Source organism: Canis lupus, chromosome 4 (genome assembly GCF_048164855.1).
Source record: "Canis lupus baileyi chromosome 4, mCanLup2.hap1, whole genome shotgun sequence".
Lineage (NCBI taxonomy): Eukaryota > Metazoa > Chordata > Mammalia > Carnivora > Canidae > Canis > Canis lupus.
The window spans coordinates 10,328,243-10,393,650 of NC_132841.1; the positions used below are offsets into that span (position 1 = coordinate 10,328,243).

General features: G+C 41.0%; 1 protein-coding gene and 1 long non-coding RNA gene across 2 annotated transcripts; one reads left to right on the forward strand and one right to left on the reverse strand.

Annotated features, from left to right (window-relative positions):
* Positions 1-36,095: 36,095 nt before the first annotated feature.
* LOC140631475 (small ribosomal subunit protein uS8-like) lies at positions 36,096-46,028 on the forward strand. The gene is made up of 2 exons (XM_072822846.1): positions 36,096-36,228; positions 45,369-46,028. Exon 2 carries the CDS (start codon positions 45,430-45,432, stop codon positions 45,772-45,774), a length of 345 nt encoding a protein of 114 aa, XP_072678947.1. The 5' UTR covers positions 36,096-36,228; positions 45,369-45,429; the 3' UTR covers positions 45,775-46,028.
* A 7,621-nt stretch (positions 46,029-53,649) lies between these two features.
* Positions 53,650-55,157, reverse strand: LOC140631476 (uncharacterized). Its single transcript, XR_012029025.1, has 3 exons — positions 55,110-55,157; positions 54,733-54,830; positions 53,650-53,743 (listed from the first exon to the last, which is right to left on the reverse strand). It is a non-coding gene; the product is annotated as an uncharacterized lncRNA (long non-coding RNA).
* Positions 55,158-65,408: the final 10,251 nt, after the last annotated feature.

A 65,408-nucleotide genomic window follows, 5' to 3' on the forward strand; every position in this document is an offset into this window, starting at 1 on the left:
ATCAAAAACTCCAAATATTCTACAGCTCAAATATGTGATTTCAAAACTAAATCTTGTACACTGTTTGAGCTCTTATCTTTTAATTTATTTAGAGCCTCTTTTGCTTCTGGAGAGATAAATTTGTCTTCCTATTTGCAAGTCTTGTTTTGAATAAATTGCATTTATTCTGAAAGTATCAAAAGCTTTAAAAGAAAGCTTTTGGTGCTCTATGCATTGATTTCTGGAAATAAAGATTTCTAAAAGATTTTGAAAAAACAAATTTAGAAGACTCACAAAAGACTTTAATATCATTGCTGAACACTTAGATTAGTTTACAAATGAATTCTTTGCAAAGGTGCAAATATTTCTAATATCTGATTAGTTATGGCCAGTAAAGAAGTTCATACTGCACCACAGAGGAATTTTTTTTATCCAAGTCAGCTTTGTACAGTTAAGTTTTGTGTTTTAGTTACTCTATGTAATATTTGAACATTTTGTTGATTATCACTTCTATTTGGTAGAATATCATGGCTTTTGCAAATATAATTATGAAATATGTGTGAACCACAATTAGGGCCAAATATGGTTTCTTTATGTTTCCTATCTAGTAAAAGGATGGTTTCTAAGCAAATCCTTTATCAAAATTTGTATCTGTGTATCACTTCACAAATTATTTTCATTTTAATGTTGAACTTTTAAACTGAATTTACAGTGACATTTATGATAATGTCAACTATTCCATCACTGGCAGAGTGAACTTCTAAAAGTTTAACTTTGATATTCTGAAGTATATGAAAAAATCACAACATTGTTGAGATTTGCTTAAATTTTTTTGTATGAAGGATCTGATGACACTGTTATAATACTGGTATCGTTTATCTGTTTTTAATATTTCTTTTCTGCTAAAGCAACAGAAACCATATCATTTTATTTTTCAAACAAGAGTGAAAGACTTAGAATTGTAAATAAGTAAAATTAATTTAGAAGACCGGTTATTTGGGGATCCCTGGGTGGCGCAGCGGTTTGGCGCCTGCCTTTGGCCCAGGGCGCAATCCTGGAAACCCGGGATCGAATCCCACATCGGGCTCCCGGTGCATGGAGCCTGCTTCTCCCTCTGCCTATGTCTCTGCCTCTCTCTCTCTCTGTGTGACTATCATAAATAAATAAAAATTAAAAAAAAAAAAGACCGGTTATTTGAATATAATGAAAGTCTTGCTTCCTAGAGTGATATGTAAAAATCTGCTCCTGTACATATTAGATTGTCATGTTGGAACACAATCTTCTTAAAGTTATGATTAACATTCAAAGTAGATGCTATTGCCTTATCAGCTGGTTTAGTTTCCTGAATTCCACGTGATTAGTAATACAGCTGCTATAGTGGACTTTAAATACTGAAAAACATTTTGTGTAAGTTACATGTTTATCATCAACTGTCTTAAGAAGTGGAAATTTGCTACTTAATTTTTTATTAAATATATACTTTGTATTGCTTTAGTTCATTCCTGACAAAAAGGTTTATTGTAAAATTAAAAGAGCACTGCCAAACAATAAAATAAGCAGTTCTAAACTTAGACCATGCAATAAGACAAAATCACAGTAGCAAGAGCATTTAGATTATACTCTTTTGCTTGAAGGCAGGGCTGCTTAGTATGTTTTCCACACATCTGTCACATATGTCTAATGTATACTTTCTCCATTCCCACCAAGTCCACTGGCAGGGGCCTGAAGTTTTATACCCTGACAGGCTGCAGCATGGGAAATGGCCCAAATGGTTGATACACCAACTAACCAACTAGAACAGAGACATTAACTACTTTTGCCATCACCTCTAGAGATGGAAGAGTTACCCATCCTTAGCTCCTTGGTACTGAGCACACACATTTTTTTCCACCAAAAGCCCCCTGCAATTGTACTTAAAGGAAGGAGTTTATTGAGTCCCACTTGGAAAAGGACCAAGAAAATAGATAGGTTGTTGTTATTCTTGTTTCAGATTTAATCACCTAATAAAGTGAGAATTCTCTTAATTTCACATGAACCTCTCACATTATTAAAGTCTGTGGCAGAGGCTGAAGTATAAGGACTTGTCAAATATATCTTGCCTCATTTTAATATAATTAATAAGAATGCTTTATTAAATATGGGAGAAGTTTAAATAGGATGATACATAATGGCAATAGACATAAACTGGGAAACCAGGACATAAGGGTCACACAGAGAAAAGAGAAAATCCTACTAGATTTCCAAAACTGGAACAGAACATGGTACAAAAGCAATGTTCAAAGAGTTAATGGCTAAAAATATTTCCAAACTGGTTGAAGACCTGAAGCCACTGGATTAATTGGGATGGGATCAAAATAGCAAAATAGTTTTTTATTGTCTTCCCCTGAAAGAATGCTGATTTTAACAGTCATCCACAGACAAGAGTATGTTTGTGAAAGTCTGAGAGTCCAGCTGAGACGTTCCAGCACACTGTTAGAGAAAACAAACAAACAAAACCAGGGGATGCATTGAAGAGGCCAGTCAGTAAAGACTGGAGGAGATGACTGCTTCTCTAAATGTATGAACAAGGGGCACCTGAGTGGTTCAGTTGGTTTAGTGTCTGCTTCCAGCTCAGGTCATGGTCTCTGGGTCCTGGTATCAAGCCCTGAGGCCGGCTTATTGCTCAACTGCTCTCTCTCCCTCTGCCCCTCCCCACTACTTGTTCTCTCTCAAAAAAAAAAAAAAAAAAAAAAGACATAAAATCTTTAAAAAAATAAATGTGTAAACAAAATGAGAAGTTTAACAGAGAGATAGAAATCATAGAAAAAACCAAACAGGAATCCTGGAGTTAAAGCTATAAGGAATGAAATGAACAACTTAATAGAGCATATCAACAGCAGACTGGATCAAGCAGAAGAAAGAATATGTGAAGACAGATCATTTGAAATTAACCATGTATCCCTTACATGAACAATGGGATATGATTAAAAGAAATAATCTACATATCATTGGAGTTACAGAGAAGAGAGAAGGGGGCAGCAAACTTAACTGAAGAAATAATGGCTGAGCACTTCCCAAATCTGGTGAGAGATTTGGACATCCAAGTTTATGAAACTATAGGTGTCCCCAAATTTTCAGCTCAAAATTATCTTCTCCAGGACACCCTATATAATATAACGTTATATTATATAATAACAAAACTATCTAAAATCAAAAACAAGGACAGAATTTTAAGGCAGAAAAAAAATCCTCACCTGCAAGGGAACTTACATAAGGCTATCAGTGGATTTCTCAGCAGAACCTTTATAGGCCAGGTGTGACTGGGATAATATATTCAATTGCCAACCAGGAATATTTTACCCAACAGTTTTCTTTCAGAAATAAAAGAAGTAAAGATGTTTCCAGATAAACAAAAGCTGAGGGAACTCATCACCACTAAATGTGCCTTACAAGAAATGCTGAAAAAGTTCCTCAGGCTGAAATGAAAGGATGATAATTCTTAACATAAAAATACATGAAAATATAAAACACACTGGTACAGCTAAGTATATAGTCAAATTCAGAAAACTCTAATAGTATAATGTGGTGGTGTGTTAGACACTTAACTTTAATATAAAGTTAACTTAATATAAAGTTAACTTAACTTAACTTTAATATAAAGGTTAAAGGACAAAAGTATTAAAATAGCTATGATATTTGTTTTTTTTTAGCTATGATAATTGTTAATGGACACTTAACATAAAAACATGAGAACTATATATAACACTGAAAATATAAAACATAAAATGTTGATAGAGTAAAAGAGTAGAGTTTTTGCATGTGATGAAAGTTAAAATGTCATCAGATTAAAATGGACTGTTAGAAGATATTTATGTAAGCCTCATGGTAACCATAAAGCATAATCTACTGTAGATACACAAAAGATAAAGAGAAAAAATAAAAGCGTCCATTCCAGAAAACCATGAATTCACGAAGGAAGACAGCAAAAGAAGAAGAAAGGAGCAAAGGAACTACAAAACAGAAAACAATAGGATAGCATTAGTAAGTTCTTATCTATCAATAATTACTGTAAATGTAAATAGATTAAATTCTTCAGTCAAAAGGAGTAGAGTAGCTGGCTGAATGAATGAAAAAGAAACTCAGATCCAACTATACAAGAGATTTATTTCAGCTTTAAAGAAACAAATAGACTTAAAATGAATGGATGGAAAAAGATATTCCATGCAAATAGAACCAAAAGAGAGCAGGGGTAGCTATACTTATATCATACAAAATAGACCTTAAGTCAAAAACTATAACAAGAAACAGGAAAAGTCATCACATAATGATAAAGTGATTAATTCATGGAGAGGACATAACACTTGTAAATACACATGCACTAATTATTGGAGCACCTAAATGTATTAAGCAAATCTAACATGTCTGAAGGGAGAAATAGACAACCCTACAATAACAGTAAGAAATTTCAATACTGCACTGTCAACAATGCATAGATCATCCCGACAGAAAATCAATGAGGAACATTGGATTTGAACTATACTTTAGACCAAATGGACCTAACAGACATATAAATAACATTCTATCCAACAGTAGCAGAATACACATTCTTCTCAGGCACATACAAAATATTCTCCAGGATGGATCCTATGTTAGGTCACAAAATAAGTCTGGCAATTTTAAGTTTGAAATAATACCATGTATCTTTTTTCTTTCCTTTCTTTTCTTTTTTCCTTTCTTTTCTTTTTTCTTTTTTTTTTCTTTCCTTTTCTTTAAAAAGATTTAATTTATTTATTCAGGAGAGACACAGAGAGAGGCAGAGACACAGGCAGAGGGAGAAGCAGGCTCCCTGCAGGGAGCCCAATGAGGGACTCAATCCCAGAAAACTGGGATCACGACCTGAGCGAAAGGCAGATGGTCAACTACTGAGCCACCAGGCAACCCCATACCATGTATCTTTTCTGATCACAATGGCATGAAACTAGAAATCAATAATAGGAGGAAAACTAGAAAATTTACTAATATGTGGAAACTAACACACTCCTGAAAAACCAGTAGGTCAAAGAAGAAAGTGGACAGGAAATAAAAAATATCTTGAAACATGTGAAAATGCAAGCATAATACGCCAAAATTCATGGGATGCAGCAAAAGCAGTTCAGACAGGAAAGTTTATTACAGTAAATATCTGCATTTTTTAAAAAAACCTTCCAAATTTCAAATAAACAACCTAACTCTATACCTCAAGGAACAGAAAAACAAAACAAACTAAGCCCAAAGTCAGCAAAATGAGGGAAATAATAAAGATTAAAACAGTAATCAATAAAACAGAGACAAAAAAAAAATAGAAAACATGAAACAAATTTAGAGCCGAGTTTTTAAAGAAACAAACAAAATTGACAAGACTTTTGCTAGACGGGGGGTGGGGGGGACTCAAAATCAGAAGTGAAAGAGACATCTTGATATCACAGAAATACAAAGGATCATAAGAGACTCCTATGAACAATCACACGTCAAAACACTGGAAAACCTAGAAGAAAGGGATAAGTTCCTAGAAACATATAACCTACTAAGACTGAATCAGGAAGAAATAGAAAATCTGAACAGACCAAAAATGAATAAGGAGATTGAATCAATAACCAATAACTTCCCAAAAAAGAAAAGCCCAGGACCAGATGGTTTCCTTGCTCAATTCCACCTAACATTAAAGAAGAATTAAAACCAGTAGTTTTTCAAACTCTTCGGAGAAAAATTGAAGAGAAGGGGATATTTATAGTAACACTATAAACTGGACAGTCTCAAACTGGAAATTACTCAAATGTACACCAAAGGTAGAATGAAGAGGCAAATCATGATATATTCATCCAATGGAATCCTAAACAACAATGACAATATGCAAACTACAACTAAACATATGATGCATATGAATGAGTCTCACAAACAAAACATTGAGCAAAAGTACCTAGACACAAGGACACCTGGGTGGCTCAGTGGTGAGTGTCTGCCTTTAGTTCAGGGCATTATCTCAGAGTCCTGGGATCAAGTCCTGCATCCGGCTTCCCGAGAGGAGCCTGCCTTCTTCCTCTGCCTATGTCTCATCTCTCTCTCTCTGTGTCTCTCATGAATAAATAAAATCTTAAAAAAAAAAAAAAAGTACCTGGACACAAAAGACTGTATGATTCCAATTATGTAAAGATTAAAAAAGCCACAATTCACGGATGGTGCTAGGATCTGGAGTCAACAGGTGCATATGGGGGCACCTCAAAGAAAATTTTAAACTCAGATGGCTAAGTTAGTGAGTTCTACTCAACTCTTGAGAAAGAGGTCATTTCAATCTTAGACAAATTCTCTCAGTTAATACAAAATAAGGGATTACTTCCCAACACATTTTAAGAGTCCTGCATTGTCTTGATGTAAGAACCTTAAGAAGAATAATAGCAAACTAAATCCATATATGGGAAAAGGATAACACAGTTGGGTTTGTTGCAAGAATGCATGATCAGGGGCACCTGGTGGCTCAGTGGGTTAAGTGACTACCTTCAGCTCAGGTCATGATCTCAGGGTCCTGGGATCAGCCCCACTGTGGGCTCCCTGCTCAGCAGGGATTCTGCTTCTCTTTCTCCCTCTGCCCCTTCCCCTTGTATTCTCTCTCTCTTTCTCAAATAAATAAATAAAATCTAAAAAATATATAATAAGTGTAGAAAAGTATAAAATATATCACATGATGTGATTATATATACATAAAAATGTTAAATTATAGGTAAATAATTTGAGTGAGCTTAATAAGTGAATTTTTCTGAATACAAGGTCAATAAACAAAATCTATTACATTCACATATATCAAGAACAAAAAGAAAGTGAAATTTATGAAAAGAAACCACTCACAATAATGCCATACAAAAATAGATCTAAGAAAATTGTGTAACTTTTCCATGAAGAAAAATATAAAACATTATTAAGAGAAATTAAAGACAGCCTAAATAAACACAATACAAAGTTCATGGATTGGAAAATTTAATATTATAAAGATGTAAATTCTCCACAGATAGATTAGTGGAGTCAATGCAATTCCAATCAAAATCTCAACAGTTCTCTACCCCCACCCTAGAACTTGTTATGATTAATCTAAAATGTATATAAATATCCAAAGAGCCAAGAACAAGGTAGATGGGCTTGTTCCTATCAAAGTTAAGACTCATTATAAAGCTATGGTATTTAAGAAAGGGTCAATGAAAGAAGAACCCAGAAATCTACCAACTTATATATGGATGCTTGATTTATGACAATTTTTGCACCTCAGAAGAATGGAAAAGAACAATGTCTTTAATAAATAGGACTGATGAGTGGATAAAGATGTGGTATATATATATATATAAAATATTCCATATATATATGAGTATTACTCAGATACTCAATATATATAGAATATTACTCAATATACTATGGAATATTACTCAGCCATCAGAAAGAATGAAATCTTTCCATTTGCAACAATGTGGATGCACCTAGAGTATATTGTACGAAGTGAAATAAGTCCATCAGAGAAAGACAAATACCATATGATTTCACTCATATGTGTAATTTAAGAAACAAAACAGGTGAACATAAGGGGATGAAAAGAGAGGGGGACCAAAAAATAGACTCAACTCCAGAGAACAAACTGATGGTCACCAGTGGGCAGGGCATAGGAATGGGTGAAATAGGTGATGGGGATTAAAAAGTACACTTGTGACAGGCACCAGGTGTTGTATGTCAATGACAAATCACTAAATTGTACACCTGAAACTAATATTACACTGTATGTTAACTAGAATATAAAGACAACTAAAAAAAACCCCTAAAAACTAAACTAAAATAATGAGGCCAGAATAATTCAATATCTGTTTGAGAAAATGATGCTTCCATAAAACATAAATAAAAATTAATTCCATTCTGATGGTAGCTCTAAATGTGAAAGACAAAAATAAAAGCCTTTAGAAAATCTATGAAGACAGTGTGCCTGGATGGCTCAGTCAGTGTAGCCTCTTCCTTCGGCTCAGGTCATGATCCTACAATCTGCTTCTCCTTCTCTCTCTGTACCCCTCTACCTGCCCCTTCCCCCATCTGTGCTCACTATTTCTCTTCTCTCAAATAAATAAAATCTTTTAAAAAAATCTATGAAGATATTTTCATGAGTTCGGTAGGAAAAGCTTACTTAAAGTAGATACTAAAAGCACTGGTTATAAAGGAGGAGATTGATAAATTGTATTCTATTACATTTAAGAACTTTTGTTCTTTAGAAGACATCATAAAAAGACAAAAAAAATGCAAGCTACAGAAAGTGAAAGATATTTCAACACTTACTATAAACAATAAGGGGCTCTTATCTAAAGACACAAAAGATTGCTGTATTTAATAAGAAAAGGATATATATAACCCAACACAAAAAATGGGTAAGTGACTTGAATGGGCAAATCACAAGAGAGGATATCCAAATGGCTGATAAATATATCTTCAACCTCACTGGTAATCAAGGAAACACAATTGAAATGTACAATAATATACTTCTAATCACCCTCCAGAATTGCTAAAATTAAAAAGAGATAACACTAAATGTTGATGAGGATATGGACCATCAGGCATCCCTATCTACTGCTAGTGAGAGTGTAAGTTAGTATAATTTTGGAAAACAAATCATCATTATCTATAAAAGTTGAATGTATACATTGCCTTTAACCTGGCATTTCCACTCCTGATTATAGACCAATAGAAATGCATGCATAGGTATAGCAAGAGATTGCACAAAAATGATCACAGCAGCATTATATTTCTGAAAGCCAAAACCTGGAAATAGCCAAAGGGACATCAGTAGAGTAGATGTATAGACAACAAGATGGATAAATATTGCTACCACAGGGATCCCTGGCTGGCGCAGCGGTTTGGCGCCTGCCTTTGGCCCAGGGCGCGATCCTGGAGACCCGGGATCGAATCCCACATCGGGCTCCCGGTGCATGGAACCTGCTTCTCCCTCTGCCTATGTCTCTGCCTCTCTCTCTCTCTGTGTGACTATCATAAATAAATTAAAAAAAATTAAAAAAAATATTGCTACCACAAAATGTATTCATTGTATAGCAGTAAAACTGAACAAAGCAGAGCCTCATGCAATATGGAGAGATCTCACAAGCACAGCGCTGAGCAAAAGAACTCATATGAAGAGAGTAAAAACATATGTTTCTATTTTATACAGTTTCATAAATAAGAAGTACAAAAACAGTGTTGCAAGTCAGGATACAAAAAATAATTAGGTAAGAAAAAGGAAGTTGGTTAGATTTGGAAGGAGAATACAATGATCAGGAAAGGGCCGGGGTGATTCTAGAGAGCTGCAATATTCTTTTTCTTGACCTGGAGTAGGTTACATTGCTGTTTGCTTTGTGATGATTTATTGAGATGTACAATTTTTGTTGTGTGCACCTTCCAAATGTTTTTTAAGGCATTGTAGATAAGGGACTAAATAGAAAATTGCTATTTCCCCATCACTGGGAAGGTTCCAATCCTAAGGACTCAGCTCCTGCATGCCTACTGAAGCCAAAGAGGAGCTCTCTTTTAAGAACAATCTGACCATGAATCCTTACCCCATTTTATTTTTATTCTTGTCAGATTACAAAAGAACCCAAGCTCATTGTAGTAAATTAGAATGTATGGTAAAATTCTAAAAAGCAAATAAATTTTAGTGTCTCATCAATAAGAGACCATCACTGCTCACATTTTGGCTATTTCCTTTTTTTTTTTTTTTTTGGCTATTTCCTTTTAGATTTTTTTCTTTGCATTTTTCTATACTTGTCATCCTTTAATCATTTTAAAAATCATCCTTCTTTAATCAAACTATCTCATTAAAATTTCACATATTTAAAGTTCTTTATAAGTATCCTTTTTGGGGATCCACAGTGTTTCATACAGTGGTTGTACTCTATTCTTATTGGAAATCTAGGTTGCTCATAGTTTTTCTATTTAATAAATGATTTTCTGATCAAAATCTCATATAGAAAGATTGGCTTATGTTTTGGATTGTTTTTCTAGGTTAGATTACCTAGGAGGTAAATGACTAGAATAAATATAAAAATTTTTAAGGCTCTGGACAAATATTTTCATATTGCTCTTCTGAAAACTAACCACAATTTAGAATCCCACTGACACCCTCTAGTCAAGTCAGAAATGGCTCTTGTCAGGAAAGGACAGTGAGAGCCTTGCATGGGTATTGTGTCTCCACATGCAACCAGACTTGGGTGGCTGTGGTGTAGTCTGTGTCAGGTGCAGGGGATCCTTCCCTGTGGCACTGTGGTACTCTTCCCTCCCCCGCTGCCCCCCCCCCCCCACCAGCCGCCACTGACACCGCCCAGTTCCTCAATTATCACGTTTGGAGGATTTGAAAATCTGAGCACTCACAAGACTACCCACCCTGGTCTCTCCCATCATACACACATCCACACTCATGTATGTTCAGGCATGTACATACATACACACTACTCATAACAGAGAACGCACACTCACACAGGCAAAAAATCTATCTGCTACAACCATTTTTACCCATATTTGTAAATGATCCTGTCCATTCCTGCAGCACTCCATCTGTCTTTGGAGTTTTATTAGGGTGGCCTTATTAAATTGCTTTTTGGTATTTGTAGTGTGTATTTTTAGAGATGTACTATAGCATCCATAACACCTGGGCAAGGGGAGGGGCATGGCCCTATAAACAAAATATTCATTTACCACTGCTGTTCATAAAGTTCTTGTTCTCTTACTTCTCTATTTTTCTTTTTATCAGAGCCAAATCATGCTGCAAATGAAGTCTAACCTCTATGAGATTTCCCGTACACATAATTTAGAGTATGAGCTGTAAAATTCCACTAAAGCAAAATAAAGCATGAGATAAAAAAGTGCTTAAAATCCTCAGGATACACCATGCGAGCCAATTGAAATATTTACCACTGACTGGAGTCTGGGGGGTATTCCCTTTCGTCTCCTTTCCATTTGCCGGTATTTTGCCCTTATGTTCCCCCCTTTACTCTTTCACCTTGAAAGGGCTCCAGAAAATCTCTTCTGTCTGGGCAGCTTTCACATTTGCTTTATTTCAATTCAGCAGTCCTTGTATGGAACCTCGCAATGTGCTGAGGCAGGTGGTGAGTACATAAAGATAAATAAAGCGTGACCTCTTCCTTTAAGGGTCTCAGAGTCTAGGGGGGAGGGATGCAGGGGCAGAATGACCCGCCACCACCAGGCAGGCCATACTGCTGGTGAAGTATTAGTTCAACCAAGGCAGAATGGAATGGATGGAGACATGGCACAAATCGGGCAAGAATTTACCTGCCCTGTGTTCACGTTTTTCCTAGTTGATTATTCTAGTATGTGCTAATAACCCTGAAAAGGAAACCTGCAGAAATTCAGGTAGATATATGTATCACTCTAAAGTTGAGTTAAAAAGAACAGTCTTCTCTCTGTCACTACTTAAATGATCTCATAATATATTTTAAAATATTTCTTGCATCCTATGGTCAACCACCTATATTTTTCTTAAAATAAGGAGAAATTCCCAGTTATATCACCTCAATACATTTAAAAATATGATTTATTATATCCTCGTGGACAGTACCCTATATTTTCCTTCAAAGAGGATTGCATTCCTAATGAATGTTCACCAGTCCTCAGAGACAACTAAGGTGGCCTGTAGATTCTCCCATGGGGAGAATGATGTGAAACTGACTTGCATGGTCATACGCTGGACTCCCGTGGATCATTCTTAGAAGAAGACAAATTAGAACAATAAGTTCAGAGCTTATTGAAACTAGTGTCTGGAGGGAAGATGTGTTTTGCAGAGGTGATAGCTCTTGTATTCAGGGACATTCCGTAAAATACAGGGTGACAGGCATTTCACTTCTAGAACCAGAAAGTGACTTACTAATGGAAGCCAGATCCTCAAAACCTTCTCTGAGAGGTCCTATGATACATTTACTTCTCTGAACACTTTGGTGAGTTTTTTAAATTGTTTTTTTTAAAGATTTAATTTATTTATTTGACAGAGAGAGAGAGAGGTAGCACAAGGAAGAGGAGTAGCAGAGGGAGAGGGAGAAGCAGACTCTCCACTCAGCAGGGAGCCCAACACGGGGATCCGATCCCAGGACCCTGGGGTCATGACCTGGGCTGAAGAAAGGCACTTCACCAACTGAGCCACCCAGGTGGCCCTCTCTGAATACTTTGAAGATATTAATTCATTAGTTAATTAACTAGTTAGTCTATTCATTTGGTAAATGCCTTCATTGGGCCATTAGAGGAGCTCTGGAAATACCAACAAGGTTCTCCTTCATGGAGCCTGTGTGCTGTCAAGGAAAGCAGTTCATCAACAAGATGACCTGCCAGTGAATAAGTGAGGGCAGGGGAGCTGCTCTGGACATGGTGTGAGACAAGGCCACTATGGATGCATCTGCTACAAAGTAAAAACTGATATTGAGGAAAGTGGAGAAAGATATTGAGGAAACTGGATGGCTGCTCAAGTTCTGTTTTGCTAGATGTCTTAGTCTGCTCAGGCCAACAAAGTATCATAGATGGGAAGGGGACTTCAGTGCAGACATTTATTTCTCACACTTCTGGAGACTGAAATGAAAGTCCAAGATTAGGGTGTTGGCAGGTGTAGGTCCCTCTTAGGCCTCCGCATGGCATGTAGACAGCTGTCTTCTCCCTATGTCTTTACATGGTCTTCCATGTGTATCTGTGTCCTAGTCTCTTCTTATAAGAACATTGGTCAGATTGGGTAAGGATCCATCTTAATCTTAGGGGCCTCATTTTAACCTGATTGCTGCTTTAAAGACCCTATCACCAAATACAATCACACTCTGAAGTATTGGGTGTTAGGATTACAAAATAAGAATTTTGGGGGGCACAATCCACCCCATACCACTAGTTGTAATAATAAAATGAGCCCTTGATTATCTTCAAGCTAGACAGTTTGCCTAGCACACTTCTTAATTCTTACCACAGTTTGCAAGTGACCCTAGAGGAAACTGAAGTTTGGGGGAATGGAGTGTCAAAGCCAGAGAGACAGAAACTTCTAGAAGCAGAATTTAAACTTAGCTTTACCTATATCGAAATTCCTCACTGTGTTTAGCTTCTGGGAAGCTGACGATAGAAGGCTGTTTTTTTTTTTGTTTTGTTTTGTTTTTTTAATTTTTATTTATTTATGATAGTCACAGAGAGAGAGAGGCGCAGAGACACAGGCAGAGGGAGAAGCAGGCTCCATGCACCGGGAGCCCGATGTGGGACTCGATCCCCGGTCTACCAGGATCGCGCCCTGGGCCAAAGGCAGGCGCCAAACCGCTGCGCCACCCAGGGATCCCAGAAGACTGGTTTTGAGCAATAATTTTGTAGCTATAACTCACTTGTAGACTGTGAGGTAGGTACGGTTTTCACTCCACTTGCTTCTACTCTGCATTTCCAGGAATGCAAGGAAGGCTGTGTGGTGGTGGTGGTGAGCAGATGTGTTCAGTCAGGCTCTGTCACTGTCCAGCTCTGTGACCCTAGGCAAGTTCTTCAACAACTTCCAAGTTATATTTGCAAAACCCTTGAAGGTCAGCATAGGGGAGAGTTGGGGGTGTGATTGAAAGAGATAAGACATGGGAAGTACCTGGCATGCAACACCTGCTCCTAACTACTGGGAACATAAGTTTCCTCTTCTGTAGAATGGGAATATTAGTTACTCTCTGGGACTCCTGAGACCTGTGATTAGAGAACATCTGGAAAATGCCAGGTGTGCAGTGCTCATAAAAATGGCAGCCATCATTGTTATATTTTCCTTCTTCCCTTCCTTATCCTGCCTCTTCTCTATCCCACCATTTCTGCTCTGTGGACCCTGCTTATCTACTCTAAGCCTTATCCTACCCTAGTGATTCCTTGCTATTCTCATGGATTACTCTGCCCTAACACGGATGCATTCCATGCCCATTTTTAGGAGCACCTTATTCTAATGGGCAAGTGGCTTTCTGAGCAAGGTGGTGTATACTATCTAACTCTCAGAGCAAGCTGTCAGCGATTTCACAAGACAGCAGCAATCATCCAAGTCAGGGCTGGCAGCTAAAACAGTTAACTCCTGATTAATTAATTTAATCAAGACGGCCAACGCATAAATCGTTCAGGCATGCCATTAACTCAAAAGTTCTCTTGTTGGCTAATTGCTTAAGTGATTTTAAAAAATGTTTTAATGAACCACACTGCAACTGGATTCTGTGCTATTTATTTTTCTACCAACAAGAAAAAGGTGCATGAATGTGTGAAAAAAAAAAAATAAAGCAAAACAACTTAGGTTAGGATCTGGAACTTGTAGGGTGGGAAACTAGATCCACACAATTGCAAGCTTGCCCTGGCCAGGATTCTAAAGCCACATCAAAAGCTTTAATTCTTTCCCTCTTGCCTCATCTCACACATTCTGCTTGGAGCATGTGTCATAAGGATATAGTGGTTCAAAAGTCAGTAAACCTATGTGAGTTCATCACTCTTACACACAAAATTTACCAGCCATGAAATACCAGAGTTGTGGTTTACAGGCTGACAATAAAATCTCCCTTGTTTGCTGGGTGATACCAGTACCCCTGGACATTGATGTCACCCTGCCCACCCATCTCCATACCCTCCTTACCTTACCTTATGCCTATTGCCATGTGTCTTTCAGAAACAATCCAGAGGAAATTGTGGGAGGTGTTACAGGCTCATGTGTCTGCGGAGGTGAGCAGAGTGACAGCAAAGTAGATGGCTGTTCTGATGTGACCTCCCTATTACCATGGTCTGATGAAACAGGAAGTGTGAGAGAGAAAAGCAGAAAGCCACAAAGAAAGTGCTAGGGAGAGAGAAGAAATGAATGACAGATAAAGGGAGAAGGTTATGTAGGCAAAGTGAAAGAGAAAGAATTAAAAAAAAAGATAGAAAATGATTACCAAAGACAAGAACTAGAAATATACAACTAGGAATCAAGAGATATCAAAAAAGATAGGGAGAAAATGAGAGATATAATGTAAAAGAGGGAGAAGAGGAAGATAGAGATTGTGAGAAAAGAGGAAAAATAAAAATTGTGTGTGTTAGTGAGGGGGTTAAAATCATCTGGTAATTTTATTTGTCAAGGAGCATCAATATTCCTTTTATGTTTTCTGAAGTTACTGCTTAGAGAAAGTTCTAGGTCTTCATTGTTGACGTCTCAACATCCTCTCTTACATTCAAAGTGTTGCTTACATAATGACTTCATTGATTTAACTCCTGGCTCAGCTCAACATGTCACTTGTACTACACCTTCAGTGACTTGGCACTTGAGCTCCACCCGTGGAGTGTGATAGAAGTGTGGCACCAAGGGCTTGCCCTGGTGTCTTTACTTGTTACCAGTGACTTTCACCTCCTGTGTATCAAACTTTTTTAGGCTGCTGGACCAAACGTTTGCCATCTCGGAAGACCCATGGCTTACTACCATGGGGCAGAGAACATGGGCAAATTTGGTTAGGAGCAGTCTATGGAAAAGCAAGCAATTCACTTTGGTCCCAGAAGGCCATGGAAAATAGAATTATCCACAAGACACACACCTCCTAAAATCCTGACCTCCTGTCATTCCCTTGTTCATCTTTTTTCTTTAAAAAGAAATTTTTTTCTTACTTAACTTTGAGTTTCCTTGTGGGCTTCAAAATACAGGCACTGTACAGTAAACAAACAAACAAACAAATAAATAAATCAAAAGCAATAATCTTCACCTTTATACTGCCTACTTAAGGGTGGCATGGCTATTTTAACAATTCCTTAGACTTAAGTTGATGACCACTCCTACTTAATTTTAGTGTAGTGTCATTTATCAATCTTTCCTTATGATTAATGACTTCTGCGTCTTGTTTTTTTTTTTTTGTTTGTTTGTTTTGTTTTGTTTTGTTTTTCTGCGTCTTGTTTTAAAAAAAATTCTTACCCCTTTCAGGGTCATAAAGAAATTCTCCTGTGTATGTTCATGAAGTTTTATTGTTTTACCTTTCACACTTTAATCTATAGGCCTCTGGAAATTTATTTCTGTTCCAGGTATGAGGTAGTAGGAAAGGTCAAGTTTTGTTTTCTCCCCATCCAAATATCTAAAACTGATGCTGCACCATTTATTAATATTCTGTTACCTCCTACTGTTCTGTAGTGCTACTTCTAAATACATATAATCATGGATCTGTTTCTGGACTCTATTCTGCTCCATTGGTTTCTTTGTCTATTCTTGCACTAGTACCACTCATTCTAGCTTTCCCAAAAGTCTTGCTATCTTGCAGAGTACGTCTTACATATTGTGCTTTTTAAGAATGCCTTGGCAATTGCATTTCCTATGAATTTTTGAATGCACAGTCATACAAATCTTTGGGGATTTTTATTTTTACTGTTATTGGGATTTTTTTTAATGTTTTATTTATTTATGATAGTCACACAGAGAGAGAGAGAGAGAGAGAGAGAGGCAGAGACACAGGCAAAGGGAGAAGCAGGCTCCATGCACCGGGAGCCCGATGTGGGATTCGATCCCAGGTCTCCAGGATTGCGCCCCGGGCCAAAGGCAGGCGCCAAACCGCTGCGCCACCCAGGGATCCCTGTTATTGGGATTTTACTGAATCTATCAAACCATTTGGGGATAATTTTTTTTACCAGATTTTTTCCATTCCCTTTGTCTCTTTCTCTGGATATATTTCAATCCAGAGTTGCTACACATACCCCCATTTATTTAGGTCTTTGTTAATTTCTCCCAATACTATTATTTTTTAAAGATTTATTTATTCATGAGAGACAGAGAGAGAGACAGAGAGAGAGAGGCAGAGATATAGGCAGAGGGAAAAGCAGGCTCCCTGCAGGGAGCTCAATGTGGGACTCCATCCTGGATCCTGGGCTCATGCCCTGAGCCAAAGGCAGATGCTCAACTGCTGAGCCACCCAGGCATCCCTATTATTATTATTATTTTTTTTTTTGAGAGAGAGAGAGAAAGAGTGCACAAGCAGGGAGGGGCAGAGAGAAAGGGAGAGAGAGAATATTAAGCAGGCTCTATACCCAGTGTGGAGTCCAACATAGGGCTCAATCTCATGACCCTGAGATCATGACATGAGCTGAAATCAAGAGTCGGGTGCTTAGCCAACTGAGCCATCCAGGTACCACTCTCCTAATATCATTTGATTGCTTTGAATTATCTTTTATTAAATTTGGTTCTGCTTAATTTAATATGCTATTGTATATAGTATCTATTTTAAACTTTATTATGTTATCACAGCTCTATAGGAATGCAATTATTTTTGTATTTTTTGTATCAACCTTGTATTTAGCAATTTATTGCAATAATCTGTAAGTTTATATTTTTTCCTTTTTTTAAAAGATTTTATTTATTTTTTCATGAGACACACACACACACACACACACACACACACACACAGAGGCAGAGACACAGGCAGAGGGAGAAGCAGGCTCCATTCAGGGAGCCTGACATCGGACTCGATCCCGGGACTCCAGGATTATGCCCTGGGCTTGAAGGCGGTGCTAAACCACTGAGCCAGCAGGGCTGCCCTATAATTTTTCTGTATACACAATTATGTTATTTGAAAAACAGACACTTGTAATTTCTGCTTTCCAATCCTTAATACCTTATATTTATTTTCATTGCTTTATTGGATTGGTTTGAACCACAAATCAAATGTTAAATGGTGGTGATACCAGACATCCTTATCTTGACCTCAGAAGGAAAGCTTTTAATATTTCACCATTAAGTATACTATTTGCTGTAGGTTTAAAAAAATAACAGGTTATGAAATTTGCCTTCTTTTGGTGGTTTTGCTAAGAATTTTTAAAAATTATAAATGGATATAGAATGTTATCAAGTGTGTTTTGTACCTATATTGAGATAATTGTGTGGTTTTTCTTTTTTATTCTATATGAATTTCCCTGATTGATTTCAAATGTAAAGGTTGTCTTGTATTCTTGGAAAAACCCACTGGTAATGTCATGCTATCTTTTTAAATATATTGTTGGATTTGGTTTGCTAATATTTTATTTAGGATTGTGGCACAAATTGTGAGTGAGATTGGTCTATAAGTTTCCTTTTTTATATTGTTTCTGTGGGCTTCAGAATCAAGGTTGAACCAGCCTTATAAAACAAGAGAAGTTCCCTCCTTTTATATTTTTTTGCAAGAATTTTTATTCCTTTGAGATGGGCATTATTTTTACTTAAATATTTGGTATGACTTGGCAGTAAAGCCTTCTGGGACTACAATTTTCTTTGTAAAAAAGATATCTTAAAGTTTTTTTTTAAAAATAACGTTCTTTTGAGGTATAATATACAAAGTGTAAAATTCATTCTTTTGAGTATACAGTTCAGGGAGTTTTCACAAATGTAGATGGTTGTGAAACCACCACCAGAATCAGTATGTGGAACATTCCTGCCACACCAGAAGCTTCTCTAACCTCCAACCTCTGTCCCAGGCAACCAGGGCTCTTTTGTCCCCATCATTTTGCCTTTCCTGGAATGTCAAAGCATTGAGATCATATGCATGTAGTCTTCTGAGTCTGGCCTCTTCCACTGAGCATAATGCCAGGGAGAGTCATCTGGTTACTACATGTGTCAGGGCTCTGTTCCTCTTTATTGCTAAGTGTTTGCTAGTCAAGTAAATGAAATATCACAATTTGTTTCCATTTAGCAATATATGGACCCTTGGGTTGTTTCCAGTTTGGGCTACTGAACTAAAAATATCCACCTGCGGGTCTTTATGTAAATAGCAAGGAGGTGTGACTACTTGAGAGTAGGATTGCTGGGTCATATGACAAGTGTAGGTTTAACTCGACAAGAAATGACCAAACATTTCCAAAGTGGCTATTTTGCATTAGATTATCACTAGCATCTTCACCAATTGATATTTTAAGTTTTTTTTAAAAACAGTCATTTTAATTTGAGGGGTTTCATATGCACTTTCCTAATGAAAAGTAACACTGAGCATCTTTTCATGTGCTTATTTGCCACACACATAATTTCTCTAGTGAAGTACTATTAAAAGTTTTTGCTCTGGGGGTACTTGGGTGGCTCAATGGGTTAAGTGTCCAACTTTTGATTTTGGTTCACGTTCAGGGTCTTGGGATTGAGGACTGCGTGGGGCTCCACATTCTGCGTGGGCTCTGCTTGTCTCTCCTGCCTCTCCCCCAGATGGTGCTCTATCTAATTAATTAATTAATTAATTAAGTCATTAATTAATTAATTAAATCATTAATTAATTAATTGAATCTTAAAAACTTTTGCTCAGCTTTTATAGGGTTGCCTTCTTAGAATTTAATTGTAAGAGTCATTTATGTATTATGCATTTTGGATACAAATCTTTTTTTAATCTTTTTTTTTAAGATTTATTTATTTATTCATGATAGATGTAGAGAGAGAAAGAGAGAGGCACGGCACAGGAGGAGAGAGAAGCAGGCTCCATGCCGGGAGCCCGACGTGGGACTTGATCCCAGGACTCCAGGATCACGCCCTGGGCCAAAGGCAGGCGCCAAACTGCTGAGCCACCCAGGGATCCCCTGGGTACAAATCTTTACCATGTCATATACGTTATACAAATATTTTCTTCCAGTCAGTGGCTTATTTTTTATTTTTTATTATTTTTATTATTATTTTTAAAGATTTTATTTGTTTATTCATAGAGACACACAGAGAGAGAGGCAGAGACACAGGCAGAGGCAGAAGCAAGCTCCGTGCAGGGAGCCCAACGTGGGACTCCATTCCGGGTCTTCGGGATCACGCCCTGGACTGAAGGCGGCGCTAAACTGCTGAGCCACCCGGGCTGCCCCTTATTTTTTAAAGAGCAGAAATTTTTAATTCTGATGAAGTCAATTGACTTTTGTTCTTTTATTGCTCATGCTCTTAGTGTTTTATCTAAAAATACTTTGTCTAACCCAAGTGACAAAGGTTTTCCTATGTTTTCTTGTAGAAACTTTATAGTTTTAGCTTTTCCATTTAGTATGATTTTGAGTTAATCTTTATATATATTGTAAATGTTCAGTTGCTTCTTAAAATATATTTAAAAAGACTATCATTTCTCCATTGAATTACTTTGTCATCTCTGTCAAAATTCAATGGGATATATATTTGTGGGTCTATTTTTCACACACACTATTTCTGTATATCTATCCTTATGCTAAAACCACATTCTTGATTACTGTAGCTTCATAGTAAAACTTGAAATCAGACATTGGGGATCCTCTAACTTTGTTGTTTTTTTCAAGACCTCTGTATTCCAAATTTTTTTTTTTTACAGACACCTTATCATTTTCTACAGGAGAAAAATAAAAAAGGCCAGCTGGGATTTTGATTGGCTTTGCACTGAACCTGTAGATCAATTTGGAGAGAACTGACATCCTAATAATATTGTTTTCCTATTCATAAACATAATGAATATTTATTTAGATCTTCTTTAATTTCTATCAGCAATGTTTTATAACTTTCAGCATCCAAGTTTAACATGTCTCGTTGGATTTATCTGTAAATATTATATATTTTAATGTTATTATAAATGGTGTTCTAATATTTCAATTTCCAATGGCCCATTGCTAGCTACACAACAAAACTGATTTTTGTATTGGATGTTTTACTCTTATAATATTGCTAAATCCACTTATTAATTTTAGCTTTTTTGAAGATTCTTTTAGATGCTTCTACATAGAGGAGAGTGTCATCTGTGATGAAAGATAGGTTTATTTCTTCCTTTCTAATGCCTTTCATTTCACATCCTTGGCTTATTGCACTGGAAAAGGCCTCTAGCACAATGTTGTAGATAAGCATTGACAGCAGACATTCTTTTCTTGTTCGTTCTGAGGACTGAAGTGTTCAGTCTTTCACGATTAAGTATACGGTTAGCTGTATGTTTCTCATAGATGCCCTTTATCAGGTTGAAGAAGTTCTGTTCTACTTCTAGTTTTCTGTGAATTTTTATCATGAATGTAAGTTAAATTTTGTAAAATGCTTTTCCTGTATCTATTGAACCGATCATGTGGGTTTCTTTCTTTGCAAAATTTGAAAAAAAGTTTGTAGATTGGGTGAATTACAATGATTGATTTTTCAATGTTGAACCAACCAAGCATTCCTAGAACAAAACTAACTTTGTCTTTTCAAATATATTGTAGAATTTAATTTGGTGATATTTTATTAGATATTTTTACATTAATTTTCATCATGAGTATTACTCTATAGTTTTCTCATAATATCTTTGTCTGGTTTTGGGATAAGGGTAATGCTGGCCTCATAAAATGAGTTAGGAAGTATTCTCTGTTCTTTATTTTTTTTCTAGAAGGTTTTATGTGGAACTGGTAATATTTCTGTCTTAACTGGTAAAATTTACCAGTGTAGAAATTTAGATGTGGAGTTTTCCTAATGAAAAGGTTTTAAATATGAATGCATTTTCTTTGCTAGATATAGGGCTATTCAGACTACCTTTTCTTCACTGAATTCTGGTCATCTGGTGTTTACAAAGGAATTTGTTAATTTCATCTAAGTTGTTGAATTTATGTTTATATGGTTTTACATAATATTTCCTTATATTTTATTGTAATAAGAATGCTTAACATGAGATTTACCCTCTTGACAAATTTGTGTATAATACAGTATTGTTAACTATAAGCACAATCTAGTACAGCACATCTCTAGAACTTACTCCTCTTGCATAACTGAAACTACAGACCCACTGACCAGCAACTTCCCACTTCCCCCTTATTTAACCATGTGTTGTCTGTTGGATCTGTAGTTATGTCCTCTTTCATTCTTGATATTGGTAATTTGTGTCCTTCCTACATATATCTTTTTATCCTCTGATCAGTCTGCCTAGAGATTTAGCAATATTATTTTTTCAAAGAATCAAGTTTTAGTTTTATTGATTTTCACTATTGTTTTTCTGTTTTCAAATTCACTTATTTCTGTTATTATCCTTATTATTTCCTTCTTTCTGAATAGTTTGGTAATTTCCTCTTCTTTTTCCATTTTCTTAAGGTAGAAACTTGGATCATTGATTTGAAACCTTTTTATTTTCTAATATAAGCATTTTATGCCATAGATTTCCCTCTTTACAAGACTTTGTGTCCCACAGTTTTGATCTGTTTTCTTTTTATTTTCATTCAATTCACATTTTTCTTATTTCATCCCTGAGTTCTCCTTTGACAGCTTATTTAGGAGTACTATGTTGTTTAATTTCAAAATATTTAGAGATTTTTCAGATATATCACTGTTACTGATTTCTTGTTTAATTCTATTGTCAAAAAAGATACTTATTAAATTTCAATCCTTTTAAATTTTTGAGATTTGTTTCATGCCACGGAACAAAATCCATTGTGGGGAATACTCTATACATATATTTGGAAAGAATTCACATGCTTGAAAATAATTCATCCATACAAGTGAAGAGAATGCATGCTCTGCTGTTGCCAAGTTGAACATTCTATAAATATCATTTAGCTCAAGTTGGTTGATTGCTTTGTTTAGCTCTTCTACATTCTTATTAAGGTTATATTTACTTGTTCTTTTAATTATATAGAGAGGAGTGCTAAAGTCTCCAAGTAGAATTTTCACTTCTATCAGATTTTCCTTCATGTATTTAGAATCTGTTATTAGGTACATACACAGTTAGGATTATTTCTTTAACTGTCCCCTCTTCCATTATGTGATATCTTTATCTGTGGTAATATTCATTGTTCTGAAATCTAATTTTTCTAATATTAATGTAGCCACTTCCAATTTTTTTATTAGTGTTTGCATAACATCTTTTTTTCAACCTTTAACTTACAAATTTGTTTCTATGTAATTGATTTCTTGTAGAGAGTACATCATTGGGTCTTACATTTTTATTCAAGTAGACAATTTCTGCCTTTAATTTTACGTATTTATCCATATTTAATGTAATTGCTGATATGTTTGGATTTAGATCAATTATATTATTCATATTGTCTCATATGTCTCTTGTCCTCTCTTGTTTTGCTGAGGGTTTTTTGTATTAAAATTATATTGTATGATTCCATTTTATATCCACTATTGGCTTATGAGTTGTACTTCTTTGACAATTTATTTCATTCTTACCTTATTTACAGAGTAAGAGTACCTTACTCTGTGGTTTAACTTGTCAGAGTCTACTTTCAAACAATATTAGACAACTTTGGAGTATAGTGTAATAATTTTGCAACACTAGATTTCCATTTTCTACCTTCTATCCTTTGAGTTATTTTTGTCATACATTTACTTCTCCATATGTTATAAGCTCCAAAATTCATTCCTACTTTTTTGCTTAGACAGTTTTCTTATAAAACAACACAAAATAAGAATAATTGCTTTATATTTACCTTGGTCCTACTACTTTTAGAGCTCTACATCTCTTTGTATAATAAAGCTCTTCATTTTCACCTAGTATTATTCTGCTGTCTCAATTCCTTTAATATCTCTTATTGTGCAGGTCTCCTGGCAATGAATTCTCTTAGCTTTTGTTGTTTGAGAAAAAAAAAAACCCTTGTTTTGCCTTCATATTTGAAAGACATTTTCACTAGATGCAGAGTTCTGAGTCTACTTTTTTCTTCTTTTAGTACTATAAGGATCTGCCCCATTTTTCTTCTGGTTTGCCTACTTTCTGACAAAAAGTATGCTTGATATCCATATCTTTGTTCCACTATATTTAATGCTACTTTTTCCTCTGGCTTTTAAGATTTCCCTTTATCTTTGGCTTTCAGAAATTTGATGTGTGTGTGTGTGTGTGTGTGTGTGTGTGTGTGTGTTACCCTATATAGGATTCTTTGAATTTCTTGTATCTGTGTTTTATTTTTTATACTATTTTTATTACTATTTTTAAGTTAAAATATAAAATTCTCAGTCATTATCTCTTCAACCATTTATGTTTCTCCCTCTTTCTTCTAGGACTCCAATGATACATTTTTATTCCATTTGATATTGTCTCACAGCTCTTGATGCTCTGGGTTTGTTTTTTTCTCCAGAGTTTTCTTTTTGTTCTGTATTAATCACTTCTATTGATCTATTTCCAAGTTTGTTTATTCTTTCCTCAACCATGTCCAATTCCCTTTTAAACCTGTGAAAGGAATTCACTTCTGATGTCATGTTGTTTTTTTCATTCCTAGTATTTCCATTTGACTATTTTTTAAAATAATTTCATCTCTTATTTAAAATTTTCCATCTGTTCATTCATGTCATCTACTTTTTCCAGTAGATGATTTATCAATCATAGTTCTTATGAAGTCCTATTTGATAATAACATCTGGGTCATTTCTTAGTCAATTCTATTGATTGATTTACCTCTTAACAGTGAGATTTTGTTTCTTTGCCTTTTGTATGTTTTCTAATTTTCATGGAATGATGACTATTATATTTCGAAAAACAGTGGAGACCAAAATAAGTAATATTTATGCCTAGAAAAGGGCACATCTCTTTTCCTGTCCAGTGTGTGTGTGTGTGTGTGTGTGTGCGTGTTTGGTATCATTCTAGTCAGTTGTTTAGCTCCATTGTTAAGGGCACCTCCTTAACATTTCCTCCAGGAGTAGCTAGGGTTTCTTTTTTCATTTTGCAGTGTCTGTGATGCTAGCTGATTTTTCTCAGTGTTATCGCTATTTTCTTAGCTTTCAGTGGTGCCAGCGTGCCTGCACCACAGAGGGGTATTTCTCTTGCTTCTTCCCTAGCAGTAGACTGCCATTTCTTGTAACTTTGTGTGAGGCTCATGGTGAAGGCAAGAGAGATTTTGGGTCTCCTCATCCAACTCCTGCCTTTGGCAGACCCTATGCACCTCATCTTGGGAGTGGAGGTTTCTCATTTTCACTCTTCTATCCACTCCAAGGCAGCCAAACTGTGACTTGCATGTGTGGTGTGCCTTTGAGACTCAATGGCATGTGAGTTTTCTGCTTTTCCTGCAACAACAGATAGGTTGTGCTTCTACCTCCAGTGAGCCTCTGCCTGTACTCTGGGGATGGGAGGGTTTCCTTCCCCAGTGACTTAAGGCTTTTGCTTCTTAGCAGAAAAGGGTCTGGGAAGATGACAGTGTTTTGTGCAAGTTTCTCAGTGGCCACTAATTACTCCTGGCCTGACTGTGGCACCAAGTGTAGCTATCTCTGGTCTTTTTGCCCTACTCCAATATTCCTTGTATGTACTCAGTGGAAGCCCATGGATAAGAGCTTGAGATTGAGTGCAGACTCCTCTTGTGTGTGGAACTCTGAGTGGTTTTAAATCACATGATAGTTCACACTTGGCCTCTATGCATTTGCTAAAATTAAATCTGCTTTCTCCTGACTCACTCTAATGGTGACCACAGGCAAAAGTAAAGCAGCTTGTTTGAACCATCTCTCCTTATAGGGGCTTGTCGCTTCAAATTCATTCTACCTGATTGCCTGGAAAGCTGAGCTCTCTGGTGGGCTCAGGAAAGTTGTAGTTTTGAGGATTATTTGGCTTGTTCTCATTGTTATAGTAGGAATGACATTCTTGTGTGGCTTTCTACATACTAAAATGAAAATAGATCTCCTATGGGGAAGTTTTCATTTAAAAAGTTAATTTTTACTAGATATAGGACCATCCAAATTTTCTACTTCATCTTTGGTAAGTTTTGTTTTCCTATTAATTTTCTCATTTCCTCTAAATTTACAAAATTTGGCATAAAGCTTTTTTTTTTTTTTTTTTAAGATTTATTTATTTGAGAGAGAGAGAGTGAGAGAATGAGTTGCCGGTAGGTGAAGAGGGAAAGAATCTTCAAGCAAACTCCCCATTGAGCAGGGAGCCTGACGCAGGACTCAGTCTCATGAGCCTCGAGATCATGACCTGAGCAGAAACCAAGAGTTGGATGCTCAACTGATTGAGCCACCCAGGTGCCCCAGGCATAAAGCTTTTAATAATATTCTGTTATTTTTTTACTTTTAGCAATTTAGATTCAGTATTACTGTGCCTTTTTACATTCCTGACATTTTTTATTTAAGTCTTCTCTGTTTTTAACTTGCTTAGTTTCAGTAGACTTTTTAAAGAACCAACTCTCAGCTTTGGTGGGCTCTATTTTATATATTTTCTCAATTTTATTAATTTTTGTTCTCATCTAATTATTTCATTCCTTCTAGTTTCCTTGAATTAAATTTGCTGTTTATGTTCTAACGTCTTGCAATATATAGTCATTAATTTTCAACTTATTCTTTTAAAATATATGCATTTATAGTTATCATTTACTTCCACACATGGTTTAAGTTTTGTATGAAATATTATCAATATCATTCAATTCACATCACAATTTCTTCTTTGACCTGTGGGTTATTTAGAAGTATATTTATATTTTTTCAAACTAATGGAAATTTTCTATATATCTTTTTATTATTTACTTCTATCTTAATTAACTTGTAATCAGAGAATATACCTTGTATGATTTAAAACCCTTTAAGTTTATTGACACTTGCTTTATAATCTATCATATGGTTAAACCTTGTATTTTGAAAAATATTGTATTGTACAGTTATTAGTGAGTGAATTGTTTTATATCTGTATGCATACACAAATACTAATTAGGTTATTTCTTATTTTGGTCAATTCTTCTATACCTTTACTAATCTCTTTGTTCATTTGTTCTACCAATCGCTGAGTGAGCTGAATGAAAAATTTTCCACTATGATTGTAAATATGTCTATCCCCTTGTAGTTTGGTGAAATTCTGCTTTATATATTTTGAGGCTATTATGTATTATAATCAATTATAATCAATCAATTGTAGTGTCTTTCTATTAAATTAACTCTTATTATTATGAAATGCTACCCTTTGTATGTTATAATGTATTGTGCCTTAAATATAATTTGTCTGGGGAGACTGCATGGCTCAGTTGGTTAAGAGTCTGACTTTGGCTCAGGTCCTGCTCTCAGGGTCCTAGGATTGAGACCCATGTGGGGCTTCCTGCTTAGGAGAGAGTCTCTCATCCCTTTCCCTCTGCTCCTCCCCCTGCTCATTCTCTCTCTCAAATAAATAATAAAATCTTAAAAATATACATGTATATAATTTGATATTAATACAGCCACAATCAGGTTTTTTGCTAGGATTTATATTATGTATAAATAAATATATACACTTACATAAAATCAAATATATAATTTTTAAATTAATTTCAACTTTTCTATGTATGTATATTTAAGTTTCTTTTTGTAAATAAAATATTTGGTTTGGTTTTTTAATCTAGTCCTCAATGTCCTTGTCTTTTAATTAGAATATTAAAACCATGTCTAATATAAACCTATCATCAAACGCTTATCTATTTGTCTTTTCTATTTTTGTTCCATTTTCTTTCTATCCTTTTTTCCTTTGGACAGATTTTTTTTAAAAATCATATTTCTGTATTTTATTAGCTTACTTAAAATGTTTTTATTTGGGCAGCCCTGGTGGCGCCCCGGTTTAGCGCTGCCTGCAGCCTAGGGCGTGATCCTGGAGACCCTGGATGGAGTCCCGCGTCAGGCTCTCTGCATGGTGCCTGCATCTCCCTCTGCCTGTGTCTCTGCCTCTCTGTGTGCCTCCATGAATAAATAAATTAAAAGAAACGTTTTTATCTTAGAAATTATAACACATGGCCATGATTTATAGTACTAATATTATTGTTGTTAATTATATAATCAAATACTATTACATAAATATATTAATAAATGTCATTATGTAATTAACAGTTACTATTATATTAATATGAAAGTAATATAAGTACTTTTATCCCTTCCCAAATAAAACAAGCAACTTAGAATACTTTAACTTAATTTATCCACCTCCTAAGTCATATGCTATTGGTATTATATATTTTAATTTTCAACATTTAAAAAAAAAATCTCACAGAGGCATTATAATTTTTTTTAAAAGATTTTATTTAGTTATTCATAGAGACACAGCTAGAGAGAGAGAGGCAGAGACACAGGCAGAGGGAGAAGCAGGCCCCATGCAGGGAGCCTGACGTGGGACTCGATTCCGGGTCTCCAGGATCACACCCTGGGCTGCAGGCGGCGCTAAACCGCTGCGCCACTGGGGCTGCCCGAGACATTATAACTTTAATGGTCAATATTTATTTAGATTTACCCACAGAGTTGCTGTTTATGTTGTCCTGCTTTCATTCCTGTGTTTCTGGGTTTCCATGTAGGTGGTTTCATTATTTTTATCCCTGAACAATACCCTTTTGATTATTTTTTTAGTTCAGGGCTGCCGATGACAAATGCTCTAGTTTTGAAATGTGCTTATTTTACTTTCATTCATGAAGAAGATTTTTCCTGGATATAGGGATCTAGGTTGGTAGTTATTTTCTTCAGCACTTTGATGATAATGCCTCATTGTCTTCTGGATTCTGTTTCCTTTGAGAAAATAATCTGTTAGTTTTATTATTGCTTCGGCTTCATTATCTCGCTCCTCTTCTAGAACTCTAGTTACATATTTGTTAGTCATTTTTACTGTATCCAGTATGTCTCCTATGTTTTTTCTGAATTGTCCATTCTTCTGTGTTTTCAGGAAAATATTCTACATATTTTCTTCTAATGTTTCCTCAAGTTCATTAATCCTTTCTTAAGCTCTAATGTGTTTCTTTTAACAAGATTTATTTATTTATTTGAGAGAGAGCTCCCGTGTGCACATGGGTGGGGGGAGGGGTAGATGGAGAGGTGGGGGAGAGAATCATCAACCAGACTCTCTGCTGAGCACAAAGTGGGAGGTGGGGCTTGATCCCAGGACCCTGAGACCATGATCTGAGCTGAAACCAAGAGTTGGGTGCCCAACCAAATGAGCCATTCAGATGCCCCAAGCTCTAATGTATTTCTAAATGCATCCTTTCAGTACTTAGTTTCAGTTATTGTATTTTTTTATTCTAGAATGTTCCATTTAGTTACTTTTTTTATATAGTTACTTTTTAAATAGCTTCTGCCAAAATTCCCAATCTTGTCTTTTCCTGAACATATTAAAAATGGTGAATTTAAAATTCACATTAGATAACTTCATTAAATACCTGTGCATCTGCTGCTATTATCTGTAGTTTCCTTTGGTTTTTAAAAGATTGTGTTGGGCTTCTCTTTGAGTTCATGTTACCTTTTAACTTATATGCCTGACATTGATATGAAAAATTGTACAGGCTATTTGAGGCTCTGGATGTTATCTTTTTCTAAGGCAGGTCATATCTGTGTCTGGCAGGTAGGGTAAGGGTATTGCCAATCCCAGGTGTATTTAATTCAAGTATAGGTTGAGATGATTCAAAGTTGGACTTCAGAGACTATAAGAACTGATTTATTTCAAGGTCACCCTTACTTGTAGGATGCAACCAAACTCAATACCTAAGGGATTTACTATGGCTACTTCTTTTGGTGAGCCAAAGCTTGTTTCTGTCCTCCTAGCCCCTGGCCAACTCAGCCTCCTCTTCCAGAACTTCAGATGTTCCCTGGGCAAAGTGGTTCTGAATGCCTTGCTCACTTCTCTGAATTCCTTTCTTTTAGATGTTAACTGATTTTTCACTCCTCTGGTAGCTCTCCATTGCCTGTAAATTATACATACACATTTTTCCAGCTTTTATAATTGTTCCCAATGGAGAGATTTCTCCGAATTTCCCTGTCACCACTGGAGATAAAAGCCCATCCCTCCTCTCAGAGAAACAGACCAACACCTTGGTGTGTTTCCAAGACTTGGGTAGAATAGGTTATTCTTAGTCCCACTCTTCTGAATTATTATTAGTTTGTCTGATGACCCCAACTACTGAACTCCCTTGAACTCTAAACTCAAACTGCCTGGTTCAAATCCGGACTCTTATTAGCTCTGTGTTCATGGGCATTAATTAGCTTCTTTATTCCTCTCTTTCATCATTTGTAAAACATATATAACAGGGTTGCTACAAGGACTAAATGAGTATGTTAATTAACATAATGATCTTAGATTAGTGTCTGTCATATAGTAAAAGCTCAAAAAGTTGGCTATTAATATTCTTTACTTGATTAACCTGAGGATAGAGCTTAAAATATGACCTTCTTTAACTTCCAGACCAGGCGAAAAATCAAGGAGTTTGTATAGTGAGAGACTTTCCAATTTTGAAGATTAAGTATCTAAACTGCAGATAGCCAGAGATGAAACTCTTTGCTCAAAGTATATGACTTAGATTGTAGAAGAAGAGTTCTGGAATGGCATGTACTGTTTTTTTAGTAGTATGGTAATAACAAGTTATATCTAAGGATCTCAGTTTGCTCATCTGCAAAATAGGATTATTACAATACTGGCTGTGCCTGCTTCACAAAGCCATTTCAAGTCATAGCTGGGAAATTACTTTAAAAATTGTAAAGTGCGATAGATGTATGGGTATGATTTCTGTGATCATTTATTAATGCCACCTATCAGGAAATTCCTGAACCTTCTTATTTAAAAATAAAGATCAGGGGCGCCCGAATAGCTCAGTCAGTTAAGCATCAGACTTTCGATTTCAGCTTAGGTCATGATCTCAGGGTCATGAGTTGGAGCCTGCATTGGGCACAGCACTGAGCATAAAGCCTGCCTAAGATTCTCTCTCTCCCTCTGCCTCTGCCCCTCACTTCCCCCTCTAATACTAATACTAATACTAATACTAATACTAATACTAATACTAATAATAAAGAAATAAAGTATGTCAATTAAAAACATAACAAAATAGGAAGATCAGAAGTCAAACTTTTGGACTATGTGTACTTGAGTGTGTGCTGTGCACACACATTCAGGACTTGCTGAGAAGAAAGAAATATCTGACAGCTGATTTCAATCTTTCACATGACTAGTTCTGTCCCATAGTCCCTGCTGCCAGCAGCTCATCCTACAGAGGCTGAAGTACAGCCAGACGATGGAGTAACTGGCTTATTGGATGCTGATGGGCCTGAAGCAGAGAAACTCAATTGTTCTAACATTTCACTCCTCCCCAGGGGCCTGAGGCTGTCAGTGGAGTAATGAGAAAGAGGAACAGAGATGGGAAAAGACCAGCAGCTATTCTTGAAGCTGTAGCCACCCCTGCCCCCATCCCCAAGCCACCTGCTGAAGGGAGGGGTGTTGAAAGAACCACATTTTCCATTCCTCAAAGCCAAACAGGCGCAGAGAATCAGCCGAGCCTCCCTAAATTGGTGCCTGATGGGGAAATAAAAAGCTGAACCCACTGAAAGGCCACATCTGTTAAATGAATCCACAGCCTGAGAACCAAATCAAAACAGATGTGCTTAAACAGCAGGGACCCCTCCCACAGAGAGACACTTCTACTGCCGTGTCCTAGGCACGTCTTCTCTCTGCCAGGAGATCTGGCCAGATTATTAGAACCATGCACTTCCGTCAGGGACTCCGAGGGCCTCCAGAGCCCGGCCGTCCTCACATCATTTACCTGCATCGTGTCAGGGAGTGCAGCCAGGCCCCAGCTCGAAGCTGTCAGTGAAGGGGCGACAGGGATGCAGGCATGGAGAGGCCAGTCAGACTCGGCGGCTCTCCTGCCTCCAGCTCCTTCATTGGGTTCCTGGCCATGGGCTTGGGCCCCCAGTGGCTCAAGGATGTAAGTCCTGACCATTCTCCAAGGCCTGGCTCAGCTGACACTTCTAGAGGCTTTCTCAGTCTCTGGGACAAGCCTATCACTTCTTTGTCTCTTCGCCCAACACATCTGTGAAAATCTCTACCACAGAGAGTGCTGGGTCCACCAGCTGGCTTCTGGGAGTTTACACATTTCCTAAACTTTTATGCAGATTCTCGCATATAGGCATCTGTACATTGTTTTTTTTCTGAGGAGAAAAAAATTAGACACTTTTATCAGGTTTCAGAGAAGTCTATAAATATTGAAGATAAATACAAATACAGCTCTACTACAGTATAATCTTGATAGTAAGAAATGTGTTGTGATGGACAGTCCTAAGCCTGTCTTTCTTTTTAACCTGGAACAACCCACAAAGGTGATGCTGCCGAGGTATAGCTTAGAATACAGTGTTCACTAAATATTTGTTAGATTAATGTTGGGCCTTTCAACCCTTGGAAAGAAAGGCTGGTCCAACAGGATTTGAAAGGCATCAGACTCAGCTTGTTTCAGTATGAGAGGTACTTGAAACTACCCACAGATGCCCACCCCGCACACCCCCACCCCCACATGAGTGCAGACACAATCCTGACCAGCCTCAGCCACCTCAGAATGCCCCCCTCCCCAAATCCTCCAGCAGAGGAGAACTCCTCCAGGCATCCAGCAATCTCTACAAAGTGATTCCGTTGTGATTCATAAATGGAACCTCAAAACCACAGAATCCCTCCCTTACCACGTTTGCTCTTTGGACATCTCAATTTGCCAGCCTCCATTCCCACTTTTTCCCACCCTGCTCCAAGGCTGGCAAATTTTGCTAGCGAAAACCACAAAACTACTGATACAGCTGTCCCACACTCGTGATTTACCTGGGCCTTGGCACCATCACTCACCTCTGTGAGGCGACACTCGATAGCACCCTACCTGTAGAAGTTACATTAAATCTCCATTTCCTTCAGGGCAATTCCCCTGCCTCTTCTCTGCACTTCCACTTCTCTGTCTAAGTGATAGTTGGGCTACTCAACTGGAGTTTCCTCAAATATCCTGCACCTGAAAATCTCTATCACCTCTCTCTTCCTATGAGCCAGTTTCTGAGGAACGATGACCTCCCTAACATGTCATGGTTAATCTTCCACGTGTCTTTTTAACATTTTATTATGAAAATTTTCAAATATGTATAAAAGCAGCTACAGTATTAAAATGAGTCCCCATATGTGCATGACCTAGCTCTATCTGTTAACATTTTTCATACTTGTTTGCTCACTTTTTCCTTGCTGAAATATTATGAAGATGCACATGTCACATTTACTCTAAATACTTTGGTACAAGACTCTAAAGTATAAAGACATAGGCTGACATGGTGATAATATCATACTACAGCAAACAAAACTAACAGTGATTCCTTGGGAACATCTAATACTACTCTACATTCAAATTTCCCTCATTGTCGCCCTAAGATGTGTTTTACAACTGTGTTGCTTGAGACAGAATTCAAACAAGGGCCATACTTTGCATTTGGTTCTTATATATCTTAAATGTTGTTGAGGTCTTAAGCTGCTCTCCACACCCTTCTCCCACATCTCTTCCCTGGCCACTGCTCAGTGGCCAAGGCTATTTAGGTGGTGGCCGGCCGGCCCCCCAAAGTTAAGTCCTATATACTCCTTTGCCCTTCATTTCATCTGATCCAGATTCCTCAGGACATTTTTCCATGAATTATCTTCATTTTTTCTTATTTTTTCAACTTCTTTTCTATGGAATTTTTCAAAAAAGAGAAAAGGAAAGGAAAAGAAAAGTCACGCTTATTGCAGTGTTGCTTGTAATAGTGAAGAAATGGATAAAATGTAAATATCCAAAGAGAGAATTGGCTATATACTTTGTTGAATAAAATCATTTGCCACCACTAAAAATTACATCAGACAAAAATATATAAAGGCATGGAGAAAAATTCCTTTTACAACTTGAAATGAAGACAAAGTTACAAAACAGACATGTGCATACAAAGTAGCAGTATCATGTGTGGCTACCACATTTTTGTGGAAACAGTCTTACAAGCAACAGAACTGACCCAAACACTTGCTATAGAACAAGCACAAGGTCCATTTAGCTGTGGGTTCATCTGGGTGGTGGCATTGGGTGACAATTTCATTTCTGTCTCTAGCTTTTCTACAATTTCCAAATCCTTCTAAAATGGCACATTATTTTGGGAACCGGAAAATAGTGTCTTAATTAAAACAACAGAGAACATTTCTTTCCTTGATTTGGTGTCTCCCTCAGGTTAGCATCCAAACTATCTACACCTTCCCCGCCGTGTTGCTCGAATGAATTGCTTTCCCTGCATGTAAGTCTCATGCCTTCCTCTTGTGTTCCTGGATGATACTCTGTTTCTGGTCCAGACAAACTATGGACAGTGCTCTCTTCAGAATGTATTTGCCCCAAATCCCTGCTCTCACCTTGAACACTCTGAAGGATTTGGAAGTGTTGACATTGCTAAATTCTTCCTCTTTCTTAAGATGGTCTCCTCCCTTTCCTCCCAAAGAATTACCCATTTTCCTGCAAATATTTTTTAATATTTGATGCTCTAGGTGCCTGGGATACATGGGTGAAAAGAGGCAGGGTTTATGTTCTGTACCCCTAGGGTTTATTTTCTGGTGGGAAGAGGGAGGAGGCAAAATAAATAATAAGTGTAAGAAATAAGTTACATGGTATTGAAGGTGATAAGGGCTGTGGGAACCACAACCCACAGTAAGAGGTCTCAGGGGTTCTGCTAGGGTGGGGGCGAAGCCTCCTGTGAAAGCGATACTTGGACGAAGTGAGGTGAGACGAATCACCAGGAATCAACAGAGGAACCACGGAAAGAGGGATGCAGGCAGAACGGCAGTTGGTGCAGGCTGGAAGCCCAGATGGCCAGGGTGGCTGGGAGAGCGGTGGGAAATGGGGTCTGAGCAGGGGGAGCTTGTGGGCTTCCTGGGAAACTGGGCTGTCCCTCCAAGTGGACTCCAGAGCTGCTGAGGGCTTGGGGACGTGTAGCCCAATCTGATTCTGCCCGCCTTCAGGCAGAAGCAGGGAGGCCCGAGGAGCCTCTGCAGTGATGGGTGTGCAAGGCAGCAGGTGGAACAAGTGCCGGGATTCTGGATCTGGCTTGAGGACAGAGCCCACCCCATATCACTCAGTCCTTTGCTGCTCTTTTTCTTGCTTCCTAAGAACGAGCTCTGCTCTTTTCTTTGCTCTCTATCCCTTTATAAACCTGGCTACTGGAGTGGCTCACCTGCGTTCCCACAGGAGGTCAGGGCAGGTCCTCCCTCTTCTTCTAGCTCAGAGCCACATCCCGAGATCCCTCCAGGTGGGGCATCATGGCCAATCTTTCTGTCTCTTGGGTATGGACTCAAACCAGGAACCGGAGTAGCTTGTTCTCAGTCTGAGTGAGTCAGGACAGCTCTGTCCTGTCCTAAGAGCAGATGTGGGCCCTTTGGACTCATTTAGAATCAGGAAGACAGTACTTCACAGAGTGCATTCAGATCTAGCATTCCATTATTTAATTTGATTAAATAACAATAACCAGCAATAACCCTGGGATATGGCATGGCAGGTGCAACTATACTCGCTTATGAGTTAGATAACAAATTGAGTGACTTGTTCAGTGATGATGGCGGTGAGTGGTGGACTCGGGAGTAGAACTCGGGTCTCCTGGCTCCTCATCAATGGTACCAGTCTCTGAGAATCCTGGGGCCCTTGTTGCAGCAAGGATGGTCCTAAAGCACACGTAACAGTTCCCGCAAAGAAATAACTGTGAACACAAGCAAACTTCTCAGGGCTGGTCAACACGTTCTGGTGTCCAGGCTCAGATGAAGTCCTTCCTTCAAGAGCCCAGCTTGGGCTGCCCCTTCTCCTGCTGCTCCCCAGGGGATGCAAGACCCTGTCAGCCCCCATCTCTCCATAATCTATGCCAAGAGGGCACCCTGCCACCAACAGAGGCTCCTTCTCTTTGCACTTTACTTTGCTATTAGGAGAGGGAAATGAGATACCAGCTCAAGTTTAACTCTGGGAGAGCAGAATAGAGGCAGACTGCTGCTGCTTGGGGGATCCAGGAGGCTCTGTGGCTGGAAACGGCCTTCAAACTGAATGGACGATGAAGGCTGAAGGCGATACTACACTTAGGCTATAATTAATTTAGAATTTGAAACGGGGAGAAACCTTAGTTGTTTCAAGCTGGGCAAACCAGAGGCTGCCTTAGGGCTGTAATTCCTTCTCACATTCCTATCAAAACTATGTACTTAGAAAAAGTCAGCTCCATTCCACCACAGAGGCCCTTCTCTCTGACCCATTTCCCATTATTCAAGCAATTAGTACACAGCTTCTGTTCTAGGAGATTAATGATCTGATGGTGACTGGAAGGCAGAATTTGCACGCTGGCTCCTGGGTGTCGGGTGTCGTCAAAGCTGTCCCTCTGTGCCGTACAGGTGAGTGCTCAGGTGCTGGGGAGGCTCCTGGCCTTGCTGGGCTCAGCCCCGCCCCCACCCCGGAAGTGGCCCTTGTTGGTGGGGGGTGCTTTCCCTGACCCTTAGAGCAGTTGGAGGCGGAGCTCCAGGCAGGTGCCTCAAGCTCTTCTGGGAAGGGTGGAACCCCTGGCCATAGCAAGGGGCTGTGGCCTTAACTGTTAGGTCTCAGAGGGACCTCCACAGGAAGATTTGCTCTTTCCGTCTGCCCAGCCTTCTAGAACAGGAAAGAGAGAATCAATCAGGTGAGAAGATACCCTTTCCTAGCCTGTCAAAGAACTCAGCAGAATGCTCTTGTTAAGCAGTGAGACTGTGAAGTCGGACATATCTTTGAGGTCTGTGATCTAAAAGATAGGAAGAGCATGAAAAGAATAAAGATGTAAATAGGTGTACTAAACCCAACCAGAGGGGGCGTTGGCCTGCTGGAGGGCTGACACTTCTGTGACAAGTCTGCTGAATGAGGTCATGTAAAATGCAAGTGTAGGAGAAGCACATGGGGAGACCACCCTGTTTGGAGAATATTGGTGCAGTGACCATAAAGCCAGGATCACCAACGAGAACCCAGGCCATATTCCGTCCAGGGATCTACTGGGCATTAAAAACTCCTCAGTTAACTGAGAGGCAACCACAAAAATTGTATGAGAAAATAACCCAAAAGTCGTTTGGAGTTGATCCCCTAGTAGGGAAACATCTTTCAATCACAGAAAGACCTAGATTTAAATTTAGAAATGCTTGAGAATCAACCCCTTGTGAGACTATTTTGTGGTCAAGGTGTTGAGAGATCATTTTCCATGGGTTTCTCATATTTCTGCACATCTTGTGAGCAGATGCATGACTGCCTTTCTTCTGGACTATCTTTTCAAAGATGAGTGGTGACTGCTATGGAAACAGAGACAATGTTCCCCCAGAACAAGGGGCAGGCTTTGTTTACTGTCCAGTACAATGAAGATACTGCCATCTTCCACAGTAAAAGTAAAGCAGACTTACTGTCCATCAGAAAAGATTTGGGTGCCCTAAGCCCAGGGCTCTCCTCCTATAACCTATTGTGTGTGCAGGTGTCACTTGGCCCTTTTCATGCCACCCTAGGGGATTGGGACTTGGGGACTAGTGTAAATGCTCATACTCTGGCTGCTATTGCTATGAGTAACTAAGTCCTTTGTCTCTGACTCAGAAATCTCGTTTCTTTTGCCGGCATCCACCAAACCAGTTATTTTGAAAGTAGGCTAAAATTTCAGACTTTTCACAATTCTTAACATATGTATTCAATACATATTTAGTATTTAAGTTCTCATAGTACTTAGGAAATTTTGGCTTATGCAAGTAATACACCAGCTTTGTGATTTCATATTGAAACCAAGTGATTTAAATGTGTGATTTTTACTTTGAAATTTACTAAATTTATAGAGTGTAAGAACATTTAAAAGGACTGAGATTCATCTTGTTTATAATTATAATTCATTAGACTTTTGAAAATCACCTACAGACCCTGGAAAACTGGTTTATCTATTAGATAAGGGAAGTATCTTACAAAGGAAAAAATGTAGCTTATAAATCCAATTTTATTTTATTTTATTTTTAAGATTTTATTTATTTATTCATGATAGTCACACAGAGAGAGACAGAGAGGCAGAGACACAGGCAGAGGGAGAAGCAGGCTTCATGCTGGGAGCCCGACGTGGGATTCGATCCTGGGTCTCCAGGATCGCGCCCCGGGCCAAAGGCAGGCGCCAAACCGCTGCGCCACCCAGGGATCCCTAAATCCAATTTTAAATGTTTGAAGCAGAGTTCAGCAATTCAGTTTGTAATTAGGACCACATTTTTAAGATTCTTTAACATTTCTGTTAAAAATTTTAGATTGATTTCTACTTCTCTGTAGAATGTAGAGAGCTAGTAAGAGTTGCACTTCTTTGGTAAGAGTAAGACTGTGCTAAGTAATAGTGCCATGTGGTGAAGGTTGGGAGCTACACTTGCGATGATCACAGCATAACCTACAGAGGTGCTGAATCACTGTGTTGTACACCTGAAACTGATGTAACACTGTGTGGCAACTATACTCACATTTTTTAAAATGCCAGATAAAATACAAAATGACAACTGTTCTTGAATTCACCAGAGAAATGACATCCCAGGGCAATGAAGTAGCCCTCTGCCTTTGTTGAGTTTTTGAGGTGATGTTCTAACCCAGAATGAGACATTATTTCTGATTTCCTATCTTAGCCAGAATAGGGAAGTTTCAAGTTTATACTTGGTTTTTCTTAGCATTGTGGCTCTTACTCCATAAGAGTGCTCTTCTAGCTCATTCCAATTATAAACTCAAGGACCAAGGAAATGAACACTGGGTGACGTGTGAATCCATTGAACTCACTATGAGATGTATTTGGAGCCAGAAGTTCCCCCACATCAGCAGGAGGGTTGTGATGGCATTTTGGGTCTTGTGGTATCGGTTTTAGCTCACATCTTGAATCCGTAGCTCTTCGAAGATCTAAGTCATTTCTTTTCCTCAAGAGAAATAGCCAGAGGTCCTTCTGGTGACAGATGAAGGGAATAATCAGTACTGTGTATGCCTGCTGTGACATTGCAAGGTCATCCCTCAAGGACACCCAGGCTCCCCTTCGATAATGAGCTCTGGGTTTGACAACTGGTTCAGGTCTGGAAACTGGGCAAAAGATCATGGATTTCCATTGCAGCAGCTGACACCAGTCTTTGGCTCACCTGCTCTTCATCTTTGGTTACACAGCTCAAGCAAGCATGCTGCAATCTTACCACTAGGAACACTGTAGTCTATTAGGGTCTAGGCTGTCCTTGCAACCTTTCTGCTGTTATAGTCATTTGTCTGCTTTGCCTTTGATGGTTAAGCCCTGCCAACTGTACTGTGCTCTTCTTGAAGGCTGTCCTTCCCAATGACACAGGGGAGCCCAGATCCACAGCAGCTCAGAAGGGATGGTCACCAGGAGCTTCTCAACAATGCTGGTGACCCCCTCACTGTCATATTCCTTATCTTACTAGTGAAGAGTTTGGGCTTTCCCACAGTCTGGCTAATTGGTATAGACTCTGACTTTACATAATAAATCTATTTTTGTATGCCTGCCTCCCTGAGCCTTCCACTCCTTCTGCTACCAAGGGAGTTCTGGCATTAATATCTCATTTGGTTGAGGCCATCTTTATAACCACACTGCAGGGCATTCTCTCAGCAGCAGATTAGGGGTGGCTCTAGGTGTCCTCACGAGGATGCTAAATCCTGAATCATGGGAGAGTGCCCAGATGTCAATAAAAATCTCCCTTTTCTAGTCTTATATTTTGCTCCTATGTCAGTAATCTCAAGATTCATTCCCAAATGGGACCTTTGGAATCACATGGGTACAACTTGGCTGAGTTCTGCGGCCCCTTCTGAAGAAGGAAAGCACTTCTCTCATTTGCCATGCTGAGATATGCTAGCCCTAATTATTGGTCTACAACAGGGATTGGCAAACTATGGCCCATAGGTCAAATGCAGCCTGTTTTTGTAAGTAAAGTGTTGTTAGAAATCCAGCCATACCCATTCATCTACATATTAGTGAGGCTGCTTTTGTGATACAGTGCAGGAGTTAGGACATAGGTTGTATGGCCTGCAAAGCCTAAGATATTTGCTATTTGTCCTTTTACAGAAAAAGTTTGCCAACTTCTGGCCCAGATGCTGTGAGGGCTGGGGGAGGAAGTCTTGAGAAGGCAAGCATCATCTTATAAGGCCCCTGCCTTAGGTGAGACCCCAATCACTTTGGGGCAAGGGGAAGCTGCTGTCCTCCAGAAGGAGGGGTGGGCCTCTTCTGCAAGGCCAGAGAGGGCCAGGAAATCTAAGTATTGAAGGTTCTTGAGCACATCTGCCCAGATGTCCCATTCCAGGTCCTTGGTTCTGGCTCTTCCTTATTGAGCCCTAGACTTTGGCATAGGATACTTGCCATGGCCATAAATTCAGACATTGCCACACTTTTATCAGATCCAAAGCATGTTCATAGCAGGATGTGCCACTTGGGCCCAACAGGTGACAGTCCTTTTCCATGCTACCACAGAGACCTTCTGGTTCCAATTCAATGGTTGGCTGACCTGGGTCTGCTATTATTTTCTTTCAGTGCATTTATACACCTAACAATTCCCAGTAATCTCCACCATGGCTGCCACTACCCAAATGCTAGTGATACTGGGCAAACCAGTGTACTTTCTGGCACCTGCATTGCATTTGGTACCAGTCAGGCTTTGATCAGAAGTTATAAACCATACCAATTATTTTTACACAGAAAATTTAATATAGAGAACTTCAAAACAGGTATTAAGAAGCTGGACAGGTAAGAAGGGAACATTAATACCAATCATCTCGGTTTGCCCAGAACTATGCTAATGTCAATACTGAATGTCCTGAATTCTGGGAAACTCTTCAGTCCCAGGCAAACCAGAACTGTTGGCCACCTTCACTATGGTATGGCCAACAGAGGTAGTAATTGCAGGAAGCAACTAAGAAGATAAGACTAGGGAAGAGTTTTTCTGAGTAGGGGACACCAACTGGCTGGTACTGGTGTGTCCAAGGGGATGACATTAAACTGGTTATGGGAAAAATCATTAACTGGAAGCAGCTGTTGCTATTGGAACCAGGTTCACCTCCAGAAAGAAGAATCATTGCTGAGTGACCCTGGCAGTGATGGGAAGCAAGCAGGAAAGAGCAAGTCCCTTCTTCCTCATCCAGCCCTCAGTTTCCCTCTAGCATCCCATGACCTCCCAGAGCCTAGCTAAGAGCAGCTGGCAGAGTGGAAATGTAATGTTGAGAGTCCCAGCTGCAGCATCACAGGCAGGGTCTGGAAGATCCATCTACTCCCGGCACGTGACAGGTTACTAGGCTGGGCTGCAGTTGCTTGATAACCAGCACGTAGCACAGGTATTCACAGGAAAAGAGAGTCTTCCTGACTGTGGTGCTACAGCAAGCTGGGGGTATCCCTCCCCACACCACTCCAAGAACCATGTCCTTTTTGCCAACTAACAAATGACCCAAAACCTAGGATCTATTGCCAGGGCCTTCTAATACCAACTGTCTTAGTTTGGACTCCCCAGTCTGACCCCAAGGCAAGAGTTTGAGTGCAAGTGGTTTATTTGGGAGACAGAGGGACAAATAAAGGGTGTGTTAGCAGCCAGCTACCACCATGGGTGACTGCAGGGAAGCTTTTGCCTCCAGGACCACAGCAGGTACCTCCTAGGCTTCCGAGCTTGGGGAGGGGTTCTTTTGTGCCTGCTGTAGCACTGGTTACAGCTGTGCAAAGTAGCTGTTGATGGCACACAGTGGCAGCCACCAAACAGGCAGGAGGAGAAAGATGTGAGGTCTGTGGTCCACATGAGCGATATGCCTGAGAGACCCAATAAATAAGAATATGGCAGGTGGAGGAGGTGCTGCAGTATTTAGGTGCAGGGTTTCAGGACTGTTCCAGTCCTGCCTTATCTAGGGGCAAACTGACCTTCTGTGGCTACAGAAAAGGTCCTCAGGCCAAGAGATGCCGATGCTGGCTGCTGGGAGTTGGCTGGAGCATCCCTAAAGTGGAAGACCCTGTGGGAAGAACACCCACAGCCTACCCCCCCACCCACCAGGGAGGCAGGAAGAATGGACACTTGAGCTCTGTATGCATAAAAACTCCCATTCCTCATGCCCCAGGCTCCCTGCTAATGCTCTGTTGTGTCACCTCCAGTACTCCTCTTGAGCCATGGAACAGGCGCTATTATTATTTTCATTTTACAGATAAGAAAACCAAACGCTTCAAGGGGTTCCACAACTCACCCAGAGCTGGTTAAGGTGGACTTAGTCCTAGGTCTCTGTGACCCAGAGTCAGCACGATTAAGCACCCTGCTGTGGCTGCCCGCCCCGTGGAGGCAATGCGGGCTGGCAGTCACAGGCACATCTCCCTCTCTCCCACATGCCAGGCATGCAGGGCAGAGGCTCAGTGGGCCACTTGCCAGCCCTAGGCAGACTCATCCCTGGTGATGCTACAGTGTTGACACCTCACTGCAGTCAGGCAAATGGGGCTGATTGTGCTGAGCAGGAGAAAACACCCAATATGCCTGGGTCTTGTGAGTTTACCTCCTCTGGTTATTGAACAAGCCTAGGAAAAGAGAAAATCCTACCTCAAACTGACTACCGTCTTGCTGGGATGCTATAGGGATGATGTGAGGACACCCGGAGAATGGACTTTGCCAGAGTCTTTTTTTTTTTGGCTCTTGGATTCCCAATGTTCCCAAACATTCCACAATGTTTGATGGTTGACAGCTCTACTGATTGGGGAGCAGATAAGTCCCTTTTAGATGGGACTCTCAAAACTTGTTCACAAGTTGGCAAGGTCACCCAGTGTGTTATATGGAATGAGGAAATCTCCAATCCGGTTGATCTAGAGATTTCTTGATGATCCTTTTTGGTTTTTCTTTTCTTTATGATTTATTATAGAATACTTAAAACACACAGAAAAGCAGAGAGAATAGTAAAAGAAATGAGAATGGGTTTTACAGTAAACAGGTCCTAGTCTGAGTCCTGGATTTGCCCAAGCCATGCAACTTCAGGTGAAAATTTAAAATGTTTAGACTTTGTCTTGAAGAATCACCACCTCTGTGAACTTGTGGTCCACTAAGACTCTGATATTTTTCATTTTGAATAAATGCTATCAAATCTAGTGTTCCTCAGCCTTCCTTTATCTTAGTATTGGGATGGGTATGGGGGCTGGGTTACTTGGGAGCCATCCTGTTTTGAGACGGTTGTGTCTACATAATCTCCCCAATTTGCATTCCCCATCCCCCATGCCAGATCCCCACAGTCTCTACAACCTGCCTCTGTATCCCTTTCTGTCCTTTGCAGCCTCTCTCGCTCTGCTCAGACTCTCCCTGCCCAACTCCCAGGGGGATTAAAAAATGAAACTGTCCCTAGGTGGTCTTCAGTCACCAAAATCTTTGACCTAGTAGCCAAAACCAACTTGCATTTGGTCCAGGTTGTTCACCACCTCTTTAATCAAATCCAGTCCTTAATTTCCATGGCTGGCATTCAGTCACTTGATGCTTATAAAAAAGAGCGCAAGGTTTGCTAAGCTGCAGTAACAAGAAGCCTGCTAGCTTTTGGCATGATCAGCATTTTTTGAATGAAGACTGCAGCGATTTACCATGAATAAAGCTTTTTTGTTGTTATGTTATTTAATTAAATGGAGTTCAGAGAGAAGGAAAATAAATAAACAAGAGGAGCAAGATGGGACCCATATTTGCACTATAATGAGGAAGGAGAGATTTCCTGAGGCAGAACACCTTTTATAACAGAGTACAACTTCATTTAGTGCAACATTGCCCCTACAAATTGTGTTCTCAGTTGTTTTTAGTAGTTAAATGTAAGCTTTCATAGTAACAACTAACAGCAGAGAAGGACTCTGGGAAACACAGGTCTGAGAGAGAGTGGGGAATCAGAAACTATAGCATGTTAGAGCTGAAAGGAGCTGCAACAGACTCATTCTATGCTGAACAACGGAAGCCAAAGCATTTTTTGCTCAAAGCTGCACACCTGGTTGGTGGAAGAGCACAAGCCTGAGTTCCTGACCAGTGCTTTCTTTGTTGAGAGATTTTAATGTGGAGGTTAAAAGCATGGACTTCAGATACAGACTGCCTGGGTTCAAACCCCAGCTCTGCCCCTTCCTGGATGTATTATGATCTTGAGTAAATTCGCAAATATCATGGGGCCTTTATCAGTCAGGGTTCCAGCAGGAGCAGATGGCACACCTAAATTAGGATAATTGGAGGGGGCTATTTACAAAGGAATTCATTCCTGTGGGCAGACTATCGGGACCCCCAGGGGCTGGTGCAGGAACCCAGGGCTGGCAATGGTGGAGTTGCCACCATCCTAGGCTGCAAAGGATGAGAAGTGGGAGCCCAGAAGAAGAGAGAGCCCTGAAAGCAGCAGGTGTCCTCAGTCTAGGAGGACACACAGCCAGGGCCGTCTTGCAGGAGCAACTGTACAATCTCATTTTCTCCATCTCTCCCTTCTCCTTACTGGTTAAACACAACCGAAAGCCATAGGAGATGAAAGGCTGTTGTTGTCTCCATAGACCTAGATCTTCTATGTCAGAAGTAAGGTAGGCAAGTGACTCTGTAGGATCTAACAATGACTATCTTCTGTAGTGGGAATCATAATGGAACCAACTCATAGTTTGCTGTGAAGATTGAGAACTGAATAGATGCAAAGTGCTTGACTAGTGCTCTCCTAGACAGACAGACAGCACTATAGGACTTCATATACATAGAAAGCACTGTTTTAATGTTAGCCGTTGTTATCAACTCAGAAGAAGCCATGAGCATTCCAGTTAGGAGACACAGAAAAGGGCTGCACCACCCAAGTGCTGGCAATAGTTCTAGGGGCTAAGGAGGTGCTTCCTTCCTCCCTAGCTCACCCTATCTTTTTGGAGAGAGCTAAGATCTTCACAGAAGGCACCCAAAGACTGAAGAGAACCCTGAGCCCATCACTGAGCCTGAATTTGGGAAAGGGATTATACTAATAGGAGTGGCTTAAGGATTTTGTTCTCAGTCAAGAAAATAGATGAGTTCAGTCCTAAGATTCAACATGGCCTAGGCAACGACTGCAAGGGTGAGGATAGACATGTCCCCATGCTCTGCTCTCAGCTACCAAAATCTAGGGCCATTCCAAATCTGAGACCACCCAACCTACCCCTGGAAAGGAAGCTGATCCCACTGTCTAGGAGATTTTAAGGCAAGTGATTCCACGTTGCTGTGGGGTGTTCCAGGTACTAGATAGAAAGACATGGACCACTTGTCTGCCTAAGAATGAAGACAGGACCCACCACAGTCTGGACTGAAGCACTGAGGTGGCTGCCTTTGCCCCTCTCAGCTGCATGGTGATGGAGGAGAGCACAGAGACTAGGGTTGGCCTACCATTGGGCTGCCCTCAGCTCAGAGGGTGTGGGGCTTTCCTATCCCTATTCCTGGGAGGGTGGATTATAAGTAGACAGAGCATGGGCATGGAGAGACTACCTGCTAGTTGTCCTCTTGATCCCAGGGGGCAGACCCTGCTTGAGCCTCCCTTGGTTGAGGAATAAGGAGTTGGACCAGGTGATATTCAGTCCTGCCCCCTCTCAGCCCTGGCATTTTAGTTTATATTTCTTTTGTGGGCTTAAATAGGCAATGGTTCCTAGGTCCTAGAAAGACAGAAGAACATCTTGGAAATGACAACTCTGAGAATTGAGAGCAGCACAGTCAGGGATGGTGCACACCCATCAGTTTGCCCTGCTCTTTATCCTTCCCAGCTCAGGCCCTGCCCTGTAGTCAACAAGCAAGTATGATGCTTTTTTTTTTTTTTTTTTTTTTATGATGATGAAACTTTTCTTTTCCTCAGAAAGAAAAATGTCCCTCCCATCCTCTTTCCGCCATCTCTCCGTGCTGCCACAACGGTGCGCATGAACGTCCTGGCAGCTGCTCTCAAAAGCATTAACAATGCTGAAAAGAGAGGCAAACGCCAGGTTCTTATCAGGTCATGCTCCAAAGTCATCGTCCGATTTCTCACTGTGAGGATGAAACATGGTTACATTGGCGACTTTGAAATCATCGATGATCACAGAGCTGGGAAAATTGTTGTGAACCTCACAGGCAGGTTAAACAAGTGTGGAGTGATCAGCCCCAGATTTGATGTACAACTGAAAGATCCAGAAAAATGGCAGAATAATTTGCTCCCATCCCATCAGTTTGGTTTCATTGTACTGACACCCTCAGCTGGCATCATGGACCATAGAGAAGCAAGATGAAAACACACAGGAGGGAAAATCCTGGGATACGTTTTCTAGGGATGTAATTCATATGTGCAAATAAAATGCCTCAATGGAAAAAAAATAAGAAAGAAAGAAAAAAAGAAAAAATGGTCACTCATGGCCATACCTGTGCAGGAGAAAAGCAAGATACAACATTGTATGTTTACTATGATTGAAATTTTGGGAAAAAGATATACCAAGGGTTATCTCTGGGTGGTGAAATAACAGGTAAATTTACATCTTTTTCCTTATACTTTGTGTACTTACATTTTTTTTCATGGTGATTCTGAGTTATGTTAGTACTTAAAGAATGTGAGTCTCCCTCTGCCATTTTCAACCAAGGTCGTCCCTTAAACCTTCTCTATGAGCCAAATATCTCCTAGAAAATAAGGACCTCCCCCTGCCACCTCTTTGAGTCATGGAAAAATACCTTCCAGCAATAACAGAAACCTGGTGGTCATTTCACTCAGCAAAACCACAGCTCTGTCCTGTCAGGGTCCTCTTGTCACCCCGAGCCCAAACACCACGCTATTTACCACAACGCCTCTTGGGGATCCGTCACTCACCTGTAAAACCAGAAGCAACATCATGTAGCCAAAATCTCAAAAGCTTTCAAAGTCTTTTTCCTTAAATTCTAGAGCCCCTTGGTTTTATCTGGGCACATGACCACTGAACTAGATCTCCTGGCCTGCCTATCAGACTGATGTGAAATTATAACCAAGTCTGGGCAAATAAATATGAGCAACAGCAATCTTGTTAAAGGTCATCTTATTCACAATGAGGCTACTTGCTTCAGATAGTAATCTTCGCTGTAAAGACGTGGATATTGTAAGGATCCAGCTTCAACCACGCAGATGGGACAGCACCAAAAGACATCACAGAGCTGTATGACAGAAGCTTGGGTCTCTGAAAGGGCATTGTGCAGCAGAGCCACCCACTTTCCTGGGCCTCTGACCCCCCAGTCTGTTACCTGAGAAAGAAAGAAGCTTCCATCTTATGTGACACACTGTTCTTTAGGTATCTTTGTTACTTAGCCTGTGCCCTAACTAATGCAGCAAGCTAGTCCTGACTTCAGATTCCTACTCTGTAATTTCCTAACTGTATGTCCTTGGGCAAGTTACTTAAACATTCTGGGCCTTACTTCCTTCCATCAGTACATTGGAAGTATCAGCCTCTATCTTGAATGGTTTTGAGAATTAGAATAATGCATATAAAATACTTTACACAGTGCCAGGCACCTGGCGAGGTCAGAGCACAATTACATTGTAGGAGTGATTGTTCATGTAATAACAACCACTCCTTTGCATGCTCAGCTTCTATGAACATCTGATTCTTCTCTTTGAAGAAAACTTACCTTTCCAGGGAGGTGTGTGCTTCTCATTTGATCCTGCCCCCTCTCTATTTTGCCTTCCTCCTCAGATCTTTGTTCCCTTGTACCTCACCCGCACCCCATTCCTGCCGCTAGACAAGTTAGGGTGTCAATCCCATCCACATGTCAAAGCCTTTTCCCACTTCATCTTCCAGGTTCTGTCCAGTTAAGATTCTTGTCTTATGCCTGTGGAAATGGCTGCTTGGCCATTCCCTGACCCACCCTTTTCACCTTTCTGCTTAACTTATTAACTTAATTAACTTAACTCATTTTGACTTAATTAACAACTTAAAATCTGAGCTCACTCATTTCTGCCAACTGCTTCTCTTCCTGCTTTTCTCTTCATTGATTCTCCCTTCTATTTTATCCTCATTTCTCAACTTTCAGATTACCTTGGCTAGAAAACACAGAGAGTCCTGCCTAGAAAAGCTGCCAGCCATGCAGCACCATGCTGTGAGCCGCCTTGGCTCTAGCTGTTGTATAGGCATCAGAGAGCCATAATCAGAGGGGCAGGCTCTGGGTCAAATCCTGACACAGCTATTCTGGGTTCAAATCCTGGCCTTGTCATGGTTTAGGAACATGGCTGTGTCCAAATTCCCTAATCTCTATGCCTTGGTTTCCTCACTGTAATATGAGGGAAAACAGCAGTGCCTTTTTCACACTAAGGCTTAAAAGATGCTAGGCATTGAACTACTTAAAATAGGAAATGAAACAGATTTACTACTGATGCAATGGAAATACAAAAAAAAATCATAGGAAGCTATTATGAGCAGTTACACGCCAACAAATTGGACAACCTAGAGAAAGGGATGAATTCCTAGAAACATACACTCTACAAAGACTGAATCACGATGAAATAGAAAATCTGAGCAGGCCAATTACTAGTAAAGGGATTAAATTAGTAATCAAAAACCTCCCAACAAATAAAAGTTCCAGGCCAGATGGCTTCACTGATGAATTCTACCAAACATTCAAAGAAAATTAATACCAATCCTTCCCAAACTCTTCCAAAAAATAGAAGAGGAGGGAACCCTTCCAAATTCATTTTATGAGGCCAGCAATATGCTGATACCAAAACCAGACAAGGATGCCACCAGAGAAGAAAATTACAGGCCAATATCCCTGATAACCATAGATGCAAAAATCCTCAAAAAACATTAGCAAATTTAATTCTACCATACACTGAAACGATCATACACTATCATCAAGGGGGATTTTTTCCAGGGGTGCAAATATGGTTCAACATCTCCCAAATCAGTCAATGTGATACACCACATTAGCAAAATGAGCGATAAAAATCATGTGATCATCTCAATAGATTCAGAAGCATCTGACAAAATTAAACAATGATTCAAAAATTCTTGCCAAATCAGGTGTAGGAGAAACATATTTCAATAAAGGCTATAGATGACAAGCCCACAGTTAATATCATACTCAGTGGTAAAAAGCTGCAAGTGTTTTCTCTTGAATCAGGAACAAGAAAAGGATGCCCACTTTCACCACTTGTATTTAACGTATAATTGGAAATCCTAGCCAGAGTAGTTCAGCAAGAAAAACAAATAAAAGGCACCTGGATTGGAAAGGAAGAAGTAAAACTGTCGATCTTTGGATATGACATGACACTATATGGAAAACTCTAAAGAGTCCATCAGAAAACAGCACTCATAAGCAAATTCAGTAAGGTTGCAGGATACAAAATCAATACTCTAAAATCAGTTGCATTTCTATACATTAAACTATCAGAAAGAGAAATGAAGAAAGTTGTCCCATTTACATTTGCATCAAAAAGAATAAAATACCGAGGAATAAATTTAACCAAGAAGATGAAAGACCTCTATTTTGAAAAGTATATGACATTAACGAAAGAAATCGAAGGCAATACAAATAACTGGAAAAATATTCTGTGCTTAAAGATTGGAAGAATCAGTAGTCTTAAAATGTCCATACTACCTAACATAATCTACAGATTCAGTGCAATCCCTGGAAAAAAAGTTTAAACAACATTTTTTTTCACAAAAATAGAACAAACAATCCTAAAATCTATATGGAAGCACAAAAGACACCAATAGCCAAAGCAATCTTGAGAAAGGATAACAAAACTAGAGGCATTATCCTTCCTGATTTCAAACTATGTTACAAAGATGTAGTCATTAAAACAGCATGGTATTAGCATAAAAACAGATACATAGATCAATGGAACAGAATAGAGAGCTCAGCAATAAACCCATGCATATATGGTCAATTAATTTAGGACAAGGGAGCTAGGAATATACAATGAGGAAAAAACAGTCTCTTCAATAAACAGTCTTAGGAAAACTGGACACCCATATGCAAAAATTTTAAAAGTAACTCAAATCGCTATCTTATACTATACAGGAAACTTACTTAAAATAAAGACAAAGATCTGAAACTATAAAACTCTTGGAAGAAATCATAAGTGATAAGCTTCTTCATATGATTTTTTGAATCTGACATCAAACAAAAACAAAAATAAGCAAGTGGGACTACATCAAACTAAAAGACTTCTGCACAGCAAATGAAACCATCAGTGAAATGCAAAAGCAACCTACTGATAGGAGAAAATATTTGCAAACCATGTAGCTGATAAGGGGCCAATATTCAAAAGAACTCACACTACTCAATAGGAAAAGACAAAAAAACAAAACCAAAACAATTTACCGCAAAACGAAAAACTCCCCAAAAACCCATGTAATCTGATTTTAAAAGGGGCAGAAGATCTGATTAGACATTTTCCCAAAGAACACTTATAGATGGCCAATAAGTACATGAAAGGATGCTCAACATTATTCATCATCAGAGAAATGCAAATCAAAACCACAGCGAGATCTCACCTCACACCTGTTAAAATGGCTATTATCAAAAAGACAAGAAACAACAAGTGTTGAAGAGGATGTGGAGAAAAAGGAACCCTTGTACACTCTTAGTGGGAATGTAAATTGGTATAGTCACTATGGAAAACAGTATGGAGGTTCCTCAAAAAATTAAAAATAGAACTACTATACAATCCAGTAATTTCACTCCTGGGTATCTATTCAAAGAAAATGAAAACATTAACTTGAAAAGAGATCTGCACCTCTGTGTTCACTGACCCATCATTTAGGCAGCAGCCAAGATACAGAAGGAACCTAAATATCCACTGACATATGAATGTAAATGTACATTTGACCCTTGAACAATGCAGGGGTTAGGGACATCAACCCCCTGTATAGTCAAAAATCTGTGTAGCACTTGACTCCTCCAAAACTGAACTATTAATAGCCTACTGTTGACCAGAAGACTTACTAACAGCAAAGAGTTGATGAACACATATTTTGTATGTTATGTGTATTATACACCATATTCTTAAAATAAAGTAAGCTAGAGAAAAGAAAATGCTATAACAAAACTCATTAGGAAGAGAAAATATGCTTAAAGTACTGTATTGTAAAAAAAATCCACATGTAAGTGGACCCATGTAGTTCTGCAAAATACAAATCCTTGCTATGCAGAGTCAACTGTATACACAACAGAACAATATTCAGCCATGAAAAGTAGATCTTGCCATTTGTGACAACTTGAATGGAACTCAAAGACATTATACTAAGTGAAATGAGTCAGACAAAGAAAGATAAAACCAGTTCTTGATACAAAGAACAGATTGGCAGTTGCCAGGGAGGCGAAAATGGGTGAAGGGGGTCAAAATGTAAGAGGAAAAAGATATTAAAAACAAACTTAAAAAAAAAAAAAACTTTCTGAATGCAACATAATAAAGTTAAAAGGCAAAATAAGAACTGGGTAAACAAAGTTTCTAAATGTTAATTTGTTAAATGTAAGAAGCATTCTTTTTTAAAAAAAATATTCCTTTGAGGGAGAGACAGAGAGGGAGCAAGCAGTGGGGAGGGGCAGAGAAAGTCTTAAGCAGACTCCATGCTGAGTGTGGAGACTGAAGTAGGGCTCGATCTTACGACCCCAAGATCGTGACCTGTGTGGAAACCAAGAGTTGGAAGCTCAACTGGCTGAGACACCCAAGTGCCCCTCTAAGAAGCATTCTTATAAATAAATAATGAAAATTGGAAATAACATAAATACCAAAATGGGGGATGATGAAATAAATTATGGGCATCCATAAAACAAAATAAAAATACTTTTAAAAGGAAGTGCTTATGGGATGTCTGGGTGGCTCAGTGGTTGAGCATCTGCCTTTGGCTCAGGTTATGATTCTGGGGTTCTGGGATCAAGTCCTGCATTGGGCTCCCCACAGGGAGTCTGCTTGTCCCTCTGCCTATGTCTCTGTCTCTCTCTCAGTGTCTCTCAAAAATAAACAAACAAACAAATAAATAAAATCTTTTTAAAAAACGGAAGTGCTTAAATAAAAATTTAACCACCGGACAACTCTAAGGTCTTCAATAGCATAAAGAAAAACATTCGGTGTGCATATAGAATACTTAGAACAGTGTCCAGCCCCGAGGGGTACCGAGGAGGCACTCCATAGATTTTAGGTGATGGCTATCCTCATGTCCTTGTCCTCCCTTCTCCAGTATAATCTAGTCCCTATGATAGCAGTGGGATATGCAGTAAAAATCCAACACTTGTCGGAAACCTGTGCCTTGGAATTGGAGGAAGGGAAGCTGGGCAAACAGCACCCACTCAAAAGGGCAAAGCTAAAGACAGACTCTTAGATAGGTCAACTCTCCCTACCTAAAAACTTTCATCATCTCCCTTCTCCACACCCTCCACTCCACTGCCTTCACTTTGCATGGCCTGGAACTCACCCGTCAGAGATTTCTCTGGGCTAACAAGCATCCTTTCAGAATGCAAACCTTTCCGGAAGGGTTTTCCTTCACAGTCTAAGTCCTTTCTTCCACCAGGATGGTAATTTCATGTGTACTGAGAGCCTGGAGCTTCTAGCATACAAGGAAGTGAAGAAATAGTTTAAGCACAAGGGTAAGCAGATGTGAGTAATTTGCTGCAGTGAGGAGCTGAGAGTGGCTCAGACAAGGATCCCATTACCCAGAGTCTGTGGAGAGGAGGGCAGAAGGGCAAGAAATGCAGAAGGCCAAAGACAAATGTCTTTGATTTCAAAATGTTGCTTAAAACATAGTTCTCTTAAAGAGTAGGAAAGGAAAAGATTTCACATGGAAGGAAATGTTGTAATCAAACCATCTTGATTCCTGCCCTTGCTCCTTCTACCCTGTGCCCTCTACCCACTGTCCCCTCCGCCCCATCCTCAGCCCTGGCTGATCCTTAGTTTGAATCCTGCTGTGGGATTTTGATCATCTTTTAGTTACTCAACTTAGCTTCAGAATTTGCCCTGGTCCCCAAGTCAGTTCTTAGATGCTAACTCAACTACCAGTCCTCATGCCTGGATTTCATCTCAGCCATTTATATATTCCTCTTGTCTGAGCCTTTCTAAGCCACTGGCAACCATGGGAGTCTGCTGGGCCAGGTCATCGACCCAATGCTGATGGCCATCTGCTTCTGCCTCTCACCAACCTGTTCAGCTGAGCCTCTGTCCTGGGCATCACTCTGGATGCCTCTCTCTCTGCACACTGACTGGGTGGTTCCTGTCCCAGGACATGGGATGAGGGACATCCTCTTCTTTTCTTCCTTTCTCCTAAGCTAGATGACATCTGCCACCCAGAACCAATGACTCGGGCTGGTTCTCGAAAATACTTTTATTTTAGCTACATTAGAGCTTAGATGAATTTTGCTATTATTATTACCATGACCGGTGAAGTTAACCACTAACCATAGTATTTCTTTAGGGAAATAATGCAAGTTCCAACCAACCAACTTAAAATGAGCTTTGAGAAGCCATTCATGTTAAATGAACTTTTGAAAAATTCTCTATGCACCTATTTACAAGATTAGGGAGCAAGTAGATATCATCTGATGGGACTTGGTGTTATTTCTGTCCCCACGTAGTGTACAATTAGCATTCGAGCCACATACCAGCTTCACCAACACCAGAAGCTGAAATATAAATACCACTCAAGCGAGGTTATTTAGATCCTCAATCAGATCGACCCAATCTCAGCCAATTATTTTTCTGGCAAAGTTAATTAGAATGTGTCTAAAATGAGTGAGATGTGAAAGGCAACTTTCCATTACTTATTCCTCTAGCCATTGCCTCAAAGCTGGAGTCTTGTCCTTAATTTCACATTACAAGTACCTTCTAGAAAGGATCAGGTCTACATGTAGCCTTTTAAAATTAAAACCAAATTACGTGCCTGATAATTTCAGCTGAAATATTAAATTGGGTAGAAAGTTAATCACAAGTACGTAGGAAGAATTACAAGAGAAAAATAGAAGTTCCAGGGAAGAAGCGAGGCTGGGAAAAGAGCAAGGATTGATCTTACTTCCCTCACTTCAGAGCCTTAAGCTTTTGAATGGCTGCAGCAGAAGTCTGAGAACCTTCTGTGCTGTTAGTTTCCATCCCACATCCGGCTTTTTGTTTGACATCAGGGCACATCACCTAACATCACCCAACCAGAGTGTGTCACCCTCCACAGTCCTCAGACTTGTCACCTGTGAAATGGGAATATGCCTCTTTCGTAGACTGGAGTTTATGGTTCCTATTGTTCTGGCCTTGGAACACTGTTGACAAATAAAGACATGAGAAATTGCTTTCAGGGAAAAAAGCTCATTAGTTATTACTCAAAAAAAGAAAAACAGTGAAAGAGAAAGAAGCCAAAAGCAAGATCAGTGATTCATCCAATCTTGAACTAGAAAGGACAGAGAGCATATGGTAGCCAAGGGCTGCCTCACATGTTTGCTCCAAGAGTCCAACGAGAAGAAGCGAGAGATGACCAAGTACCCACCTTACCCAGCCCGAGTGTGGGTCTCAAGCTCAGCCCCTTTCTTGGCACTTTCTCATTGGAAGAAGAGGTTCTGAATGCTGATTCTGTCTCAAAGCCCAAGACACACTTTAAACATCTGTGTATAGTGTGTAAAGAAGGTAGGTGTTGTTGTGCCCAAGATTGCGAATCCGAGAAACCACCAAGGAGCCGACACCGAAGCAAACACACGAGGGTTTCTTTACAAGCTCGAGCTTGGGTCCAAGTGCACCCGACACAGCGACACAGCGGAGCAGGGACTTGGACCCCGAGGTGGGTTTCAGCTTAGCTTTTATAGGCTGGTCTAGGGGATCTTCAGAAGGGGTGGAGGAATTTCTCAAGTTCTGTTTACATTTTGATATGGGGCTTTCAAGGGCGTTGAGCTCAGCTCTTATTCTAATAGGGGCTTCCTGCCCTTGGCTTGGGTTCTGTTCTCATTCTAATAGGGGCTTTCTAGGACGTTAAGCTGCAAGCTGTTTTCTTCCTGTAACTGAAGTAAGGTAAAGTTCAGCTCTTATTCACAGGGGCCTGGGATGGCTGCACTTGTGATAACGCTGAACTCAAAAGTGGAATGGCCTGAATTTTCTCAGCCTCCACAGGTGTGTGTGTTTGTGAGTGTGTGTGTGTAGGAGGAGAGAGAGGGGAAGGAGACTCTGGTATGTGTCTCCAGGAAATGTAAAGAAAACAGCAAAGTAGCAAGCATATATGTTTGCTTCCAGAAAATAACTGGGGTACATGTAGGATACACACCTGTGCGCGGGACCCATGGCAGCTCTGCGGGGCTTCGAGAATGTGAGCACCTGGCACCAAGCTGCACTGGTCTGGAGGGACTTCCCAGAGGAGGAAAACTTTCAACAGATGTAAAAGAGAGGGTCTTTTAGGGCAGAAGGTCAGGCTGTCTACAAAGCTCCATGGATTCTGGTTATAGGAAGTTCATTTGTTTTCCTTTTTCAAAATTACAAAAACACCTATTACATTAAAAATATTTGAGACAATACATAAATTATTACTGTAAATCTGAATGCATTTTTATAAGGTGGGCCACCTATGAAACCATTATCAAGATAAAGAAATAGAATATTGCAAACCTCCTCCTCTCCACTCGCCAGTCTTTCCTGATTACTTACCATCACCCCAAAGGAGACGGTCTTCTGGCTTCTATCACCAGAGGTTTATTTTGGCTGTTTTTCCACTTATGTATAAACTGAATATTATGGTATTTCCTGTTTTGCGTATGGCTTTTGTCACTCAACCTTATAATCGGTGGGCTCTAATCCACGATGTTGTGGGCAAGAATAATTTAGTTCATTCTCAATATAAAAATGCATCACAATCTCTTTATCCATTTTACTATTGATGGAAATTTGGGGTTGTTTCCAGTTTAGGGCTCTTATGAATACTGTCACAGTGAACATTCTTTTAGATATTTCTTGGTGCACATAGCTGTACATTTCTCTTGATTGTGTGCCTAGGAGTGGAATTTCTGGGTCTCGGGGTTTTAGGAAGATTTCTAAAGAAATCTAGCAAGATACAGTGGACAGAACAAAGCTGAGCTGGACAGAGCAGGTTTTACCCCCTCTCTTGCTGGCCTGAGATCTTGCACAGGATCTGGAGCACTTATCAGAGCAGGCCCTGCAAAGTCACTGTGATTTCTCACCATCCCAAGGAACCCTCTCCTGACCCTGCTTCCTCTTTCAGCTCCTGCTCCATTTTGCTCCCTTGAACTGCATAAAAGAGGTGTCAGCTCACCATCTCCCACACTCTTGACCTCACCCCAATACCACTCCAAGATCACGATGACCCACATTGCCAAATCTCGAGGTTAGTGCCAAGACCACATTCAGAGCAGTCACCCCTCTGCTTAATGTGCCCCCTTCCCAAGATTTCAGTGGTATCACAGGCTTGCCTGCCCTTCGATTTCTCTGGCTACGCTTTCTCAGATTGTTTTGCTGATTAATCCTTTCCCCAAACCTGAGGTGTCCCAGAGCCCCTGACTCAGACCTTGGCCTTTTTTCCTTTCTGTCAAGCCTCATGCACTAGATGACCTCTTCCGGGATCATGCTTCCAATAGTATCTCTACGCTGCTGACTGCCAAATATTTGTCTTCCACCCAGAGCTCCTCCCTGACCTCCAGACGCATCAATCAAACTGTTAGCTCCACCCCACCCCTTGGATAGCTTTTGGTCATCTCAGACTTCATACAACCCAACCTAAAATCCTGACATCTTCTCCCCAAATTAGCAACTCAGTAGGTTTTCCTTTCTCGGTTGATGACAACTGAACTCTTCCAGTTGCTCAGGAAAAAAATCTATGGACTCACTCTCGATACCTCTGTCTTTCTGTCACTCTCCATACCTGGTCCAACTGCAAATGCACCTTGAAAATATATCCAGAATTTGACTGCCTTTCTTTAGCACAATTACCATCATCCTGAAGCAAGCTTCTCACTTGGGTCATTGCAAGAGCCAGCTGTGGTCTCCCTGCTTCTGTCCTTGCCTGCCTAGCCTCCCACAACACCCAGTCTCATCTGAACACAGGAGGAATGCAATCCTGCTGAAATGTGATGTTGTCCAATGAGTCCCATCTCACTCCAAGTAAAGGTAATGTTCTTAAAGTGACTGGAAGGGCTTGCGCCCTCCATACTCCCCCGTAGCCTTTTTGACTTCATCTCACTCCACTCCAGGCACACTGGCTCCTTAAAGAGCATACCAGGTGCTCTCCTGTCTGCAATCCTTTGCACCTCTGGCTAGCTCTACCTGGATTGCTCTCACACTAGAGAGCCCATGGCTCTTTCCCTCATTGCTTTCACACACACACACACACCAACATTTCACACTGTCTTTCCTTGTTTCATTTTTCTCCTAACACTTACTGCTACTGACATTCCATAAATTGTTCTCATTTATTATTTATTATCTGGCTCTCTCCTCTAGGACGTAAGCTCAGTGAAAGAAGGAAGTTTTGTTTGTTTATTCAACACTATCTGTAGGTGGTTACCACCTGGAGGAAGTGGGCTGTGGATGCTAAGTAGACATCTGCAGGCATAGAAGGGGGAAGACACACCCCGCAAGAGCCTCAGGTGAAGGTGGAATGCCTAGAACAGTGCCTCACACAACAAAGTCCCTGCCTAACAAAAATTTATTTAGTGAATGAGTGACGAAATCCATGAATTAATGACTATGAAGAGATAATGTTTTATGGAAGATCCCAGTTCACAGTGAGTGCTCAGAACAGTGTTAGTTTCTTGGTCACTTGGGAGCGACCCTGAGCTTTCCATGCCTGTTGTAACTGTTATTTGTACATTGGGCAGCTCCCAGGGAGCCCTGCTAGGCACCTGCACAGTGTGTGGCAAGTGTTCTGCCTGGCTTCCTGAGTGCCTCTCTCTGATTCTCTGGATCTCTCTAGGAGCAACCCTCCAGAAGTGGCCATTCAAGGAGCAATTGCTCCCACACATCTTAGCTTGCATGTACTTCTCAGCCCCACAGTCGGAATGGATTCTGAAGGTTAGAACAGAGACTGAGACACATGGGGTCTCTGGATGCTTGAGGTAGGGGAAACCATGCCACCGAGAAGAACACACATGGTGGGTCCTAGGAGTCATTTTGCACAGGTCACTTCTCACCAGGGCTTGCCCTGCTCTTGCCCAACCCCAACCCCCAAAGGCAGAGATTTGTGCAGCCAATGTCCTCCAAAGCTGAGACTGGCATTTCTCCAACTACCAGAATATTCCTGCCAGCACCGCACAGGGTTGCTGTGTTCCACTTTCTTTTTTTTTTTTTTTTTTTTTATTTATGATAGTCACAGAGAGAGAGAGAGAGAGAGAGAGAGAGAGAGGCAGAGACATAGGCAGAGGGAGAAGCAGGCTCCATGCATCGGGAGCCTGATGTGGGATTCGATCCCGGGTCTCCAGGATCGCGCCCTGGGCCAAAGGCAGGCGCCAAACCGCTGCGCCACCCAGGGATCCCTGTGTTCCACTTTCCCTTGAGATTCCTACCTGTAGCGTCTTTCCCTCTATGCCTGTCATGATAGCCCACTACCTCCATGTGGTTACCACCTCCAGATAGTCATGCTCTGGCCATTTTCACTTGCCCTTATGGCACATTACCTACTTACCCTGCTTCTGTCACTAGACTGAACTCCACCAGCTGACCATGCTGATTCATGTTCTCTGACCTTGCATGGTGTGCTTAAAGAATGACAGAAAGGAATAAATAAGATGGATTCCTTTGTGGGCAGTGAGAGCATTAGTTACATATCTGCCAAGGTGGTGAGGAACAAGGCAGAAGGAGTGCAAAACAACTTCACTGGCTCCTTGGAATACACCATTCTACCCTTTGGTAAAATGACAAATGGATTTGCTTGGGCAACACTTTGCCTCCTGTGTTTTCCCACAAAGTCCTGAAACCATGTGGCATCTGGACATCTATCCTAAGAGAAGACATTCTAACCACGGCATTCTGTATTCACGATGCCTGCATGGGGAACAGTTGTTGCAGTAATGAGGGAAATACATGGTGGGGACAGTTCACTGGCAGTGCTGGTAAATATTTATAGAAGTGAACAACTAGCAGAACACACTTGATAGCTGAATTAATATGGAGAGCTGGAATCTCCACATAGCATTAGGTGAGAAGATGTACTGCTGTCAAGCCACAGTTCGGCCTCCAGCTCCCCAAGGATGTATTTTCCTAAGTGATGCCAACGCAAGAACACCACCTCATCTCTTTTCTTGTTGCCCACTGGGGGTGACCCCACCTGATGCTAGAAAGCCTTCCCACTTTGTCACCATTTCTTGCTGTCAAGAAGTTACCTGTGGCTTTCTTGAATCTGTGGTCCAAGCAAGAAACAAGCCTTAGGGACAACTTGCCTTTCAAAGAAATCACCTGCCTCCCAGGAAATCTTTGTCTTGTGACCCTGCCTATTGGAACATTGGAAATTGGCTTTGGGGAGGCATGGAAGGGCCTGGAAAGGTCTAGATGGCAGATGTGAGTAGCCTTCAGGCAAAGCCTTCTTGGACTGACTGTCAGTGCATGCATTTCACTCTCAGTGGTGCAGAATCAGAAGCCTAGAGCTGCAAGGACTGCACCATCTCTCTAGTCCACTTGGTTGAGCTCCGCCCTCTTCTCCTAGGAGGAAACAGAGGCCCAGGGCTATCCAGGGTATGGCTGAAGGACACAGGCAGTGAAAGAACTGAGATTGGAAACCCACTGTTAGCTCAGTTGGTCAATCTCTGTCCTTGACACAATCTTCATGTGTGACCCAACAGGGGGAGATTGTGTGGGTGCATGCACATGTGCGCACATGCGTGTGGTATATGTAAATGTGTGTGTGTGTGTGTTGTGCCCAGTGCCTACCCAAACCGAGTCTCTGCTCTCAACTGAGGAAGGGGAGCAGGGCAGGGAGCTTCAGAAACCTACAGACACCCTGCCATTCCTGCAGACATTCTGATTTAATTGGCTTGGCATGGAGCCTGGGCTTTAATGTTTAAAGTATCTCCTAAGGTGATTCTAATGTGCAGTCAGGCCTGAGGACTCCTGGCCCCAAATGACCACTGAGCTTCCATCAATCTGAGCCTTCCAGGGCTATGTGATTCTACAGGGACAAGCTACTATCTGCTGGGCCCAGAGTTTGGCTGGAGGACGGCAGGTCTCCCAGGGTGATTTCAGCATCTCCTTCACCCTCTCCTCCTATCCAGTTCCATTTCCACTAGAGATCTTGTGCTGTCCCCTGGCTCCTCAGAGGCACCTGTACTCCGTGGTGTTTTACTGGGGCCCAACCTTTGTGCAGGCCTCTCCTTTGTCCCTCCCCGGAATGGATGCACTCCATCCTCCAGGGACATTTGGGCTGATCTCTGAGTGATGTAAAGGGCTGAAACTAGCTTGATATGTAATCCTCCTCATCTAACACTCTGTTGCAGATTGAATCGTGCCCCCCTCAAATTCCTATGTTGAAGCCCTAACCCCTCAGGATGTGACCTTATTTGGTGTCTTAGTTCAGGCTACTATAACAAACTAGCACAGACTGGGTAGTTTATGAACAACAGAAATTTATTCTTCACAATTTCAGAAGCTGGAAGTCCATGATCAGTGGGGTCACATAACAGTGAGGTCCCTCCCCCTGGTTCCTAGCCAGCACCTTCTTTCTGTGTTTTCTTGTGGCAGGAGGGTGAGGGAGCTGTGGAGTCTTTAATCAGAGCACCAATCCCATCCTGAGGCCCCTTTCCCTCATGATCTAAGCACCTCCCAAAGGCCCCAACTCTTAATACCACTTTTAGAGGTTAGGATTTCAACATATGAGTTGCAGGGGTGGGGGTGGGGGTGGCACAAATATTCAGACCATAGCATTTGGAGACAAGGTCTTCATAGAGGTCATCAAAATGGGGTCATTAATGTGAGCCCTATACCAACATGTCTGACATCCTTATAAAAAGGGGAATTTGGAAACAGACATATACGTGGGGAGAAGGCCGTGTGAAGATGAAGTTGGCCAGGTACAAGCCAGGGAGAGAAGTCTGGGACAGATCCTTCCCCTGAAGCCCTAGAAGGAACCAACCCCGCTAACACCTTGATCTTGGACTTTTAGGCTCCAGAGATGAGACAATAAATCTGTGTTGTCAAAGCCCTGTAGCCTGTGGTATTTTGTTACTACGGCCCTAGAGTAGTCTATTGCCCTTCTATATGGCTAGGTCCATAGAGCCCAGCACAGAAAAATTGCATGTTGTATGTGTTTGGTAATGCTTATTGGAATAATTTGAATTTCCCTTCATATAGAGGCTTCTGCTCCATGACTCAATGGATGGATTTACTCTGTGGTCCTCAGGGACCAGTCACAGTGGCATGATGAAGGAGTAGCCCTCCTCAGCTCCTCACATCACAGGTGGGGGCAGGGACTACTCTACTAGATATTGGCTCTTCCCAGGGGTCCTTTTTGTCCTTGCTGTCAGCATATGACATCACCCCGAGTTATCTCACCACTTGCCCCTGCCTCATTGCTCCGCTACCATCTATTTCCCTTACCTTGTGAAGCTATTGCTGTTTCACAAACTCAGCTGCAGCGACAAGGGGAAAGAAGTGAAGTTGACCAGTTTCACCAACACAGATGTTGGGGTGACTGTGACGGTGGCCAGTGGCATGGTGGCAGAGAATTGCACCAAGAGGGGAGCAATAAGCAGGACAGAATTTATTTACTCTCCAAGGGAGGAGAGGGGCCAGGCATCAAGAGAAATGCTGGCCCGGAGTTTCTGTCAGGCTGGGCCTTTGGAGGGGTTTTGAAATATGTGAGAGGGTTGTAGCTTTGCCCCTGGGAGTCAGGGTGTCAGGAGGGGGGTGACTTTTAGCCAGGTAGAGCCAGAGGTGGCAGGTTTCTCAAGGGGCTCTGTCCAGAGCTTGTCCAGGATGTGGGTTGTGGTCAGGCTAGAGAAGAGTTTGTTTTGTAGTTGGGGTCAACTTTCTGAGAATGTAGAGCACCGTGACCTAGAAAAACAGAGGGCCAAGTGCAGACACCTGGGAGTTTTGTAAGTGTGGCTGGGGGTGGGAGTGGGGGTGTCTTTGTATAGATTCCTTTCATCTATGAAGGGGAAGGGCATGAGCCACGGCCCCTCAGAGACCACCAGGGGGCTGGAGATCACCAGCAGTGGGTCTCCATACACCAGGGAGGTGCTAGGATAGTTCACAGGCCATGGAGGGCAAGGAAGCCGACTTTATCCAAGACTACAATTTCCTGGGAGCCTTGGAAGGTTGGTAAGCATTAGCCGGATGACAAAATCTAAGTGGTCATCAAATTTAACCTCCTGGACTGAGAAGAAGTGTCCGTCTCCCAAGGCCTGTGTGCTCTCTGGGGGCCCGTGTTTGGTGGCGGAGCCCAAAGTCACCTCTAGTACTCAGACTGGCAGTTCACACGGTGTTAGGAGCCCAGGTGAGGTGGGGGATTCCATGTGGGCGCAGGGAGCTCCATCCTCTTCTCTGTCTGCACCTTGCTATTCTAGATCTGGCCAGAAGTCTCCACAAATATATGGCTGGGGCATCACAAACCCATTCTCTCTGTGGGCCAAACAAGGCAGAAAGGCCTTCGGGAGCGTCTTGGTCAGCACCACATCCCTGGTGGCGGTTAGTCACCAGCATCCCACAGCTGAGCGGCAATGCCTTAAAGACGCCTCCAATCCACTCGGGCTTTCCTTGGGGTAAAATGATTGCAACTTCCCGAGCAGCAGGTAATGGAACATAATTCCGGCTTAGACTGAACAGGCAGTCCAGAACGTCTCCGTCCCGCGTGTTTCTGTTCCTCCACTGGGCTCTCAGTCTGGGACCCCACGAAGCCGCGATGCCTGATGATAAGAAGACACTTGGAGAGTAGAGCGACGCTAGCGCCTTCGTATCCCTCCCACAGAAATCCCCGTGCCGAGATGCCTTCCCGTTCTTTGTGCCCAGGAATGAAAGAGGACAGATGTTATTATTCCCTGAGAGTCTAACTGGCATATTCAAGGTCATGTTGCAACAGTGGAAAAAAAAATCCACCCTAGTTGCTTCCTTTCATCCTTGAGACAAACCCTCGATGGCCCAGACTTTGACATCAGTGACTGTAAGCCATTCTTCTGTTTTCCCAAATGCCTGGAAAAGGAATTAAACGGGGCATGATCAATAAGGAAGAATGAGGCCGGGCAAGTCAGCCTGATTTCCTACCCCCTCTGTACCTTCCCCCTGAGGTGAATGTCTCCACGGTGGTTTCCCAGCTCATTTCCCTGGTCCGCTAGCCTCGGAGGACCCCAGCCAGACAAGGGACTTCACTGGGAGACTGCAGAGATTCCAATAGTTCCTTCAGGCCCGGATAAAGGCCCATCGGCCCTTGAGGACACATCCCAGACCACCTGGTGCCTGCTTCCAAGTGCTTGAAATTGCAAGTGGATGAAGGGGAAAGTGTGGCAGGGGAAGAGATCTCGGATGATCTATGCCCAACAGAGAAGCAGTGGATCACTAACAGGGAGCTGAGAACCAGGTTGCATTCACTTTTACCATCTTGTGGCCAGTTTTTGCTATTTTTAAAATGTGATTTCAGTCATGTCCCTCCTTTGCTCAGAAACCCCTGGTGGGCCCAGCCCGTTGCCTACCAGTTATGAGTATAGAGTGTTTTCTGTTTGAAAACAAGAGGCAAGGAATTTTGCGCTGCCTGGGAGGCCACCCCAAGCCTGCAGAAGGTCAAGGACTGTGTATGTTCCTCTTCTCTTGAGGCTCCCTTAGAGGGATGCTTACTCATGCAAATGTCTGTCTCCACCACTGCACTTGCCAGCTCAGGGGGGGAAGAGATCGCCCTGTTTGTATTTCTGTCCCCAGCACCCACTGCCCTGCACCGCCCCGAGTGGGCACTCCCCAAGGCCTGCAGAGATGAATGCTGCGGCTCCTTCCTCTGGTCTTCAAAGCCTGTCATGAGTTAGCCCGAGCTCACTCCCAACCCTGTCCCTTCTTTCAATTCCCTGCACAAACCCTCTGACCCTCCAAGCTGAGCTATTTTATATTCCTTGAACAGGGCGCACTAATTCCCATCTCTGCCCTAATTTACTCGCCTTTCTGCTCCCGGAATTCCTTCCAGGTCTGAAAGCCAAGCTTGTGTGCCCCTCCCCGCCCAGCCCCACACGAAACTGCTGTCCACCCCCTGCCTCACAGACCACTTGGAGTAAAAGACACCAACTCTGCAGAGCCCTCCCGGATTTTCCCAGCACACAAGCCGGTTCATTCTCTTTCTGTGCCAGACGCTGTTTTCCCAGTTGAAGGCCAGGGCCCTTTTGTCCCCACTGCCAGTGGCCTGCATCACATAATTGGTGGGTCCCAAAATTTAGGTCGCCTAAGAGTCACTGAGGAGCACAGGGGGAAAACATCGATTCCACTGCTGTAAGTCCAGGCAGAGGCCTGGGAATCTGAATTCCCTCTGGTATTTTATTTTCATGCAGACAGTCCAGGCTCTTGCTTTGAAAACCAGCACTGCAAGGATTCAATAAGTGTTTCCTGATGGGCAGACTTACAGGACCACACACTGCCCTCCTTTCCCAGCACATGCCCATCAGTCCTGTTTCCATTTCCCAGTCTTATTTTTTTTAATATTTTTATTTATTTATTCATTCTTGAGAGAGACAGAGAGAGAGTCAGAGACACAGGCAGAGGGAGAAGCAGGTTCCATGCAGGGAGCCTGACCTGGAACTCGATCTTGAGTCTCCAGGATCACGCCCCAGGCTGAAGGCAGGTGCTAAACCACTGAGCCACACGGGCTGCCCAATTTCCCAGTCCTATTGATGCGGCTTTGTTTCAAGGCAGATGTGATGACAGCAGATGCAGGTGAGAGAGTATGAGGCAGGGGTTGGCAGGCTCTCTGGGCCACAGAGGGGCCCAAGCTGGAAGCTGCCCCTCAGTGCCAGTCCTTACCAGGCTCTGTTCTCCTCTTTGGCTCTCTTATTCCCTGGTCCGCCTTTCCCCAGGCTCCTGCACTCAGCCGATGAGGATGCTCACACTTCTCTCGGCTCCACCTCAAATCACCATGGCCACTGCTGGACTGCTTGATCTTCATTTACCTCCCCCTTCCCTCACCCCTAAAGCTGCTTTCTCAGAGCTTGTCTGCAGCAGGCACCCCGATGGGGCAGCTGTGTGCTGCACGAGTGTGCAGGAGTACCAAAGCCAAGGTACTCACTCAACAGTTGGCAGGAGGGGTCTGGTCCCAATAACATCACTATTTTAAAATGATTTCCAGCATGTGGAACTCAGGCTCCTTCCAGTTTTTAGGAGGATGCTCCAAGGCCCTGGGAACTATGAGATGCGGGTCACCAGATCCAGTGGTTCCACCCTCTGTCCATGTCCTGCCAGAGTCATTGCCAGTGTCTGCCCCCCAGAAACTCTCTGCTTCAATATCACCTCCTCCTGAACCTAGGAGTTATGAGCACTGGAATAACACCTTGACAATTCCTGGCCCCCCTCTCTGGGCCCAACTATGACCACCACCACCCCACCTTACTGTATATGCTTTCCCTTCGTCCTTCCATCCCATGCTGTGGCTTTCCCTAGGCGCATGTGGATAAAACAACCCTGTACTCAGTGAGTCCAATGGTCTCACGGCATTTCTCAAAGGTGAGAGTTACTATGAAAATCTCAGAAAGGATTTTTGGAAACATGAAACCTCTGAATTGAAAAGTACTTAGAGATTGTCTGGTAAGAGCTACTTGTGTTAAAGATAACAGCAAAAGAAAAAACAATAATAATGTTAGTATGTTAGGGTATGCTGTGTTCCAAGCACTGTTCTAAGCCCCTTAGATATATTAACTCAAGCCCAGGTAGCCTTGCTTCACATTATGAGAGGCCTGAGATCACACTCTAATTAGCCAGTTGACCTAATCAAAACTTGTGGCCTTGGCTTATAGGTCCCAACTCTGTCCATTCCCACCCACCTCA

Coding starts and splice junctions, on each gene's coding strand:
- LOC140631475 (XM_072822846.1), top strand. CDS start 45,430: ATGAACGTCCTGGCAGCTGCTCTCAAAAGCATTAACAATGCTGAAAAG.